Source organism: Mya arenaria, chromosome 15 (genome assembly GCF_026914265.1).
Source record: "Mya arenaria isolate MELC-2E11 chromosome 15, ASM2691426v1".
Classification (NCBI taxonomy): Eukaryota; Metazoa; Mollusca; class Bivalvia; order Myida; family Myidae; genus Mya; species Mya arenaria.
The window spans coordinates 55,016,495-55,088,583 of NC_069136.1; the positions used below are offsets into that span (position 1 = coordinate 55,016,495).

A 72,089-nucleotide genomic window follows, 5' to 3' on the forward strand; every position below is an offset into this window, starting at 1 on the left:
AAGCAAACAAATTTAAGAATTGTATCATATTAAATAGCCTTTGAATAGCCTTTTTCACTTTCACTAAAAACATTATAAAGAAACATCCGTTTCATTTGATAGTATATACAAACGCTTGATAGCTTCTAGCCTAGATTTGTTTATGTGAGAATAAAGGGGTTTCTTTGATGAGAAAGACATTTGAAAATTAATGCAAATATGTCATTTTTGAATGCAAATAGTTGTTTAACACGTTTGCGTTTTAATGTGAACTGTAGAATAAACATATTTTCTCTAATTACGGATTGAAGTACCCGACATTTCGATCACCTGCATTTTTTGGTTACCTCCCTTGGATTATACAAACAGAATGGTTCACGGCCGGTATGCGCATACATGGATAGTTCATTAACAGCTGTGTTTAAACAAAATGCTGTGTTTGATGACGCCTCAACTATATCAACTAGTGCACCAGTAATTATTTTTACATAATTGAAAAAAAGAACACAACTATTAATAAAATGGTGAGTCACAATATCTTTCGAAAACATTGAGACTCAACATAGTATGAATCAACTCTGAAGAAAAAGTTTACTATATGTTAGCATTTAGAGGATTCACCTAATAATGTAAAGAACAAATGAGTCTATGAATGATGGAGTAATTTTCGTCAGGAATAGCATGTTAAAATTGAAAAATGAACCATACTCTTCGACAATCGATTAACCTTATGAAGTACAAGCGATTTAAAATGTATAGTTTTGTTTGAAATATATCTAGCTCTATCTATCGATTTTAATGTTATTAAACATGCCAATGATACATGTCCTTAAAAATTCCTTCACAAATCATGCACATTCGACAAGAAACCATTTTCCACAGCGACGAGAAAAGTCGTAAAATGTGACACAAAATCGTACCCTACCTTTACGACCTATTTCGCGCCAAAGTGTCATCGCATTCTCCCGTAATTGTTTAAAACAATAACCCGCGGGACAAATTTAATGGCAGTGTAAATAAAATTCGGTATAAGAAAATAAGAATAAGATGGTTATCAGAGACCTTGGAGATATTTTAAAGGTTTCGGACGTGATGTTACCCGTATCGTGCACGGATCAACGTACTTAATTAATTTTCTGAAAGCTAATGCAAAAAGTTATATAAATAAAATGAGATTGCTTTATCTTCGTTTGCACATTCATAAATTTCAATCAGTTTTATGTGTAGGTACGTTGAGAAGTTGCCAACTAACCAGTCTGGTGAGCGCAGTGGTCAGCATTCTCGCCTCTCACCAAGGCGTCCCGGACGGCTTCGAATCCCGACCTGGGCGTATGTGAGTTGTTTTCGGTCAACAAGCCTAACAAGTGGGTTTCCTCCGGGAACTGCGGTTTCCCCCTCAACACAAGTCCACACTCTCGCGTAACATCTTGCCAACGAGAGTGATAAATGTAATGTTGTAATAAATGCTTAAAAATCGTTAAAAAAAGAGTTTAAACTATAAACGTTGCCAAATCGAACGTTACTTGCATACAACATGTTTATATAATAATGGTCTAACTTGCTCGTATACATGGCTAGAAATGAGTGAGTACTGTTGGTGATTTTCGAGTAAGGACTGCCCGAGCCTAGGTGCTACAGGTGGCGTATCCGTGGTCTAGTGGTAACACACTTGTCTATCCAGAGGTCGCATGTTCGATTTCCCGCCGTACCACTACAAAAATACTAATCTTCTTCCGGGAGGGACGTTAAAAGAGGGTCCCGTGTGACAGTACTATACACTGGTGCACGTTAAAGAACAAGGATATCTCAAACCACGGTTACATTCTGGCTCTGTATCATGCTCAATAAACCCTCTTATCGGAGCACTCGCCGAATGAGCAAGGCCCGATTGCGAGTAGAAATAAGCTTACACAACACCGTTTGCTACAGTTTGGCTCGACCCGACCGCAAGTACGTGTGGTGTTCAAGATACATTTGGAAATCTAAAAGGGACATGATAGAAAAAGGGATACAAAGCCCGTGTGAATGGAGGCCTGTCCGCCTATGTGCACGTGAAATTGGATTTGTTGCATCTCTACAGCTAATGTTGCTCGGAGCAGACTAATTTGCAATTTGCAGACAATGATATACAAATTTATAGCAATTATTAAAAATGCATTGCCGCGTTCGTGCATATTCGTTTACGTGAATTATTATCAACTGACAATAATATAGAATTCTACGCAGAAGTTAAACCAGAGAACAAGAGTGTGAGGGAAATGTCTATACACTGAATTCATATGTAAAATGATTTATAAATATTTGAAGAATTATTACGCAATATATTGTATTCGGTAGTTAACAAACTACAATGCTGGCTGAATCTTTTGAAATAATAATAACTACCCTTTTCAGCAATTTACCATGCACTATTCAAAATAAATTAGGCGTAAAGTGATGAAATGATTAGGAAAAATTATATGTCCAATTATTTGGAAGCCATCAACAATTTAATCGAATAAAAATACGATTTATTTTCTACTGCTCACGAGCTTCGTCGATAATAATCAAGCACGTCAAAATGCAAAATTAATTGGTTGCAACGTGTGTTGTGTTATTTTGCAGAAGATCAGATTTATAGAAAAAAATATTTAATTACAAAATTGATTTCCTATTATTTATTTTTTGCTCTGATATCGTTATGATTAAGGGTAGATATGTTAATCGGGTAAAACCTCATTCAGTGATATAGCAAATTTCTGCAAATGTATGATGCAGTATTTTAAGTTACAAGAGTAATACAATGAATTTCATCAATAATGCAAATACATGTGTCTCGTTACACAATGCTGTAAAAGGTAAACATAAATTAAATGAACAAAGACGAACAATACATACATGTACATGCATCATAATGAACATTGTACTTCCTTGTTAGTAAACCCCAACCACAGAGGCGGAAAATATCGTGTGTTTTTTTACCGTAGTTAACAATTATGTGTTATGTCGTCATTATTTTACAATAAAAAAGAAATTCCGGGTTGACGAAGTCTCTATTTCAGGACTTTTAAATATTCGCCCATTGTCTTCCAATCCGGAACCTGCCTTCATTAAGCCCTCCTTAAAGACATGTGTTTCCACTGGTGAATCGCTTTTATCAGAGGCTTGAAAAGGCTGCAAGTGGAAAACAATAGATCCAATCACGAGCAGAAGTCTCTCAAACCATATTGGTCGCCAGAAATTGGCTCTCGTTAAAAAACCGCTGAGATCTCGCGAGAACTCATATCTCGTCACGTGATCCTCCTCGCACATTAGAAGAAATTGTCTAGTGTCGTCTGCCTCCATCAAATTCCAATCAATAAGAATCTCCTACATTAACTTAATAAGCCTCAACAATGGCGAAAATTCATTTCATTAGCGTAAAAGCTAGAGCAGAAGATTTCTAACTGGACGCGGGAAAAATTCGCCAGAAGGTCGACCCGCCGCTATGAATGTCGTCTGCTAATCGACTCACGGGATAATTTGTGACACGGTATTGTTTTTAAGAAAATTATATTTCTCTTCGCCTTTGATCCCATCGTCTTTAACAATGTCGTCTGCAGCCAGACGTGTTAGTACTCATGATTGACACTCCGCTGGGACGAAGGTTCGTGAGTACGAAATGTCCCATTCTGAGAGAGAAAAATATATACAACTAAAGCAATATTCTTTTGAACGACAAAACTGAATCAACTAGTGAAATAATCAGATTGACATTTTCTACATTTTCTACATCTTTTCTCATAATGTTTAAATTAAATAGTTCGTCTTACCGTTTTCTTTCATATCCGGTTTTTCGGCCGAGTGACAAACGAAATTACAAATAACGAGTGACTAATCTTCAAATCTGCCAAATATCATTTGCAAATCATTAAATTCTTTCACACATTATCAATATAACATAACGACCATAGATATCTCTTAAATGTAGCTATAAAATATTAAATTAGCAAAAGGATGCTGGTTCCTAAATGGCCCCATACAATGGGGACGGTTTCGGTATTTAGCCATGAATAGAGAGATACATTTCGTTAGGACAAGCATCTACGGTATAGCTTTTAAATTCATTCACAAAAATCATTTTCGCATTGATGGTAGTTTGATAAGCATCGTCATTCAAGTAGTTTTAGGTTTTTTAGATACTATTTTAGTAACCTTAGGATGTTGAATGCATTTATTAAAATAGTAAAAATTCGGTACTTTTGCTTCAATCGTTTTCACAGGGCTAAGAGAAATGACGAATTGTTTAAATTTGTTTGATGTTTTCTTTTTTCAGTTATTGATTTTTTTCGATACATCATAAACGGCTTCAAAGACATACATGTGCACACTGTCCTAAAAGATACAAACGAGCAATATGCAATGGAAACAATATGTGAAATATAAAAAAGACAAATTCCAAACAACACACGTAACATATGTGCAGTATATAATATGAAAGTCTATACATGGATGTCATTTTAGGTATTGATTTGAAGTGTAGACCTAGACCCATTGCGTGTAAAGAATGAGTAACTAACACCCCCCCCTCCTTGATACGCAGTATTCAGATAATAAATAATGAGGACCTGATCCTGAAGAGGATGGTACGAGAGGTTCTTGTTAATGAGTACCCGGGACTAAAAAGGATGGTAAGCGGTATTCAGGGGCTTTTAATAAGTATCTGGGATTGAATCAGTTGATAGGCGGTACGCAGTATGCAGAGGCTTTTGAATGTGTACCTGGGACTGAAAGAGTTTGTAAGCGGTTTGAAGAGGTTTGTTAGTGAGTAACTTGGACTGAAGAGGGCGGTACGCGGTATGCAGGGGCTTGCTGTTGAGTACCTGGGCCAAAAGATGATGGTACGCGGTATGCAGAGGCTTGTTAGTAAGTAACTGGGACTGAAGAGGGAGGTACGCGGTATGCAGAGGCTTGTTGGTGAGTAACTGGGACTGAAGAGGGCGGTACGCGGTATGCAGAGGCTTGTTAGTGAGAAAACTGGGACTTAAGAGGGCGGTACGCGGTATGCAGAGGCTTGTTGGTGAGTAACTGGGACTGAAGAGGGCGGTACCCGGTGTGCAGAGGCTTGTTAGTGAGTAGCTGGGGCTGAAGAGGGCGGTACGCGGTGTGCAGAGGCTTGTTAGTGAGTACCTGGGACTGAAGAGGGCGGTACGCGGTATGCAGAGGCTTGTTAGTGAGTAACTGGGACTGAAGAGGGCGGTACGCGGTATGCAGAGGCTTGTTAGTGAGTAACTAGAACTGATGATGATGGTACGCGGTATGCAGAGGCTTGTTCGTGAGAAAACTTGGACTGAAGAGGGCGGTACGCGGTATGCAGAGGCTTGTTAGTGAGTAACTGGGACTGAAGACGGCGGTACGCGGTATGCAAAGGCTTGTTAGTGAGAAAACTGGGACTGAAGAGGGTGGTACGCGGTATACAGAGGCTTATTTGTGAATACCTGGGACTGAATAGGATGGTACACGGTGTGCAGGGGCTTGTTGTTGAGTATCTGGGACAGAAGATGATGGTACGCGGTATGCAAAGGTTGGTAGTGAGTAACCGGGACTGAAGAGGGCGGTACGCGGTATGCAGAGGCTTGTTCGTGAGTAACTGGAGCTGAAGAGGGCGGAACGCGGTATGTAGAGGCTTGTTAGTGCGGTGTATAGAGGGGCGGTACGCGGTGTGCAGAGGCTTGTTAGTGAGTAACTGGGACTGAAGAGGGCGTAACGCGGTGTGCAGATGCTTGTTAGTGAGTAACTGGGATTGGAGAGGATGATAAGCGGTGTGCAGAGGCGTATTAGTGAGTTTCTGGTACTGAAGAGGGCGGTTCGAGGTGTGACGAGGACTGTTAGTGAGTAACTGGGACTGTAGAGGGCGGTTCGAGGTGTGACGAGGACTGTTAGTGAGTAACTGGGACTGTAGAGGGCGGTTCGAGGTGTGACGAGGACTGTTAGTGAGTAACTGGGACTGTAGAGGGCGGTTCGAGGTGTGACGAGGACTGTTAGTGAGTAACTGGGACTGTAGAGGGAGGTTCGAGGTGTGACGAGGACTGTTAGTGAGTAACTGGGACTGAAGAGGGCGGTAAGCGGTATTCAGAGGCTTGTTTATGATAATTTGGGAATTAATAGGGTGGTACGCGATATGCATGTTTTGCATTATTTATTACGGAGGAAATATTAAAGTAGTATGTGTATGTAGAATTCAAATAGAAAATGAAGTAATCATTGGTTCGCAATGATATACACTCATCCAAGGGTGTCACATTGGATATATATATATATTATGTTATATTTATAACCAATTGATATATACATTGATATGCAGCGTAGACCTAGACTCATCATGTCTATTATCAAATTCATGATCACTCGTATGATGTCTGTATAAAGCAGGTTTCAAACATGAAGGAATATACAAGTACCCGGCACATTATTTAAGACAGCGTTCCCCGTATTTCACTTCAAAACAGACCAGTTTTATGTCGAATTTGAAAATAAAATGTAAATAAAATTTGTACTTAAAATTCAAGTTGGGATGTCATGCATGGCGGGTATCTGGTCCTAAATTTACAACTAAACGTTAAAACAAATACAGCGTGTAGGGTTTCGTTAATTTCAGGGTAGTTTATTTCGGTATAGCCTTCGGCTATATTCTTCCTTCATTACCTGAGGTAATTACTTCCATACCCAGCTGAGCTGAAACTATTTTCATACCAAGTATAGAACAATGTTAAACATCTTTAAATATATACCAGTTAGTACACACTTTTACGCATGTCTGAAACTCCGATATTGAAAATGAGAGAGAAAATGGAGAATTAAGATAATAATAGTCATAACAATTGAGGAAAACAGCTTTCATAGCTAATACAAAATGTCAACAAGAACATTAAAGAAATAAGTCTTATTATTGAGGTAGTAGAAATAGTTAACAAGAGCGCCGAGGAGAGAACACCAACGCTCGTCTGTTGTTTTTCTGTCGAAAAAGGGGCATAACTCAACTATTATTAATGCCAGGGTTATGGCCCTTGCTATGCATGTGTGTATCGTCTGTGGAAACATGTATAAATAACATTTCATTTGAATATATTGAACGATACTTTTAGTTATGACCAAAGTAAAAGTGCTTGCACTTCGACGACAATGACGCCACCGCCGACGACGACAACAACGACAATGACGCCACCGCCGACGACGACAATGACGCCACCGCCGACGACGACAACAACGACAATAAGGCTATGACTTTAAGGCGGCTATTTCCTTCGAAAAACATACGAGCTTAAAATGCCTTAAACATAAACAACAGGATGCTTATGATGACCATTACATTTAAAGTAATGTCAAATCTTTACAATAACCTGTTCCTAAATGTTACGGCGAATAGGCCAAGTTCGGTGAAAATTATGTTGAAAATGAATGGGTAAAATACCTCTAAATGTGTATGGACCTGACCTTCGCTGACCTAGAACTAATAAAGAAAAACGAGATGGCCCCGTTTCATTGTTATAATTAACGCTAAGTTTTTCGATAATTTCACCTAGTGACCTACATTTTGACCGGAAATACAACATTATTAAACTTGACTTCAAATTGAAAAAGAAATCAATCTGAACAAGTTTCATGAAAATTGTGCAGAAGTTATTGCTGTTAGATTGTAAACAAGCTTAATATTGACGTCATTCATGAAAACGACGGACAAATGGCGATCACCTCACGTTATTTCCAAGTAAGTTAAAGACAAAGTTGTTCGAAAACAACTTTATTTAAGTGTAAAAATATTGAAAGAATCACAAATATCAGATAAATCACTTCGTTAACGACAGTGAGTACATAAAAAGACAAAGCCGTGGTCGGATTCGAACCGACGTCTTCCACGTGAGGTTGTGGATATACTTCCGCTATACTACACGGCTGGGTTGTCTCTCTTTGGTACACAGATGCCATGATTATTTGAATAGATGAAATAGTGTTTAAGTCATGGTAACCCCCATTGTGTGCATAAGACATTAATTACTGTTTTACAGTATTGTCTCTCTTAAAAATAATCACACAGAACCATCGTTTACTAATGTATGATACAGTTAGTTTTATATCTTCAAACTTGTGACAAATCATTCGGAACTCCACGGCCATTTTATGTCAAGAACAACCTCGGATGTATATGGCCGGTTTCCAATGTCAGAAATCTTTACATATAACGACGCTGCAAGAAGATCTCGATTTAGCAGTTAAACTTAATGGCTTTACTCCGAGAATCTTAATTATTTAAGCAAAAATGCAATCTACTGGCAATAAATTTACACTTAGTAATACAAAATACACGTTAAAACACAACAGTTAACGAATAATATTAATTAAAATTTTACTAACTACTTTTATTGATGTTCCGGCAAACACCGAGGTTGTTTACGATGGGAAATGGCCGAGGTGTTCCGAATAGTTATGCAAATGCCCCTTTGGGTATGCAACAGTAAATTACAGAATAGTTATGTCCCTTAGTTTCTAACAATACATAATAGGACGAATGGCTGCTTAGGTTTAATTGGTATAATTTTTGAAATTTGTGGTATACAGTTAAGCACTTTTGAAACAAGGATTGTTTCAGAGTTAGATTTTGAATATGAAGAAAAAATGTGTTTGGTTGTGTTTTTATTGCGTTCAACGTCGTCAACTTTTTCACAATAAGTCTATAGGCAGTGGATGCCTGCAGCTTTCCTCATGTATTTAAAAATTACCATTATTTGGAAAGTTAAATTTGTAATAAAATTGGTATATATATAAGTAGAGCGATGCCTTACAACAGACATAAATATCAGACATAGGAAAACTTCTTTGATACTGATACAAGAGTAGGTAGCATAGTATGTCTTTATTATTTGTTTGTTCCAAGCAAGTATTAGCAAATAAACTGTGAGAAACACAATTTAAAAAGATGTCATATCTTATAATTAGCCATATATATATTCCAACTTTCTTATCCAACTGGTTTAAACATAACCGTCATAAAAGAAATAAGGCTTAAGATCGCGTGTCACTCTAACAAAATATAAATTTATAAAACTATTGAAGAACATTTGCATTTTAATAGGGTATACGCAATGAATTTTAATACGTATCTTGATCAACAGCTAGACAAAAATTTGAAAAATTGTTTTCCAAATGGGGAAGCGTCCTCAACCGTGTAAGACAAACGATCTCATTTTGGCAAAGAAAATTAATGATAGTTCCCAAACTTAATGATATATCCCCTCATTTGCGCTACTATCACGCCTCGCTATCGCAATCCATATTTTATTTTACGCTTGAAATGGTTTTAATAAACAGAATGATGTTCAAGTTTTGACCTGGGTGCGATATTTCGACAGCGACCTGTCAGAATCATCTTCAGTTGCAGGTACGTTGAGACCCGTCCCGAACGTGACTGACTACACGCTGAAACAGAATTTGATATCGTTTAATTAAAAAAAATAAGTTGAAATTAATTGATTTAGAGTCGTTCAATCTTTTGTAGATAATGAAGACTCCGATATTCGAACGTGCATTGCGCAACTTAAAATATTTCAAGAAAAATATACGTCGATATTGAAGACTATCATATTCAAAAGTGCATGGCACTAAGCTACAAGTAAATCAGAATCAATAAATGTGTATATAATGACTTAGTCGGCAGGCCGGGCGCAGCCCTCAGACGATTTATTGTTTAGAAGACCCTCAATGTGTTCATGCCCCTTAATGTCGCACGAATGCGCATGCGTGGGTAATCGTTGGCGGATACATGAGCATAAACACGTAACTTTGTTCGTGCACTAAATCAAACAACACTAAGTATCCTAGGAAATCTTTAAAACAAAAGGCGTGGTAAATGGACAGCAATGAACGGAGGAAATAATTGGTAACCAGAACAAGACAAAAATAACATCAAAACAAGTGTGATAAACGCCATGCCAGACTGAAAATGCTATTTATAACCTTATATTTGTTTACAGTTTACATCTTGTTGTCATATTTCTATAAAGGTAATATATGATATACTTCCCCAAAAACATTTGCGCCATTTTGCGCAGGGCTGTAGTGTCAAGTTTTGTACCATGATACGACAGTCAACTTTATGTGGAAGATAATTGAAAATTTATTCTAATAGGTCGTCAACAGATGGTGCGCTCGCTCGTTTAAATCTATTTCTGATCTATATCAAAGGAATAATATGACAGGCTCCCACTTTTTTGTTTTATCAGATGAATGAAAATGCTGGAAGGTGGGACGTCTAGATAAACATTTCAGCAGTCGTTGCATGAGAAATATCTATTTTTAAGTGAGAACAACAACAACAAGAACAACAAAAACAACAACAACAACAACAACACCATTACCATAACTTCCATGTTGATAATATGGCTATTTACTGTCTTCTTCCAGACTAGATCAATTCAATTTTTCAGGAAGTATTGTTTCGATATGCCTAGAATGTAGCAGTAGAAAAGACACAGTGTCCACGACATCGAACACAGATTCACGCTTGCTCGTGAATGTTTCGCATGGTTTTTTTATTATTTGAGGTAGCTTATACCCGTGCAATATTATGGAATTACATATAAATTGTATAATAAATAAATTAACGTTTCAAAATATGCTTATTTTACGTTACTCGGACTTAAATCTCAAACAGAAAACTCTGTTTGTCAAACTGGCCAGCAACGATTGTATCTTAACGCGTGTTTCATGGAACGGCTGTTTCACGGTGCCATCAAAAATGCGATCTTCACAACTTGAAGATTTAGCGCGCCTATCTGTCCGCCATCTTGAAAACTAGAGTTAAGGTTTCCTCGTCCTAATGCGTTTATGGTGTTAAAACAAAAGATTTCGATCATAATCGTATTGCCCGTGAACTTGAACCGCCGATCAACACATCTACTAGAGTTTGACTTCCGATCTGTTGGAAATACACGTAATTTGTAACTTACCGTCTGCATGCATCGTATTTGAATAAATACGGAACACCTCGACCATTTTCCAACGAAAACAACCTCGGATGTATGCTAGTGCATCAGTAGAAGTAGTTCGTTAAAATTCAAGTAATATTATTAATAAATTGTAGTGTTTTAACGTGTATTTTGTGTATCTATATAAAGTTTAAATTGATTGCCAGTGAAGTGTTTTGTTGCATACTTAATTAAGATCCCCAAGAGTAAAGTTATACAGTTTGACTGCTAAATTCAAATTACTATACGCGATCTTTTTGCATCGTAGTTAAATGTTAAGATGTCTGACATTGTAAACCGTCCAAATACATCCAAGGTTGTTTTCGATGGAACATGGCCGAGGAGTTCCGGATGATTTGAATGAGCATTGCTTACGCCATTTCATACAAATAAAGCAGAGGCGTGTCTGAGATTTTGACATCGGCAACACAGATGAACAAGGACAAGACATATATATACCTAAGCCTTACACAATCACCATGCTTTGTAATTAAGATTCTTTTTAAATTAATATTATTAATTATCATTTTATCAATTTACATATTTATTTCAGGCGAACCCCTTTGGCTCGAACTCGCATGGCTCGATTTCCTCGTTAGCTCGAAATGGATGCAAAGGACCGATTTCTTTCTGCTTAAGGTAAGCATTCCCGCTTGGCTCAAATTTCCCGAGGTTCGATGTATTTTAGTCGGTCACTTTGAGTTCGACCCAAGGGGGTTCGACTATATATATTTATTTATTTTTTGGTTGGGAAAGGGAATAATGAGTTAAAATACTTCTGTTCCGCTGAAAAATCAGTGTATGAACACCAACTGATTTTTTTTCTAAGAACTGTTTTGCCTGCCGACAGCCACTTTGACATAATCTTGGGCATATCTAGCAAGTTATTGCTCGATTTTTACTCTGCTACGCTGGGGGATAAAATTAATTCACTAACTACACGGAACATCAGTTTCTAACGATGGCACAAATATGACAATCTCTATAACACGGCATTTCTCGCTAGAGGCAAGATTTCGCGAGATTTCGTGTCTAATAACACTGCCGGATGATTGATGAACAAAATCTAGCCTGACATGCTGTATTGTTGTGACGAACCGGAACAAATTTATTGAATTGGAGTGACTTCGCTGTTCGCTTATTAATTAATATATCAATTACCATAAATATGGCGGACATCAGAACTAGAATGACGTACGTGTTACGAGACACTTCGCGGAGAAATCGGGTCACGTGATTTTGGAAGGAATTCCAGAACACAATTTCTTGTCATTGGCCCTAGAAACATAGCATGGATCCGAGCCCTTTTCGCAAACTATGAACACATTGTAACTTTGAAACCTCAATTATACCAATATTTGGTATACTCTTTATGAAGTTGCTGCCGTAGTGAGTTTATTTGAACTAACACTACACGGTCAAACACATTTGTAAAACAAACTTTTATGGGTGACAATGCGAATAAAGTCCAGGACGTTTTGTGCACAAGTTTAACTGAAGTATATACCAGTCGTATTTAAACATTTTTGACTGTGTATGCTTATTGGCTATTAAATAAATAAAAAAGAATCTAAAGTACTTAAGTTAAGCTTTTAACAAATTGTCTTAAGTACAGTGCATTTCGTTTGACAATAATTCAATTGCTAGGACATTTATGATGATTTAGGTATCTATATAGAATTAATGACAGAAAGTGCATACAATTATAGTATAAGTTTTTTTAATATAAAATATGGTGTAAAACTAATAATTGAAAAATTAATGAAGGTGGCGGAAATTGGGACTATAATGACGCCAGGTTCTTTATTGAGTCTTTACTAGAACTATTAACCGGTTGACCCTCGAAAGTCCGAATTGAAAGAAACTCTTCGTTGTAATGTATACATGTAATTAATTTTCCAAATAACATCCGTTAAGTACCAGAAATTAAAACTTTTCAAAATAAATCATTATTTGAGTACAATTTAAATTTACATTTAGTAAATATTCAATTTCGTTCGGGTAATGATTTAGAAATTTTCATTCGAATATGGTATATTTTCCTTTCATCTGAACTTAAATTGAACATAATCTTCTAAGAGGGTTCAAAGCCGGGTAATCCTTAAGAAAAGCATTCGAACAAAGGAAATAATTCCACCACCATTGAAATGTTGAATAACATTTTTGCATTACCACAATGGAATCGGCGGTGTTTGTTAATAGATTATTGATTTTGGGGACGGCAATATTGGGTGAAAATACCTAAAATTTGATAGTTTCCTCACCCCAAGGCGAAAAGGCTTAAACTGGCAAATAAAAGGGCCAGTGGGAAATTTTTCGGGGTCACATAAAAGACGAGCTACCGGTGGTTAATTGCAATTTTCATGAAGTGCGAATTTTTCAGGTATTTCGAAGATTTTGACAGGTCTCCAAGTAACAAATTGCTGTCTGAAAAATGATAATTATACAAAAATATTTTTTCATGGAAAACAATTTTCCCAGCTTTAGATCTTTGACTCAGGTCAAATTGACAGTGAACAAAAAAAGGTTATTCTGTTGTCCCGCCAATGTACCGTTTTGGGTATCCTCCATAAAATAACAGCCAGTTGAGGAATGTATCAAACTTTTAAACCAATAGGGGGCAATATCGTTCAAACAGCCCCCCACCCCCCTTTACCTCCACCCCCATGGACAACATCTCTTCAGATGACATCTATTTTTTCGTAGGTAATTTTAATTTACCATGTATATTGTGTAAGTTGTATAGTATTTTATTCGGGTTTACAAGGTTTACACTCAGAAATGACATTAAGGATAGTTTAAAAGCACGCACGTGGGATGGGGTTGGGATTTTGTCCGTGGTGGAGGGATGTTGTCGTGGGAATGGGAAGAGGTGGTCCTACGCTTTAATTGAATCATCGGATCACTAACACTCGTTTATTGTTTCAACATTTCTTCTTTTTTCTTTGATTTGGCTGCTTTCTAGAATTACAAAGGCACGTTCGTAAGAAAAAAAATATATTTATCTATCGCTCATCTTAATACTTACAAATGAGCAGGATGTTAAATTTTCAATTTTACAACACGGGTTTGCCATTTTATTGAATGAAATGGTGCGGAAAATAGGGATGCTAGCGATCAAAACACTGATAAAAGCATTCCCTTGCAGTCCATAGATTTTTAGATTCAACATCAATACAATAATACTCCCTATATAACGATAATTTTATTCGTTTGTCATATTTTCATTGAACATATTGCGATTATAACAAACGTTTAATTTATCAAACACCTGTGCATGTTGAAGAATAAAGAGTTTTTTGTTTTAATCAAACTGATTTGAGGCTTTCATGTGGGATTTAAAGGCTAAGATAAACCAATATGCCTAAGTATTAAACTAAATGAATATTCAAATAAAACGAAAATGATGTTTGCAAAATTTAGCCGATTGGCGGTTACACTTCAATTTTGCAACATGTTACCAAATATTAAGCGGTTTTGTCGTGCAGTTCTAACACATAATAGTTTTGTATGAAATAAACCTCTATATGGACACTTCTATACTTGTAAGTGATTTGGCCGTTTGATGAATTCACACTGAGTTATTCTTTAAAAACATTTTAAAGCACAGGGGACTATCGGATATCTCTTTCTTAACACAACACTGGTCGTCTGGTTAGCGCACTCGCTTCTCGCCAAGGCGACCAGGGTTCGATTCCCAGTCTGGGCACGTGTGAGTTTGGTTAGAGGTCACCAAGCCGGAGATGCGACACTCCGGTTTCTCCCACATCACAAAACCACATTCTCGTGCAACACCGTGCCAACGAGAGTGACTTAGTAAAAGTTATCATAACTTTCCTTATCGTTGTAAAAGATATAATTTTAAACGAACACAAAATAGATATACCAACATGTATATCCCAAAGTGAAACCATTACAATTATCACAGTTTTCCTCGTTTGGTAAAAGTAACCTTGACCTTGAACCCACTGACTGTAGATCCGTTCGTAGATACCCAAAACGCCACCTACGGGCTATAACCAACAGCCACGTACAGAGCAGACGGCAGTAGCTTCGTTTTATTTTTAGAAACAGTAACTTTCAACTTAGCAAAATTGCTCCAGAATAAATCTAGCTTCTCCTTTAAAGCCATAATCAAACCACCAAATATGAATATCGATTCTAATAATAAGGCTGACGGATTTCCTTAAAAAATGACGTTGACCTTGGTTCATGATTACAGCAAAAATGAGGATTCCACATACCTAGAATTACCTGCAGTGTGTAATGATTGAAGAAATGATGTTGAGTGGGAGAGCGGACATCGCCTTCAAGTCACCCGCCATTCCTAATCCCATTTTCGAATTGTTTTAGCACGCAATATAAAATGTTCAGATATCTTGTCAAGAAATGTGGTGATACGTCGAAGTAGCGTCTTGTTAAATGTAATCAAACTTTTCTCAGAAGCGTCTTAAGAAAATAGAGTACTTCGCCACTGGTAGCAAATAAAAGTCTCATTATTCCACGACCCGCTCGCTTCTAACCTAATTGTCTTAATGAGGTGTTGGGAGGGATGCGACAATTTGATAATTTCTCAATAATATTTGATTTGCAGGCATTCTATTTCATTTACAGGGACCTTTATGCCGCTAATTGCTGAGTCAGCCTCAGGGTCAATGCCGATTGTTTCATCTCGTCCGCATTTCACGCGATAAACGAGAAAACATGAGATTTGTTTGCATTTTTCCTCCATAACGAGGCTTCGGATCTTTTTTCTTCTATTTATTTAATAATTAGCGATAATTTCTGTGATGGAATCGGGCTGCTAGGAGCCCTTTTAGCAGAAGCCCCGCTGATGAAACAATAAACTTGACAAAACATGATTATTCGAGCCTCTTGTGACAAGTGAAGAGCGGGGCTATAGAAAAACGCGGGAAACATGACCCCGGCCATTAAATCGCCATTTTACGATGACACTGGCTTTAAAATGAGTGGGGACATCAACTGGCGAATTAATGAAACGGAAAAAAATCCTGTGTGAGGCGCCATGGAGCACGGACATGTAATATTTCACGTCAGAGCAAAGCACACGGCGATGACCATACATTTTAAGTAACATCAGAATTCTAAGTTTTCTTTTGGATTTCAAAGTGAAAAGACTAATTTTGTATTGAACGAAAGGTCGTTTATTTAGCTAACGTCACTCAGCCAACCCAATGTGCGTGTTGTGCGATGACAGCGGATGTTGTTAACTTCGGTCAAAAATGTTCCTATATTTCGTCATACTGTATAATTAAAAAAATACAATGCCGGTTGTACAGAACATCAGTGTTTAAGTAAACAACGTTGTTAACGTCATCGTTGTTAACTGTTTCAGTTGTACTTATTATTCAAAATATATGAGCATATCATCAACTATTTAGCGTTTAACAACGATGTCGTTTAACACGTTGTTAACTCAAACAAAGTTACGAAAATTCGGGCCTGAATGTATACAGTTAAATCCCTCTGCTTATTACGCAGATGTCGTTTGACAACCGGCAGCTATTTTTCCCAAAGTTTTCATTATAGTATAGAAGGGTGCGTTGTGTTTTAAGACAGTGTAAATTTTTTCTGAACACTCTCTCAACCGTCTGCTTTTTATTACTTACAAAAACGAATCAAAAGGAAAATCAACTGATATAAAACGCAGACAATAAAAACACACACGCATGTCTTCCTTTAATTTCAGTTCGTGCAACTCTTATCCAGTAGATCACAGAAAATATTAAAATCTTTAATAACCGGTTCGGAAGAGTCAAAATGTCTATAAATCCAACAAAGATTTCCTCCATAAACCCAGACCTATCCTCAACTTGGTCGTGCTAATGATAATGACCAATCGTAACAGCGCTAAAAGTGGTACTCCGGGTACGAAATAACAGGGTACGAATGATAGATCATGTTGACAGTGGGGGTAGGTAGTGATTATATCCCTATATTACCCGATTTATGGCGCAGATACGGACTTTAGGTACACCGGCTGAGGTCAAGGGTGTGTGGACGGATGTAGGTGGACTGGTCATTTGGACGCAGAAAAATAGTGATAAGTTGCTTCCCAAACACAAAATATATTTAATTTCCAACATAAATGACCAAGTTATGAACGGGACATGAAAAAGATCGGATGGACGGACGAACATGACGACGCGCGTGATTCTTGTATAGCCCCCACTTCACTTTGCGAGTGGGTCATGGAAAGGACTAGCTATTACGTATATATATTGCATAATATATATGAATACAGTATATGTGATATGCACGTTGCGATATGCGCATATGGTATATAGGCTTCTTAAAGATAAAAGTTATCCTTGAAAACAAAAAACTGTTGTTTTTTAAGTAGAATGGTTGGACGGTTGTCTAGTCGGACATGTGGCTGGTGGATAAAAGGTACTAGTATATGCTACCAGAACAGCTTATCACCGCAAACGTTTATCACAAAAATTATCACAAAAATAGATGAAATGCACAATTCGATCATAGTCTAATAGTCGAATCGTTTGAAAATGCAGCAGTGTGCAACATTATAAATAGTTGATGTAGAAACAATATCCAAAGTAACCAATGCACTGAGAACAAATGAAAAGAGTAACATGTGAAAGATTAACATCAAAGTGTATTTTTCCTCAAAGAACGTGTATACCATGCATGAATGAGCGTGTGTACGCCTGTTGGACTACCTTTCAAATTCTGTATCATTAGACTCCTGCTGACTAATAAATATTCCTTACTCCTAAATCAAATGCAAACAAAAACACTTCTGAGGAATTCCTTATGATTTTTGACGTCGTCGCAGAATAGTTGATGTGCCTTTTAGTGTTAACTGACGCTTAACGACACTAATAGAAGAGTTATTGCATTGTTATTATGATATTTATGTAACCATGTAACCCTATGAATATTGAATTCAATTACTTTTTTGATTTAAACACCGAGAAAATGTTAGTTGTAAATAAGAAATGACGCGGCTATATTAACTGTTTAGATAGATGTAATTAAGGCATTAAGCAGTTGTGGTACCCAGAGGTTAGACATGATTTAGGGGAGTTGAAATCACCCTTCCACTTTGAAAGCCGTTCCAGAACGCGATTCAACTTAATTATATTCGAATGAACTGACGAAAGCTGTAACAAAGTTTTCATTTGGGAGTCTTGTTTGTCCTGTATTTTCACCTACAGTACACAGGAAATGAAAAACAACTAAATCGTGTACGATCTACGAGCGTCCAACTTTTCACACCTTAAATCATGCTGGCATAAATTGCTACGCCGTCGTTGGACAACACGTGGGTTCAAGTTCGGGCGTAAGAACTTTAATTTAAGGCATTTCATAATTCACTTATAACAAATCAACAATTGTGAGAATTGTTGAAGTGTAACACATGGATCATATTTGGTGTCGTTTGGTGTCTTTCTAGTCACAATCCGGGTCAGGGTTGTTTCTGCTACATCACTTTAATATCGCAGAATCATTCCCAGACTTGTCATTTTTCAATTAGACACAATCATTGCATTGCGAGAAAGTATTTTTTTTCAATTAGTAATGTATCAACAGTCTAACACGATGACTGGTGGACAACAGTACGAACACCCTCAGCCTCACACCTCCATCATAGCCAGTGACACATAGAGAAACAGTTCATTGTTGTCCAACACGAACGTTCATGCTTCCCGATGTCCAGTAAGTTCTATATCACTTTATGTGGTAGTTAACTGTTGGCTTCATAGGTCATTTTTCTGATTATCAGGTGAAATTTCACTTTAATGTCTGCAGTACTTTTTCCGCTACGGATGAAAATTGAAATTGTACATATTTGGTTCAGTGGTCAGCAACAATGGTCACCTTGAAGACATCTAGGGGTCATGTTACAGTCATCCGCTTGACCATTGTCCAAACCACTTCGGCCAGAGAGAGGGAATTTCACCTAGCAATAATGACCAACATTGAAAGTAATCATTAAAGTTGCCACAGGTGCACGTTAGGGCAACGATTTCACTTTTATCTTTTCATGTAGAAAACGAATTAGCCAATTTATAACGAAACGTGAGCTTCGGAAAGGCGTATTGTTATGTACGGCCTTACAACAATGTTACAGCGACCATTGAAGGGACTGACCACGGGTCCTAGGGCCGTATCAACCAGTATCAAGTGGACATTCAAGGGTCAAGGGTTAGGGGAAGTGCCTTATGTAATGGCCACTAGAGGGCGGTCCACGAGCCCACTGCTTCACGAGCTAAATTAAATTAGACGGTGACAATTTTACGTTCCCTTACACCAGATAACTATGGCTTACGCCACCTTAATGCTGGAACGGATATGGCCCCTTACTGGGATGCGGGCCCTAAACGTAGGTCACTATTTACTAGGGTACATGTGAGTGTAATTTTCTTACGTTTTGTGACATTTTGGCACTAATTTGTAAAAAATGAAGATGAAGTAATGACATGTATTCCGGTAGTTAACTTAACTGTGTGGTGTATAATCATTATTCTATTAGAAAGCAATTTGTGCAGCAAAATACATTGGTTGGTCAGGTCATATCTTATTCCAAACAATGAGGAATGCGTGTGGTTTCCGTTTAATATTGAATTCAAATAAAATAATGTAGCCTGGTGTATTACAAAATGTATACTTTCATACTACTTACATATAAGCTTTGCCTAGACACAGCTAAGACGCATTGGTAACCTAACTATCTTTTCAAGCCAACTTTCTTAAAGGGGCTAGACACCAGATGGTCCAAAAATTGGCAAAAGAAGTATTTGCTTTAAAAAAAGAAGCATAGAATTGTCATTGCTAGGCAGTAGCTGGTCGATAATACATCACTTTACATGGATAAAATAATAAACGTGACAATCATGTTGTCGTATATGTGTTGCGCCGTTTAAAATAGAACATAATGGTTTCCCAGTTTATACCATATCTGTTCGTAAGTACATATAAATATACCGACGCTATTTCAAACTTACTTGGGGTTTACGTGGTAGACAACCGTAGTATTTTGATGTATTTTGAATTTTCGCATTGGAAAAATATGCAAAAACTGCACAAAAAACCATGTGCCGTTAGCGATGTGATACATGAGTAAGTAAGATTCAATGCGTTGTACACAACGATATCAAATTTATGGGAGTTATTGACAATTTTCTTTTTTTTCTTCTTTCAATTGAATCATCTAGTGTCTTGTCCCTTTAAAATTGTACATATATACACCCTGTTCCTATGTCACCCTGTTCCTTGCATTTTGTTATCGAATGTGCAAAAAATAGTTTATGAAAACACCATTCAATTACAAATACCTAGTCCATTACATCAACAAGTTTTAAAGATCTTCAACTTTCATTGAACGGAGAAAATGCTTTGGCCATGTTCACGTGTCAGCCCCTTCTCATGTAAGAAGTGCCCACTCAAACGACAAAGCCCAATGATAAATGAGCCCATTGTGTTCCCTGTAGCCCTAAATATTGCTCGTTTGTCACTTTTGGCAAGTCATATTTCATGCAATTTGCTGAAACTTGGCCTGAGAAAAGCCTGGACATCCTGAAAGCCATATAATTTGCAAAATGTCTTATGACCGTATATCATGCAATTGAAAAATGGTGTTGCTATTGTGGGCTGAAGGTGTTTTCAAAATGTCCTGCGTGCTTGTGAAAGGGAAATGAATGACCATGGCTGGACATTCGTGTACAAATTACAATATTACATTAAACGGTATTTCAAACGAATATTCGAATATTCAATTGAACTTTTCGTATTTGAATGCTAAAATCGGTATTGAAATATTCGTTGTTGTTTTTGTAACTCATTTTCCGATGACATTGTTTCAACATTCAATATTCAACAGGAATGTGTCTCTGTACAGCCCACCTACGTAACTCAGACGTATGCCTCCTAAATATCTGATTAACTACCAGACTGTCGCATATGTGATTCTCAGATATCAGTTCGAAAGGGTTGTATATCATGTATGAGTATTTATGGATCTTTGATAACAACCACAATGGAAACCCAAGAGCCAAACATGTAAAGAGGACCCAGTATAGAGAAACAAGGTAAATCCCTTACAGACACTAAACAAGATACAGTCAAATCCCGTTGGCTCAAACTCCCAGGGTTCGACGAAAATGCCTCGAGCCTCAAAAAATTGAGCCAAGCGGGAATGCTTACACTTAGTTGAAAGAAATCGGTCCTTTAAAACCAACTCTAGCCAACGAAGTTTTCGAGCCAACGGGGTTCGACTGTCTTACACTGAAACAAACAATTCTCCTCTGTATAACATGATACCTCAAGGCCTATAATCGTCATAGTTGTATTTCTCTAAGACACAATGTTGCAAAATATTAATCCTAGAAGTGCAAAAATGATGGATGTTGGCTGGAGAACAATTTATAGATGACCAATGACAACTTGTCTCCCTACTAAGATCTCCGAAGGAATCCATGGGACGCAATTGACCGCAAGGTGGCGCGAGGATGGCTCGAGGGTTGCTAGGTGAAGAGACGGGGTCGTCTGCATCATTAATCTTGATTCCATGGTAGAAGGATTTCATCGCTTTAGTGTGGGAATATTCAGTGTACGACTTCCAAAGACCAGATTTAGTGTCCTCAACTATTTGTCAACTATAAGCATTGATCTTATTATTTCTAAGCTATCTTTTCCTATGAAAACATCGTCAACAAATCTGGTTCTGGTCCTATCGTATAACTCAATCGTAAGCATCAATCTGTTTCCTAGATATATTTCCCCGAGTTAAGTCGTCAACAAATCTTCGTCTTGTCCTGTTATAGTATTACTGAAATGTGAGAAACCACCATCAGACAAATGACCCAACTGTTTCTAAGATATATTTTCCTATGATAAATGTCGTCAACATACCACGTGTCTTGTCCTGCTACTACAGTATACATATAGTATTGGGTCAATTGTAATAAACTTTACTCTTTCAGCTACCTTCTCCCACGATTAAGGCCGTCAACATACCACGTGTCTTGTCCTGCTACTACAGTATACATATAGTATTGGGTCAATTGTAATAAACTTTACTCTTTCAGCTACCTTCTCCCACGATAAAGGCCGTCAACATACCACGTGTCTTGTCCTGCTACTACAGTATACATATAGTATTGGGTCAATTGTAATAAACTTTACTCTTTCAGCTACCTTCTCCCACGATAAAGGCCGTCAACATACCACGTGTCTTGTCCTGCTACTACAGTATACATATAGTATTGGGTCAATTGTAATAAACTTTACTCTTTCAGCTACCTACTCCATCGATAAAGGCCGTCAACATACCACGTGTCTTGTCCTGCTACTACAGTATACATATAGTATTGGGTCAATTGTAATAAACTTTACTCTTTCAGCTACCTTCTCCATCGATTAAGGCCGTCAACATACCACGTGTCTTGTCCTGAAGTATTGGATGAGTGCAAGAATTGACCCAACTGTTTCTAGGATATCTGTTCCTATAAAATCGACAATAAATATGTTTCTTGTCTAGTATTGTTTCGTGTAAGCATTGACTCAAATTTTTGGAGGTATTTTGTGATGTGCCCTTAGATATCAACATACTGTGTGTCTTGGCTTGTTTAAATGTTAGCATTGGTCGAGCTGTTTCTAACAGTGTTGTCCTTATTTGTAAAATCTGTTTGAGTCATAAGACTTCCTTAAACATGTTGATTTTTTCTACTTTTTAAGAGATGTTGCAAATCGCTATGTGTAAAGGTATATGTCATACGTGGACCATTTTTAGTTTACTTCATCAGTCATTCAGGTATGAGTATGATGTACAAATTTAGACTGGCATTTGCATGTACTAAAGCACACCAAAATGTGACGTATGCGAAATGCGAGTATCAGTGAGGTACATGCTACACGTGGTCGGACTATTTTTTGTGTACTTCGTACAGTCATTAACTCCGAGGATATATACCCATATCACTACGCTTTTAACATTTCATACCCTACATACCTGGAACTAGTTTTACGGAAATAGTGGGTCGGTTCATATTGCTGCTTGCTTACTCTTCAGACCTGTGAAAAGCCTTACTGAACAATTCCGCATCTTAATTGAAATCCAGTCATTAACAACAGATAGATTAGATTTAGAACTACCGGTGGGCTGATATATTCTGACGTCAGATTTTATCTGGGTTGTTGATATAATTCTCTAACATGTGAGGAACCACCACCAGACAATTTAACGACGAAATAAATTGTAGAAAAAATATTTGCTTGAGTTCCAAGTTTTGCACAAAAAATGTCGGTGCAGCAGAATGACTGTTAGTGAAAATGTTCCATTTTAATACCATTCTATTAATTCCACACAAAACACGAATAAATATGTCGTTCTCGGGATGTCAAAGACCATATGTTGACAAATCAATACCGTTTACGATTATGTTACGGCGTTGTAAACCTATAATACCCCACCTGCCCTTCTCATTACAAGAATTAAATTACAGCAGATTTCAGTGGTCACACATGTTGATGGTATGATGTCTCTATTATGGCGGACAGGCAAAAACAAAACGGTGTTCACGGTCTGATGAAACTAACCAATGTATGAGAATTGGTAATACAAATCTTTCTGATCTGTATGAATATGGCTCTCATGTGTTGTTCTGGACACCACACCTATACACTACCCATCCTTCTGTTTCAAGATTGAGTTTCCCTTGATGTATGTAGGTGGTCATACAGTTGGAACATTTACGCTTATGGTAACGAAGCATGCGCGGAATAATCTACTGAAGTTCAATGCATACACAACTTTTTTCCCTTTAATTAAGGTATGGAGAGAACTCTATGTAAGCACATACATTATATTAATCACGTATTTACACTAGGTACATACACATAAAGAACTATATATTGTTGATACTTACGTAAGAAACTGGCATAAGTAAGGAACTACTTACTGAATTGTGATATGTAAGGAACTATTTTCTATACTGGCACATATGTAAGGAACTATTTTCTATACTGGCACACTTGGGGATGTGACGGGGTCAAGCCATAATGCAGCCATTATAGGGCGCGGGCAGACCTATATAAACTCAACAACAACAACTGGCACATATGTTAGAACCTAAGTATTGTATGGACGTATGTTAGGAACTGTTTTCTGTATAGACATATTTAGGGATTCATTTTCTGAATATACATATGTAAAGATCTATTTTCTGTATTGCCATATGTAATTAACTATTTAGAAACATACATAAAATAAGAGAAATGAGAAAAACAACTCTTGTTGTAAAGCATGTGTACGAGGTATTTTTTTATCTATCGACCGAAATATAGAAACTATGTACATGCATAGATTTATTATACTATTGTCGTTTTTCGCATAATGACAGCAATATTATAATGTGAGTATAATTTTGAAATCCGCGAATATATACGCATATCATTACACTTTTTAATAGTTTATTCCACTGGAACTTACATATATACTTGGAACTAGTTTTACGGTAATAGTAGGTTGGTTCATATTGCTGCTTGCTTACTCTTCAGACCTGTGAAAAAGCCTTACTGAACAATTCCGCATCTTAATTGAAATCCAGTCATTAACAACAGATAGATTAGATTTGGAACTACCGGTGGGCTGATATATTCTGACGATAGATTCAATCTGAGGTGTTGAAATAATTCCATTATGCAAAACAGTGCGAAAAATGTTCAGGTCATATTCTCATTATGGCCAAGTGTTGATAGATAATATACATCATAAAACATGTTCAATTTACATAATTGCGCGAGTGTTAATGACTATTTAGGGCATAGTTTTCGGGTGACTTCTTAACTCAGTGGAATCCATTATTTGACTGAACATGAACAATGGAACCCGATAAATCACTGTGGGTTGTAATCGCGTCTGATCACAGAACGGTGTAAGGTTACCTATGTAGAAGATTACATGGAGGCCCCATCAAGGTGCCGGTTAATTTGAGGTAAACAAGCATTGAGTTGAAGAGAATTATCTGTTGCGGTGTTGTTAGCACACACGTGTACATGAATTATCCGTGTAATAAGAAAAATAAGATAAATCCCAAATAGCATTTTAACGAATTGGAGACGACCTTTTCTCATCTTTTGACAGATAAATCGTGAGATATCCTTACAAAGTATTTTCCATTCCTCCTACGTCAATTTCAGTCACGTGACGTCTAGATTTACCATGTTTTAAACAGTTATATCGCGTTCGATTGGATACCAACAAACAGCAGGTGCGCGTTCATAATCCGTTACGTGACGGGTTGAATTATACTAAATTAATTTTGCTCGAAAAGTATATGAGTTATAGACTATCCACGTTTACCTGTTAATTTACTGTTGGTACATTTCTTAGCTATGTATGTCTGAAAAAGTTCTAACGTAGTAAAAAACACCTCAGCGGTTGGAACTACTATGATTTAATAACCCTATGCGGAAGCGGTTCATACTTGGTACCTCAGTACGGGCCACATTGTAACCAATATCTTGGAGCAGAGTCAGTGAACTGTTTCGGTTTATGATAGGGAATGATAAACAAAATTCTCTGTGAAGTAGTAACTAAGATTTCAGTTTGTTTTAAGGATGGTGTGTTGTTCTCCGGTGACACCATTTTGTCGCCAAGGTAAATAAACAAATCACATGGCTCATCGTACATGGCGAATATTCACCGAAATTTTATATATATGCATGTACCGATTGTTGCCCCCCCCCCCTCACCCCATCATCAAAAACCTATTAATCATTTTTTAAAAAGTAAATTGGGTTGCCATAACCAGTCGAACCCCGATGGCTTGGACCGGCGAAAATACCTCGAGCCTCGAAAAATTTGAGCCAAGCGGAATTGTTTACATGCAGTATAAATAAATCGGTCCTTATATCTAGTTCGCGCCAACGAGAAACTCGAGCCAAGCGAGTTCGAACCAACGGGGTTCGACTGTACTTGTTTCATTATTCCCTTACCGTATTTGTAATCAATTCTTTTTCCAGTGATCAAATCAAACGGTGACACGAGATGACAACAGCGGAAACAATATGGCGGACATAACAACACTATTAACCCAACGCAGTGCTAATGAGGCGAAAGTTAATCATTGTTTTAGCATCTTTTCATTGTCTCTATCGATTTCAAATCCCCGACAATTTAGCTGTTAGAGGCGGGAATATCGTCGTCAATGCGGCAATTAAGAGGATTTTTCTCCCAGAAAATGACAGACACCAATTAAATGAGAAATAAATGTGATTACAATTAATATACGGCAATACGATAGTTTGCAACGAAGTCTTAGATTAATTTTTCTATCCTCTGCAGAAAATTGTAATAGAAAAATGTAGGATATTTACCCTGCTTGACTTCGGAATCCGTTCGTTTTCATCTTGAAAGCCTTTCACCTGAAAATAGAAAATAGTTGTAAATAATATATATGTTGTTAAAAGTGGTGTATAAAATTGTATAGTAAAGTTAAAATTTAATACACAGTTCTGTTACAAATTGAACAAATTTGATGGATACATTTCTAAAAAAAGGACAGCTAAGTTAAGATGAGATCACCAAAGTAATATTAGATTATTTTTTTCCGATTATGGGTCATGTGATATAATGGCCGTGAATTAGTAATGCTTTGATCTTATTCGAAAAAAATACATACAACTTCATTATTAAATTCGTCCTTCTCCATCCTTCCTAAAAATCTTATAACTGTTAAATACAACAAATAGACAAGATCACACTATCTTAAGTTGGCAAAGAAACGTTATGACGTTCGACGAACAACTCTAAATAATGAATCATAATAATGATTGTGTTTTGTTTTTTCTTCACCTAATTTGAATATGTCCATACATTTGTATTTAAATGATTTATTATTGTTTTACCTGTGTTTACACCATGTGTCCAATTATTATATATCATCATGAAGATGTGCTTTGCACAAGTCTAAATAAATAAATGATCTGTTTTGTTCTATTATGTTCTGTTCTGTTCTGTTCTATTAATGAAGTAAGCGAATTAAAAAGAGATATAAAGAGAGACATACATATGACAGAGCAGTCTCTGTAACCAAACTAGCCATCTTAATCGTTGGCATGACATAAATGCTTTCAAAGTATTATATATGGTTAATTCAGATCAGCTTTGTATTTTCATGAGGACATTTTCCCTACCATTGACCTTATATGACCATACAAGCTGACTTCTACAGCCAGACAGCCCTATTCAACATAGATCAGTGGAATATAATACACAATCCAATGCAATTGTCCAGCTTTGAATAGCCTTTTATATTACATTATTTTATTCACTGCCCTTGTTCAATGAACGGAATTTCATTCTTTACACGGCGGCACGTTTTTACTATGAAATTAAGCCGCATAGTAAGGATTTTTCCTGACTTTTATTACAAAAGGTATTGTTGTGGGTGAACTTGACCCACTGAGCATGTTTTGGTTTGACCCAAATGTTGACAAGGATGTTTTGACGGGGTATTGTTGCACATTTGCATTCAGAGATTGTTCAATACGCATTGTTCGATTTCTGGCTTTGTTTTCTATTGAAGATTGCTGACATAATGCGTTCATTAGAACCTGAACCGCTGAATCAATGTGTTAGCTATCATATGTGAATAATATGTGACTCCTGGCTTTATTGATGTGGTTTACAATGGAGTTTGAAGATAATATGATTTGCAATATTTAACTGCTTTCAATGTGTACTAATCTATACATTTCTCATTCATCTTTTATTTCCTTTCATTTTTAAGTAATTTCTAAAAAATATAATACAAAAATAATTTAAAACGCGTGTTAATGTAATTATTTATTTATTGATTGATTGTGTGTGCGTATATTTGTATTTTATATGTTTGTAATGTGACAATGAGCTGTTAATGCCTTAGTCAAAAATAAATGTTCTGTTCCTGTCCTGTTCCTGTTCTGTTTATCTTGAAAATATGGTCCCCATGAGCCTCTATTCAATATCACGGTATAATGTTTGAAAAAAGATCAGTACAGAACAGAAGAGAAACTTCTTAGTTCCTTTTAAGCTAAGCTCGCTATTTTTGTGTTTCAATGATTTGCGTAATATTTACTTCTTTAAGAGTTTTTATACTTGAGATAGGAATTATCTTAATAATTATCACAATAAACAATTTTTCATCTATCAAATTCAATTTAAGTATTAATTTGGGTATTCAAAATAAGCTACTTAAGCCTGTTAAGCTTAAGAAGTTTCAAGAAAATGGGGCCAGAACTTAATCTTAAGTTAATCTTAAACTTACACGTGTACCAACACAGTACACAGCACATCTTCAGATATAAATTCAACATGTCACATAATACAGAACAGACGTAGTTTTTATATAAATAAAAACTAAAAAAAGTGCCGCGAGTGAATTTACACATATCGTGTAACATTTTAATTATTAACGCCGCCTCCCTTGAGCGTATTTGTCCGTAACGTAGATGCGTATCATCCTTTTGAACGGGCTCAGCTGTTGCGTTAATTAAAACAATGCCGCCTAAATACCTTAATCTTATTGATATCAATCTATAGTCCGATACGGTTGCCAGTCCGGTATCATGCGTATACTGTTTGCAAATTTCACGGTACAAAATTTTCACGGACACCTGCGAAAGAAACACGTGCAATATGGCGCAATATGACGTCTGCCTGCTATATTCTTCATATTACTTTTCAAATATCAAGAATCATTCGGCAGATTAATACAAAAATAATTTTGAAATACTAAACTAAAGCATTTTTATTAAAATGAAAACAATTTTAATAGTTTCTTAATTGCATTTGTCACAAACATTTAATACATATATACACACGTAAACTGCATTTACGACCGAAATATCACCATAACAATTGCTATTGGTATTTATGTTTTTTCACACGCCTAAGAAATTTCCGTAATAAGGAAATCTCATTTTCTACGCGAAGACAAACTAATTATTGTTGAGCGCATAACCCACCTGCGAACCCTCTTTTTGAGTCCATTTTGAAATGATTATAAGTTGTAATATGTTGTAGATAATTACCGGACGTATTACTAGATCGATCTTGTACAGATTTGACGTCCTTCAACAATCTTCAGCACTAAGTACTAGGTTTAACCACGGACATTTTGCGTTGTTGTGTGGGCCAAAGACAATCGAGGACTTTTTTAGAGTGTGTGTGTTGCGGAGGGGGGGGGGGGGGTGCAATGTGGACCGAAGAACGCACGCTCTATTTCCTATACATCGCAAAAGAAGGATTCTAACATAAACATTACCCATTTGTAGGTCTGTGATGTTACGTTTGTTAAATAAAAACTATAGGTATTTCACTATATAGTATAATAATGAATTCAGAGAGTGTTCGGGGGAGGACTTTTCTCAACATCATTTAGTCAGAGGTAATATTGGTAGAATAATAAAGGAAAGACATCTATGTTTTTGGACTCTTCAAACATTGCATATTTAAACTGTACAGGTTCTTAAAATGCACCTTTAATAAGCATTTAAACCGTATGCTCCAGCAGGGAGGGGGGTGCGCATTTGGTTTAAAATATCAGATGGCAATCACAGGGCGATTTAAAGCCCCCGAGGGGCGAGTAAAATACGTATAAGTCCGACAGTTTTATCTCCTGAACACTGAACGAGCACGGTTGTCCCGTAGATGTGGCTGATTTCAGCGGGTTAAGAACTTTCCCAAAGTTTGTATATTTGATTTGTCGGCGCCTGTTTAACTAAAGGATTAAGGTTGCAAGTTTTCAGCATATTTGGTCACAGGTGTTTTTCTCAATTTTCTAAGTTGGGAATATTTTGCTGCTTACTGAATTAATATATATCGTAAAGCAATCCAGTTATTTAGTGAGGTAGTTTCGATTGGTATACTAGAAAGTTCATAATTAGCACAAAAACGTGACTCATACAACATTATTTTGTTTCAGTCCATGCTTTAAATGTATATAAATAACATTTGAAATTGTCCGTCTATGATATCCGTACGTGTCATACAATATCGAGTTAAGAGGTCACTTCAAACACCTAAGACAATATGCCCATGCGTGGACAAGCAGTAAACACATAAGACAATATGCCCATGCGTGGACAAGCAGTAAACACATAAGACAATATGCCCATGCGTGGACAAGCAGTAAACACATAAGACAATATGCCCATGCGTGGACAAGCAGTAAACACATAAGCATTGGTCATCCAAATACCATGGCAAATTATATAAGTACATATGTTAATAATAAGTTAATAGTACAATACAATACATCAAATAAAGCGTGAGGATAGCATAACTATAATCACGGACCTATAAATCATGGTTTATAGGCCCGTGCTATAATATACATATTTATCCGAAATAATCATAAAAAAATCATAAATCTATAACCTTAAATACATACATCGGTAGTTGACATTTTGAGAGGTGAATAATCTTCAAATTTTATCACATTTGGTCATACATAATAAATCGGATCTATGTATGTTTTTTTTTCCGAATATCAGTATAAAGTTACAATCAAGATGAAAATGATACTCCTCTTCGATAACTATATACCTTACAACGCATTTTTAGTTTATTTTAAACCTTCAGAATCGGCATAAGATATTACAGTTTCTTTAAACGTGTCCACTGTACAGTTATGGGACTTTTGGATGCTCACTTTAATATCATTTAAAAAGGGTTTAATGAGTAAAAAACTAACCTGTAAATATTATACCGAAACAAATAATTGAAACACGCTTTTTTAGCCTTGAACGATTGCGAATAGGCTATGCTAAAATCAAACCGCAAGAACTATTATTAATGTTTGGTTGGACATGTTTTTGCATATATATTTAACCAATATGCAATACCCTTTCGAATGATACCCAACATTACCAGGAATCAACATTTAACAGTATTACCAAAGGTTTGATGAGATGACAACCTGATTTATACATCAGACACCTTAAGACGCCACTCTTACATGGCGCGTCTTTGAATTAATGGTCCCCACTCGCAATTACCGACAGCGACCAAAGATAAATGCTTAACGCTGTCTTTACCTGAATATCACAGTAATCATCTACGTGTAATTATGAAATTTAGACATAGGCTACCTTATCTTTTTAAAAAATAAGACAATTTTGCTAATTTTCATGTAATGCGGAATGTTATTTCGAGGTCAGAAGAATCGAGTACGGACGATTTACGGTGTCAGGTTTCTTGGTTTGAGGGAGATTTGGTTGTCACATAGCCCCAGCGAGGGGAAGGGCGCGTAAACCGATTGTGACAGTATTTCTGTGTTCGGTTAACCACAAAATTGATTTTATCAGCAGTAGCATCCTGATAACCACCAGCAGTAGCGGTGACAGGAATCACAACGACAACATTAACATCATAAAAAACAACAGCAACAACAACACCAACAACAACAACTGAAGAAGCTGCAGCAGCAGCAGCAGCAGCAGCAGCAGCAGCATATCCTATGTTTGACCGTTACTGATTCAAAGATTATGAAAAATATATTGGCTTGGAACTAACCAAGAATTCTTGAATGTCAACCTTTTATTGCTATTTGTGTCTTGAATGGCACCGTTGACCTTTTCAGTAAAATTTGAAGTCCAAAAGCTCCAAACAACTGTCATGTGCAATACACACCCTCCACCTGTTATGTGCAATACACACCCTCCACCTGTTATGTGCAATACACACCCTCCACTTGCCATGTGCAATACACACCCTCCACCTGTTATGTGCAATACACACCCTCCACCTGTTATGTGCAATACACACCCTCCACCTGCCATGTGCAATACACACCCTCCACCTGTCATGTGCAATACACACCCTCCACCTGTTATGTGCAATACACACCCTCCACCTGCCATGTGCAATACACACCCTCCACCTGTCATGTGCAATACACACCCTCCACCTGTCATGTGCAATACACACCCTCCACCTGTTATGTGCAATACACACCCTCCACCTGTTATGTGCAATACACACCCTCCACCTGTTATGTTCAATACACACCCTCCACCTGTCATGTGCAATACACACCCTCCACCTGTTATGTGCAATACACACCCTCCACCTGTTATGTGCAATACACACCCTCCACCTGTCATGTGCAATACACACCCTCCACCTGTTATGTGCAATACACACCCTCCACCTGTTATGTGCAATACACACCCTCCACCTGTCATGTGCAATACACACCATCCACCTGTTATGTGCAATACACACCATCCACCTGTTAGGGCTTATAGGCCATTAGCTGATATAAGATTTTAGGTAAGTAAAAGACCATACAGTGGACAGTTATTCTTACCCTGGACAGCAACTGGTTTGCATATATTTACACAGCCATACGCGGTTGACAGTGGACGTTTTTGTAAGAAGGCCACTTGAAATAATAAACCCTGTACAAATAGTAGTTAGCCCGGGTGGTTTGCGTGAATAATTGCGCTAAATCGCGGTGCTAAAACAAAACTTGAGACGAACGAAGATTTTGGTGATTCATGTTGAAGATATTTTAAATTTTTGTATCTAAATTTCGAATGTAATGGCCCACGACTGGCGGTGCGTGTGTTCCATGGGTGATTAAAAGGTGAAGATATATTTTAATAGGCAGTTGCTGTATATCCCAGGTACGTTGTAATCTGTGAAGGTATTATTGAACCATACAAGCGTACAAACTTATGCGCATTTAAATATGATGATGCTTATTTAATGATTCTTTAAAAGGCAGCGACAGATTCATCTGTTAACAGTTTCCATGTTGTTGTTGTTTGCTCGAATCCGTCAGTGTCATGAATCATGAATCATAAAGACACGAGCCAATATTCATCTAGACTGTATATCAATCTACTGTCTTTTGCTGTAACCACTAGCGGACTTCAGGAGCGAGTGGGGCACACCTGCCTCCCCCTTTAATCGCTCAAGTTTACTTTTTATGTCAATATTGGAGAAATAAGTAAAACAATACGCTCAAAATGCATCCTTTTGGGCTAGAAATTGTTAAAATTGTCTCTGGGGAAATCCTCTTGCCAACATTTTAAACCGTTTGAATTTCGGTTCTGAGGGAGGGGCCAATGTCGAAGTTTTGTGCCCCCTTAAGTAACGCCCCCTCTTACGCCAATTCCTGGAGCCGCCCCTGGAAACGCCATGTTGGCGGTAAACAAAACTCCTTACTATACTCAGAAACCAGTGTATGTATATCACGTGATAAATTTAGCATTTGTGACGCAATTCATCACGTGGTATACATACACTGGAAACGCACCGAGTAGATCTTGAGCCCGCAATGCTTCACGCGGACGCGCCTAGCAGCGAAATATAAGAGAGAATAGCATTTTTCCTAACAAGACCGTCAAAAATTATGTTGTATTACATCTACATCAACTTTTATTAGTTGCTCTCCGTATAAATAACATGGGCAGTGTGTAAAAACTGTTGAATCCAATCGGAACAGACATGAAGTAGAAGTAGATAATCCAAATAAATAATCACCATAAACAACCTAGCCCCATCCACACCCGCGCGCACGAACAAAAGCGACGAAACTTACGATATCAGCTAACCAATAGTAGGACATGGTTTGTTCTAATATTAAAACCTAAATCTCTCTTTATAACTAATTTACTCAACTTCGGTGAAAGTCTATTAAGACGCAACTTGACAACGCATACTGCGCGAAGATATGTGCTACTGGATTTTGAGATAACTCTTAAGGTGGAAAAACATTATGTAAAAGACGTGTAGATCTGCGGGGAACCACTTCTGAAGGTTTTTGGACATCTGGGCCTTCCGAAACATGGGCACGGCACGAGCCCGGGACGCACGTGCCAAAATACCTCCAGTTGTCCGGGAAACGGTTTTATCCTGCGGTTGTTGAAAGTGTGTAACAGGAAATGAGTCAAAGACCTTTCACGGCCTGGTCAGTCAATGTGATAAATAATATGGTTATGATTCATACAGACTAGCTTTCGTTTGCTTTTATTCCAGTTCAAACTAGATTTACCAACATCCCAGGATTTCACCACCCAGCCTGAAGGTCCCATGTTCGACCCCAATCCCTGCAGGGGGCACCTTCTCATGACTTCTCATAACGGACAATAGAATTGGTTTTACCCAGGAAACTATTATTCCTATCAGTGTACAGCTGTTAGATGGTAATAGTGGTTAAGTGGTATAGGTGTTCACCCCGCGTCAAATAGGTTGTGGGACCATCCCCACCCCGGAGGTACCTTCTCATGACCTTACAACATCGGCACCACTACTGGTGAATGCCCAGGAACCGGACAAGAGCGTGATGCATTCGTCAAAATCGAACAAAAATAAATTAGTATAAACAATACAGCTGTCAACGGACTCAAACTTCAATTTACTAAAATAATGTTCTCCATTAAATTTCATAGTATTTAGTTCAAGACAATACGCACTGCATTGTGAGACCGCCTGTTTCAACAGTCCATGCAGTCATATGGGTTGACGTTATTAGTTGAAGTGTGTTGAAAGACACCTTATACATGAACTAAATCTATCAAAATGCAGTGATCACTGTCCACCTGAACTGTGACAACTAGCACAAACTTTCTTGCAATTTAACAGGTGTGTGTTTTAAGAGTTAAGGCCAACTTCTTTAATTGAGTTGCATGTATATCCAAAATCAAAATCATAATCATGCTTTGATTTATTCATGTATCGTTTTCATACCAAATTATACTTGTAATGTAAATACCAGAAATGCTTCATGACTGGTTCAATAACGATTCTGCGTCTTCTTCTGTGCCATGCTAATGTCTTAAATATAGACTTCCATATACATTATAGCAAAATATAGCCTCGACAAACTGTGTCAATGTGATCAAATTTGGTACAGGCAATAACTATATCAGAGCGGTGTCGGGGTTAAGCCATCAATTTTGTGTACAATCTTACACCAATCGTTCAGCCAAGCTACCCTAACTTTCTCCCATGTTTACACATTTATTTGGCCTTTGCTTTAGAAAATTTAATAACGTTAAAACAATCCCGTCCCAAGACTTTACCGCGAGTGATAAGAGTAGATTTTGTTGGTCTTAATGTGATTTATTCAGTCTTTGGAGGGATTATCTCAGATTCTACAAGATTATATACTTATTAATAATCTAGCCGGGACCGTTTTATTCTAACCACTCACGGTTTTGGAATTTTTATGGACTTGCATGTCAAGCGAATTGTTTACTGCACTTTCCAAAATAAGACAGTTGGGCATATTTACGTGCATACGTCTCTGTGCGAACTGATAATGATGATGACATCTTGAAACCAACCGTGTCGTTGCTACTATGTGTTTGTCAATTGTGTCGTTGTTGCTGTGGTATACTTTGTCACCGGCGATGAGATTGATGATAATGATGATGATGGCTGCTGCTGCTGCTGGTGATGATGATGATGATGATGATGGTTGTTCATGAAGACGGTGATGGTGGTGGTGGTTGTGGTTATGCTGCTGACATTCCTGCAGCTGCTGATGATGGTGTTGATGGTGGTGGTGTTAATGGTGGTGATGGTGCTTCTGCTGCTGCTGCTGCTGCTGCTGCTGCTAATGATGATGATGATGGTGATGATGATGATGATGATAATGATGATGATGATGATGATGATGATGATGATGATGATGATGATGATGATGATGATGATGATGATGATGATGATGATGATGATAAGGCCGACAACGCCGAATTTTATAGTGATATCTAGTGGCCGATAAAACGACAGAAGAATAGGACCCATAGGAATACTAATATGCGTATATAGTTTGCAAATTACATCCTGTTACCTGTCTGTCAGCATCAAATTACGTTGGGTTTAATGGCTGTTGATTATGTATGAAATGAACAAAAAGGCGGAATTTATAACTTATAAACAAAAATTTATGTTTTTCACATAAGTATGCCATTTCCAACCGGGTAAAATCAATTTACTTGTTAACCGATCCCTGACATTATTCTCTTATATATGGAGTTATTTTTCGAGGCATGGACCGTTTAATATTCATGAATGTATAATTTAATGCACCTGAGTATAAACATTGTAATAACTTTTCATATATTAAATTCGACAGCCTATTTTAATGATAGATGTGTTGATTTGTGCTTTTAATCAAACAAATTGGATCGAGTCCATGACTTCGGCATTTTCACTTGTATATACATACTGTTAGGGGATCTGTTATCAACGATAACTTTCAAATAATAAGTGTACATATTTCGAAACAAATTTTACTAATGAAGTGGTATGACTTTTTTTAATTCGCTAGTAAAACTTCCAATTACATCAGTGATAATACCATAATACCAATCCGGGATGTGTCAATTGGATATTTTGATATAATTGTCAATATTTATAAGCACTATCTGGAAAACATGTACATGTAGTTGTAATGGTTCAAAATAAACACATAGTTGTTGTATTTTGCGCAGTCAGTGTTGTCTGAAAACAGAACGTATTATGAAACATTTGAGAGATCCATCTAAGCAATTGACATCCCCTTCATTTCAATCGTATGCATTCAAACCAGTTATATTCGAACAAGTAGGTCGTATAGTAAATATGACGTGAACATATGACGTCGCTTTTTCCAGTGACTGCTAAAAGAATGGCAGTGGCCAAGGTCTAACATGGATACAAAAAAACAAAACCACTGACTGGAACATTCTGTATATATGCTGCAAAAATCCAGGTATGTGCCGGCGTACATGGGTTTCCTAAATCTTAATCGAAAATTGGATAGGATTTTTATACTTTTTGGTTAGTTCTGGTCTGTTTTGTTTTATGGAAACCATATGCAATTTTCAAAAAATAACCACACATACAAGGTATATAGTGCTGCTGTTTGAAGGACAATTTGTGTCAATCAGTACAAATTTTGTATTAATGCTGAAGTTAAAACGTCCCCATAATATCGACAATATAAAAACAAATGTCGGTATAAGCGCCAATAAACCTTCTTACTAAGCATTGCTTTGCAAATTTTATTACATACATCGGGGGGATCAGTTACAAAGTGGCCTTGTCTATTTTATGAAGTAGAGGGATCATCTCTGATCATCTGCATTTGTTTTATCTCGCCTTGTCTTTAATTTGTTGGCTAGCCAGATTTGGAGAATCCAGTGAACTTAACTAGTTGCCGGATATTGGGACCGGATCAGGCAATATCATAAAGGGGGCGTTTTATTGCTATTAAAATGGACGACTTTCTACTTTGACTTTCAAACTTTAAAGTGTTTTTATTTCGTTTTGTTCTCGCTTTCTCTTTGTAAGTCGAATGCAGTGAGATACCGTCGGCACTTATGTTCGCTAATTTGGACCGTTCCAGGCACAAACAATTGGAGTTGGATGCCAAATTTTATTTTTATGCAGTATGACAACAATACTAAACAGTTGTTATAAATAGACAAACTATACTTGCAGTAACTCCCGGATTTCAACAATATGACTGTAGAATTACTATACTGCATCGACATATTGATTTCAAATGTGCAAATACCTATAGTGCTTTCCGTGTGTGCTTTAACTCAATGAGTTTCGTTTATCCTTTAATCCCATGCATTCCATGCATGCGTTACATTTATGCTTTAATCCCATACACGACGTATGCTTTAATCCTATGCGTTTCTTCATGCTTTGATCCCTTGCGTTCCACTTACGCTTCATTCCCTGACGTTCTATGTATGTTTTAATCCCATGCGTGTCATGTATGCTTTAATCCTACGAGTTGCATGTATGCTTCAATCACATGCGTGTCAAGTATGCTCCAATCACATGCGTGTGATGTATACTTTAATCCTCAGCGTGTCATGGATACTTTAATCCCATTCGTTTCATATACGCTTTAATCCAATGCGTTTCATGTATGATTTAATCCCATGTGCTTCTTTATGCTTAAATCTTAAATCCCGAGCGTGTCATGAACTAGTATACTTTAATTCCATGTGTGTTATGTATGCTTTTATCCTATGAGTTTCGTGTATGCTTTGATCCCATGCGTGCCATGTATACTTTAATCCCATGCGTGTCATGTATGCTTTAATCCCATGCGTTTCTCTATGCTTAAATCCCCAGCGTGTCATGGATACTTTAATCCCATGTGTGTTATGTATGCTTTAATCCCATGAGTTTCATGTATGTTTTGATCCCATGCGTAACATTATTTATTTTCTACTGAATCTTATTTTACTTCATTAGTTCATAAATCTTTCAAGCGCCTTTTTGTTATGAATTTCATGACCAAACTTTCTAATAAACGAAATATTAAACTTTCCACAAAATTGTGATCACCGATTAAGCAAGTTACTAAAATCCAGTGAAAAAATAAATGCTAGGTATAAATTAATAATCAAATTAATCAGTCTATTTGGACTGAAATTAAACTCGGATCATTAAATTTCAAAGCCCCCTGCATTGCCGATCAGATTCATGTTGATCTATGTGATGTATTTGACAATTATTACTGTGATATCTTACAATTTATGAAGAAGATCTTCCATAACTATGGTGACAAAAAAATCACAATTTTTATTGGAAGTGATAACTTTTAATATTACTCATATCAACTGTGATCGCTTCCATGAAAAGGCATACACAAAAGTCGCACAACTCCAGGCACTTATGGAACAACAGATCTGAACTCGAATTTATAAGAAGAATGAAATTAGAAGGGAGAGAATTGACCTGAATAAACAGGTGCTGGTATTCTATATTTTACTTTTGTAGGGCGGGGTGGTGGGGGGAGGGGGGGGGGGTGCTGGGGAGGGTTGGTGGTGTTGCAGGTGTGTGTGCTGTGTGACGGTTGATGGTGTCTGCTGGGTCTTCTGGTGGAGGGTTGGTGGGGATGATGGTGTGTGCTAGGGGATGGTTGCTGGGTATGGTGGTTTGTGTGCTGGGGAGAGTTGGAGGGGATGGTGGTGTGTGGGTGCTGGGGGAGGGTTGGTGGGAATAGTGGTGGTGTGTGCTAGGGTATGATGGGGGAAGTGTTGAGCCTATTGTTTGCATAAGTCGTATTTACTATCAGCATGTGTACTTGCATAATTTAATAAAAAGAGTTGAGGGGCGTCGAAACTTTTGACTTGGCGAGGCCCTGGAATGTCAAGCCGCAGGCGCCATGGATTTTCGTCAAGGTAAGAAAAATACCCGCTAATCACCACCTGTACTGACCTGTCTTTAATGTCGGAAGTTATTAAAGGTGTTTTTCAATTTGGTGTTGATTGAGGTATAAAACAAGGTGCGATATACGGAGGCGCTATTTACCGGAAGGTGCTAAAGGCCGCGGCGACTTCAAGGGCCACCGGTGATCCCTAGTCACGTGTGATTGGGAGCGGAGATCAGTGTCAGCTATGACATGTTCTCATTAGAATAATTACTTTCCTTAAAGGGCGGTCATTAGAAAATAAATAAATATTTTTTTATTTTATTTTCATTAAATTAAACTGCTAAGTTCAATAAAGCTCCTGAGTGAAGTTGTGCTATAAAACAGCCCCACAATGATTTTTTGTGTACTAAATTATGTCTTTGATGTTTTATTACGCTGGCATGTGCAATAACGGCAATAAGGCATGCATTATTTTACCCATCAGAAAGTTTCATTCATTAAGCATCCAACAACCATTCAATGCATGTTGATTCGTCTGATAATTACAGAATGCGTTTACTGGGAAACAAGTGTTTGTGTGCATGTCGGATCCCTTTAAACTTATTTTAACCATAGTTCTTATAATTACTTGTACCATCATTTTTAAGATATATGTATATATATATGTAAAATACGGCGCCCAATGGAACCTCGTCAACAGTTTTCTGATCATGGTGGAAACAAATTCCATAACATTCATCGCTTTAACCGCTGTTAATAAGATTAGCTATTATCTGTATCAAGGATTTCAAGATAAAACCTGAATGTATAAAACCACCAAGACTTCTCTCATATTTTATAGTTAAATCATATTCATGAACATGTTTGTTAATATATATTGCAGAATTATTCATAAATTCTGCCTTGCATTTAATAGTTGTGTTCTTTTTTCAATATCGAATACTCAAATATAGCCTTTAGATGCATTTTCAAAAATATCATGTTCCGTTCTTTACCCCTTCTAAACCTTTCAATAAAACGACGAAAACTGCACAGCCTAGTAACTCTCAACCAAGATCCAAATTGTTTTTTAACCAAATGTACATATGACCGTCATATTCAATATTATTGTTCCAAATGTGAAGTTGTTTGAAGCGTCATTCTCAGATTATAATTTGTGAAAAGTTCGCTCAAATTCTTCATCAAATTTGCCCGATGACTTCATGTACAACTGCATGCAATATTCAAGAACGTATTTTGTTCAATGCCGTCTTGACGAAAAGCTAATTACTTGTCTTAGATCTGCAAAAAAGTAAAGAAGTCTTTTTGAATTATTGACATTTATTTTTGTCTCGTAAAAGAACTTTTTTTTACTTTCATATATACAAATATGACTGTCAACAATGTCAACAAAATATAAATATGTCTACCAATTTTGCCGATATCATTCAGAAATGTGCGTACCTCTGCTCCTCTGTGACTATTAACAAAACCAGTGAAATCATACGACATATTTCTACATAAAACAACACTTTTCTCTAAATATGAAAAATAAAATGTAACAATAATTTGTAAGTTAAATTGAGCCAGACTTGACCGGATATGACGTCATGTCTGCACCAACTGAGCACAATGCGCATGCGCACACAATAAAATCTGCACGAAATATGAAAAAAGCTATGTACATGAGAAACATTACCCCGTCGTTAAAATAAATTACTGTATGAATGTGAAGGTTATGTTGAACACAATTTGTTAGACACTTAGTTTAATTCTATAACCCCACCACGATAACCCAAACAATTAAACAATATTTCACGAGGTTAATATGAATATGAAATGTAATATTGCGTATTTGTTTATTAGGTAAAGTCTCCTAGAAACTGGCAAATTATATCAAATAAATAAACCAGCGTAACGAATGATTAATAAAGGTATTTTGTAATGATATTTGTGAGACAACTGTAAACATCAGATCTATATTTACCCTAAATTTATAATACCGGCTTAAACAAAAGTCGGAAATCAATAATTGGAATTAATTTACCACGATTAAGTTCGGTGACTACCATTTGACATGAAATATTGGAATTAATAAATTTTACCCTCAATTAGTCATTTTGAGACATTTGTTAAAATTCAAATTGAATTATTACTACAAGTATCCCCTGTTTACAACCCATTCAAAAATTAGACTGTTCTATAAATACATTCTAAATATAAAGTATACCATTTTGGACAAAATAAATAGAAAATAATTGAGACCCATAAATTTGGCATACTAGCAAGTGTAGTGAGTCGTAGAATTATACGCAAAATTACCCGAACTATTTGCCCATAAACCGTCAAGCTAAAGAATGTTTATTTGGCGACAATTACAGTGTCTAAATTTTAGGCCCCCAAAAAATCGAAGCAGGTGTCCGAATAATTTCGTACAGTAATAACCCGAACTATCCAATTTCCAAATCAGGCGGTAACCATCTTTCTATTAATGAGAATTTGTAACATAATACGTTCATTTTCGACTGTAAACACGTGAAGTGTTATATTCACAACTTTACACATTTCATATGTACGAAAAATGTACGTGTTAAAAACCCTATAGACATAATTTCACATATACATAAATACTGATTGTTTCAATAATTAACATATATCTATAATACAAACTAATAAAACATATTTAATTCTCACATGTGCGTAAGCGGCACAGTATTGGAATTAACGGATTCTGACGAGATTGGGGGAGCCATCTGATAGTGTCCCTGCATGGCTTGCATTTGTTGATGAAGTCTTTGCTGAGCACTGGGGTCATTGGGATCACTTCCGGGTGGTAAATACATGCTTATCATTTCACGTAAGTCTCCTGCCGGCACCCCGTTGGGGCGACCCCCCTGGGAAGGAACGCCGCCACCTGAGTGTCCTGTGGGAGTGTTAGAGTCACGTTTCGTGGAGTGAGACTGTGGTGGCATCCCATAAGGTGCCATGGACATTGTGTAGCTTGATGCGCCGTTCATGTAGGAACCGGAAGTCATGCTCTGAGGCCCGGCCATCCCCTGGGTGGGTAAATACTGTCCATATTGAGATTGCATGGCCGCTCCCATGTGCTGCATCTGCTGGTAGGCATTCGGGTCCGTGATCATAGGGTAGCCATTTGGCATGTATCCGTTCATGTACATACCGGAGGGGTCCCTGCCCATCTGACCCATGGCCTGCATCCCGGGGCCGCCATGGGGCATCCCCGGAAGCGCGTACTTGTCCTTCTTCATCAAAGTCTTGGTCTTCCGGCGGGGGCGGTATTTGTAGTCAGGGTGTTCCTGAAAATACACAAGATCATGTTTAGAACGTGACCTAACTGTTTATGGTATATTTCAGAAATTTCAAAAAATGCTTAATGTGAAATTGAAAAAAAAAAAATCATCAGTTATTTCGATGCAAAAAATAATATTGGATACTTTAAAGATAAAGTTAATGTATGAACCTAATGAATTTGAAAGTTTATGTAAATCCACTTATTTATTTATCCAAATGCGGAATAATATTTTTATTTTTTTTAAATAATATCACAGACAATTTGGAATATTTGAATGGAAATCTTATTTGAGAATATTGATATTTTAATAACCAGATATTATAATAGAACAAATATGCATAATTAATAAAACCAGCATCAATTAATTAATGCATGCACATTTATAATAATTTAAAATTAAATAAAAACACACAGAAGTGCAAGGGTTTCGGATTTTGCATCCCCACTTTTAACTATATGACGAGATTCTGAACTTACCGAGTCCCGAAATAATTTATAATTGCCATAATTATTTCAAATTTATTACGAAAATACACGCTACCGGATATAAGTATGTAGGAAAAAAGCTCATTTTTCGCGAGTCCTGCATAAATAGTATATTAAACTCTACAGTTCACTACATATTTTACTATGGACTGCTTAACACGGTAGTTATTTTATATTTATGAATTTTAGAAGGAAAATAACTGATGTGTTTTACATATCATGATTTTTAAAATTTCAAATTTCATGAAAACAAAATAAATATTGTTTTTCTACAAAAATGTGTTTTCTACGTGGTTATATACGGGTGGGGGTGCAAATAAAAGGTAACCCTTACCGCTATTACCTTCATGTGAATGGCCCGCAACCTCTTCGCCTCATCTATGAAGGGACGCTTTTCTTGTTCCGTTAGGAGTTTCCACTCGGCACCTAGACGCTTGCTGATTTCCGAGTTGTGCATTTTCGGGTTCTCCTGTGCCATTTTTCGGCGCTGTCCGCGGGACCACACCATGAATGCGTTCATTGGACGCTTGACTCTGTCGGCGGCACTCCCGCCCTTTCCTCCTACACCGCCGCCTCCACCAGGGGAAGTCCCCGGTGAGTGGTCGTCCTCGTCGTGATTGTTGTTGAGGCCGTGTGAGACGGGGCCGTTCATACCATGGTGCTGACTGGTGGCCGGAAGAGCCGTCTGAGGCGGCCCTCCTTGATTCTTGAGAGACTGCATGTCCGGTTCCATTTCGGTGTACTCCATCTTCACCGGAGGTTGTGCTACGTTTGTAGAATACAGCTTGGCGGTTGGAATAGCTCACTTGGTATAGAAGTTCAAATGTCCACTGGAAACTCGCTAAGTTCGAGTTTTCCCTGTTGATTCTGTTTTAATCTGGTATTGTCACAAATTCATAAGGTGTCGTCTTTTGTCTAAACGTTTAGACAATTTAAATTCACACTTGCTTTTACTCTTTCAATGCCCTTACAAGTCACTAACAATAATCATTGAAAATATAATGCCTAGATCCAATTGTAAATAAAAGAGATAATCTTCACTGCTTTTCAATGATTTCTATATAAATGTCTCTTTCCTTAAAAACGGTGCTTGTTCGACGGATAATTCGCTTTAGTGTTTGAAACTGTATTGATCAACTACCATAAATGATATTATTTGGACCAATCACCAACTCTTATCGGTAAATCTGCTTGAGAAAATCGTGTCACTGCGAGTTTTGATTGGTCGAGCGGCCATTGAGCGGGAGGCGTGATAAACGAGAGAGGCGGAGTTTATCGTGTCAACTTAGCGACAACGGTACGTTTTCGAGCTGGCTATATCTACTCCACTATATTGAGTGAAAATATGTAAACATGTTAAAAGTTGTCAATTTTGAGCGAATTTCATTGGATCACCGCTCAGGTGTCACGCAAATGGGTAGCTCAACTCACTGTCACTCAACGCTGCCAGGTACGCCACCCCTTGGCAACCAGAAACTAATCATAAAAATAATTTAACGGCTATGGCATTTTATATTCAATTTATATATTTATTCCCTCTCTTTGAAATTTAACAAACTTTATATTTTGTTTTAATTTCAAATCGTTTAAAAACTAAGTTACATTTCAAGACACGAATAAAAATAAGAAAAAAGCCTGATTCCATTTGGGTAATAATGATATGAAAATAAAATATCCCATTTTAAACAATCGGATCTTATTTATATGATTCTACGCGTATTTCTTTCTGTATTATGGCCAACTTTTTGCACACTGAATATTTCATCTAAACTTGTTATTTATCTTTCTAAAAAGTCACTCACGTGTGTAGTGTTTTGATATCAAAATATAACTAAATTATGATCTACAGTTTATTCACGTAAACAAAAATGCTCCTTCAAAAAGCATAAGCTAATTTGGCGTTTATAATTGTATTTAAAATGACAATGCAATACACCGTGACCTTGATCGAGTATTGGTCATTCACAAAAGCAAAATGTGTATTCACCTTAAATCCCTGACACATATATTGCAATGCATTGTAACATAATTTTCTTTAATTGTGTGTTCAACAATATAACCATTTAATAAGTCAACCACCGTATTTGCCCGCGATTATTTTCATACACCAGTGCATTGCAACTGTTTCCTTTCAAAAGGACTTGTTCTGATCTTTAGTTCGTATTGTGTTTTGATACAATATGTATTGTTGGTTATTGTATTTCATATAAAATGTTCTCCTTTTAAGCTTGGTCGTTAATAGTGTCAAATACACAACTGCTTTCTAAAAATAACGTGTTGTGTATCAGTTCATTCAGAAATAATCCAGTAATGGACACAATAACAAAATTAGTCCAGGGCCATTTTATAGGGTATATGGTCAGATTAAGTATTATTTTCGTCATTTGATTTGATACATTATATATGAATACTTTTCAATATTTTGAGCATTAAAAAACAAAATTATATAATAGCCTATAATGTGGTTATGTTTTTGGAGCACATATTTTATCTTTTTGTTTCATGTATATTTAAGTTTGTGAAAATTGTGTGATTCAATCGGCATCGCATGATGTGAGTATTATGTTCAAAATTGGTAAAGCATTCTATCCAGAGTTGTGAATTCTGATCTTATGTTTCACGAAGGTTGTGAAAATTGTGGTAATAAAATTCATACATTTTTAGGAAAACGAACATATCAACTGTTTGCTGTAAAAGAGAATATTAAATTATAAAAACGTTTGTATATATTTATGAAATCAAATTCTTTAATGTATTACTGATAAAAAGGATGGAAATAAACACTTGTTGTTGTTGACAATATATGAAGAAGGCTGGTATATGAACAAAAACACGCAATGTGTCTTTAACAAAAGAAAGTAAAAAAATAAATGAAAATAAAAAGAACGAGATTTTAAACACATGTTTCGTATATTAAATTTCAAAATATTATAAGAAGAAAACAAATATTCAAATAAGACAGACCATCAAACACTATGAGATATTGTTAAATTGTGCTTTACTAGTGTAAGCCCTGGAGAAAATTGTTGGCGCGCCCGCTGGAACCCATGACATTGACAAGAAAATATCTTGTGCAAGAAATTATCAACGGTGCTAATAAATTCTCAGAAAATCTACAATTAATGAAGCTTGGAATCAGGCACAATAGAGCCTCGATTTATAATGCATCAGAGAAATTGTACGCGGGAATCTTACCATACAAACTGATACCGTCGAAGTTAATGTACATGTATTTCTTGAAATGAAAACATTCAATATTTGATGTATGTTTGTTTCAGCCTTTATATCTTCCTTTTTGCTTTAATTGCGTGTTTTTTTTCGGTATTATTTTCCCGCTGATACTCTTGAACCATATATCATAATTCATTCATTGCTTTGTCATTCAACTGTTTTAAATATTTTCAGACAATAAACATTTCTGCCTGTATGCCTTAAAATACATCCACATAACCCCTTTTAAAACAAAATTTCATTAGATATGTGTTGGCTTTATTTTCATTTTTATTAAAGGTGGCTATTTTTCTGCAGTCTTTCATACAGGTATTTCTGCTGCATGTACACAGTTTAAAGAACACAAGTCAGAATTCTTATATCTTTTGAAATAGAAACCTGATATAATATTATGTTTGACTGTTGTATGTTTATTATTATTGTTATTATTATTGTTGTTGTTATTATTATTATTATTATTATTATTATTATTATTATTATTATTATGTTATTATTATTATTATTATTATTATTATTATTATTATTATTATTATTATTATTATTATTATTGTTATATAATCATAAGCATTATTATTTTTTATTATGAATATTTTTTTTGTAATAATTTTATTGATATTTTTATTTCAATTAATCATACATGCATTAAGTAAAGTGTAAATAGAGAAGTCAGTGATCGCTTGTGTATGCTTTTATTGAGCCTTCAACATCATTAACGACTGTCCGTGACTTGTTGCAATTCTCTCTTGATCATCTATCGAATTATCTGCAATATTACGCATACTGTGAAGTAGTCTAAAGCATTTCCCACTAAAAACCGTTATATTTGCCGACCATCATCAGTCAGGGTTGCAGGTGCGAGCTTCGCCTCTTCACGGCTATACAATAACTCGGACAATATCAAACAGTATCTACAACAATATCAAAGATGCTTATCGGATGCGAATTTATTAGATTTATGAGATATGTATCCAGAGTGATAGTCATAAATACAATTAGGCATGTATGGACTTTTTGACTGTTCTCACCTCTATGCGATATCTATCTATATTACCCGCGCCGGTTCTTTTGAAGATGCGACTAATTATATCAATTGGCGGGGACATTTTTACATGACATGGCAACTGAATTATTCATGTCAAATTTATCTAATTCTTGTAGAAATCTTAAGACTTTTAAGTGTATTGTGGATGGAATTATGAGGATTAATACCTGTATCTTCCATATGATTTTGTGTGGGAAAATGATATCTATTTGCTTTAATACTAGTATATGGTCAATTCGACCTTTGACAAGTGATAGTATTAAAAACAGTATACTATTTCCATCTTTTCAGTGCTAGGTTTTTCAATTACACGCCCCCCCACATGTTTTTCGCCTTATTAATTCATATACAAGACTTATAAGAGTGAAAGGTATAACTTCTGGCAAAATTCACGAATCTCAAACTAAAACATATTGCGAAAAAAAATCAAAGGAATCTCCATCTAGTACTAACAAGTGGAATAAGAAAAATAACTGAATTTGTATACTTTAGTGCGTTTTTATTTTACGCTAAATTAAGACTTCCTTCTTAGTCCCCGTTCTTAAATCGTTAACTGCTGTGAGCCCGCTACTCGAGACACCCAAATACCCCTAGTACCAGCCCAAATGTTCTCCTAAACAGCATTAGCTCAGTACAAGGAAAACAATTTTTCAAAGCTCATTATAAAGGGTATCTTAGCTAAATAATGTCATGCGTAAAGACTTATCAAATCTTTAATCTCTTTGGACTGAACGAGAAAATACATGTCTTCTTAATATTGGCAGCCATTCAAAAACTCGCCCAAGATTTTGAGGTAGATTAACGTGTCGCAAATTATTTTGGGCCAAATTATGACAGCGAATTAAGGAAATTTCACGATAATTGAGCTTTTGACTAAAAGACATATTCCCTTACACGTTTAAGTTTACCCCCCAAATATGATTAAAATAGAAGAAAAAAATGACATGGGAATTCACGAAATTGTACACTTCAATGTATACATGTACTATATTTTAAGAATAATTGTGACGAAAGCTGTTAGGTTATATACACTATCATATCTTGGGTAGAAACCAAGCCCTATTGTTTCAAAATATACATTAAGCCAGGTGTATATATCATATATCATAATCCAATTTACTTGCTTTAGAAGTCTCGATATTCTTCACAAAGAAAACAACACACAATTTTAAAACAAAACGATGGAGACTGCTTGCTTTTGTAATAATATGGGACACAAGATGATTCTAGAAATAGGGTCCAGTACTGCCCGGTGTCCGCCTTGAGAGGCCATGAAAAAGCAGCCCTGGTGGGGACCAAGCCAATAACCACCAAGGTGAGAGGCAGAAGCCTATACCAGACCACTCTCACGCTGGAGTGGACCAAACCCGCAACCTCTTGGGTGAGAGGCAGAAGCCTATACCAGACCACTCTCACGCTGGAGTGGACCAAACCCGCAACCTCTTGGGTGAAAGACGGATACCTATACCATAAGAACACTCTCACCATGGAAAGTAATCGAACCCACAACCCGGACACCTATTTCACTAAACAACTATCCCCCATCACCTTGGTGGGATCGAACCCATAACCTGGGTACCTTATCCACTAGACCACTCTCAACCTGGTGGGGATCGAAGTCATATCCCGGAAACACATACCAATAAACGACTCTCACCCTGATGGGGATCGAACCCACAGCTTATATCGCCAGCCCATTCTCAACATCAAGGGTACAGTTTGAACACATATGATAAAGTATGTCTTAAATAATTATGACCTACATTTGTATATTACATGTATCATAACGATGCCTTTAAAATAACCAAGGTATACTTGTGCTGCTGAATGCTGAAATAGTGCTATACAAAGTTTAGTTGAGTTGAATAGGTTATTCTCTAAATGTCTAATGTGGACACGATATGGATTGAGACAAAAATACATAAATATTTCTCCCAGGTAAAGGTCATATCTTCTCACCTGCATTATTTCGATAATAGTATAATGCGTTAATAACGTCTTTAAGGAGACCCTATCCCTGAACTTACCATTCCTGTAACTTCGGTATCATCCAGTGATTACATGCACTTAAGCTAAGGTATGTGAGGATATGACAGCTCGTGAAGGCGCCATGTAGAGCCAGTCATGTGGTAGTGACACGTGTGGGAAGAGCTCGTTACAAGATGGCTTCCTACAGCGATACATATTTAGTATACTATCCATATAAGGTCACATTCCACTCAATACACCGCGAACTAAATATACTCCAGATAGGTTCTTATAACGTGAACACACAGAATGTACTCCAAGATTATTTACGAACATACGTGCACTGGAAAAGGGTAAAACCATCACAAAATGGCCGGTTTTAAAGTGAAAAGATAAATAATTTATCAAAAATATCACGAGAACTTTCTCCTTTCGAGTCAAACTACGGACTATCTGGGTTTACTAATTCTCTGCGGTGTTTTGAATGTTTGATTCTATACGAATGTAATATGTATCGCTATAAGAAAAGCCCTTTTCAAATTTCTAACAATATATTTTGTAGCGACTGATAATAGTAACAAATTCCTTTCATTGGGTTTCAATAGGAATGAATATAGATTTTCACGCGTGCACAATGGGGCTTTACTGAATGATTTGAATGGACCTCGCTCTTTAGAACTCTAATTCCATTCAGTTTTATATGAATTGTGTTAGTTAAGCCGAATATGGCGGAATAACAATATTCAAATGAGACAAAAACAGCTCGCTGGTTTTGCTTGTAATGGCAGACGACATAACAATGGTGTTGATTGCGCGGGTTCTACAACAGACGATAATGCAGTGGTAAATACTCTCTGTAGGACTGTATAAACACACCCAAACTACTACTGTCAACATATATAGCAATATTTACATTGGACAAGGGAAAGTATGCACAAAACAGATCGATCGGATTAATGCCGGCTACGATAGTTTTCGTAACGGCTCAAGAGTACGATCAACATATTTTCAGGTTGGAATTTCGCTAATTGAACTTTCAAAACAGTGACTAAGCCCCAAGCCATGAACAAATTGCTCTACCCGATGGTCTAAAGTTTCAAACCTACACCGCACTGTCCCCGATCATCTTTCGTCTGCTTCAAGTACAATGTCGTCTGATTGTCTTGCCGCATGCACTAAGATGACATTTCTGGGATATCTGCAAATTTCTACAATACAAAAATAAAAACATACCGATGTCTCTTCTCTTGTGACCCCATTGACACAACACAAACATATACACTCAAAAACTTCATGTCTTGTGACCCCATTGAGTGACACACCACGAAAATTGAAATTCCAAGGTTTCATGTCCTGTGACCCCCAAACCTGTGTACACATATATGCAATGGAGTCATTTACAGAAGCATTCGTATAGGAGATGATCTATTTTGACCATACAGTTAGGTATGACCTTGAAAGGGCTTGTATGTCCGAATTGCAAGAATCTACTGGATAACTACAGTTTTATATTTGTTGCAGGATAATTTTTCATCGGTTGACCTCTAACCCAAGTACATTGGTTATTTTACGTTTCATTGTTGTTTCCAAATTTGTAGTGCTTTATTACGGATTTCTGATTTGGACAATTTCAACTGTGAAACTTGTTTGACAGATCTATCATAAACAAGACGGAAGGTAGCAATTTTCGTAGTGGCATTATGAAACAATATTTACATTGTGAACCCTGAATTTCTAGTGGTTTTATGATTCGTTTCACGAACGGAAATTTATCTCAAAGTCCAATCAGAAAACTAATTCAACAATTAATGGCTCTACGATTGAAGTTGCCTATATTTTATTGACATAAACCGGTGTCCAATTTCTCCAAATGTCATCACGGTTTGCTAAATAGAAGGTAATTTGCTAGTCCGGAATTTTCGATTAATTTTCAATTCCCAGGCCACTGTTTCGTGAGATTTTGCACTATTCACGCGAGATTTCAAACACGCGGGAAATCCTGGCACTGTCGCAGACGAGAATTGTGACTATCATCTGCAAACAAGGAATCCTCAGATCTCACTCATGAACACACACAGGGGCGCAAAGAGGTGATTTTAACATGTACTTTAAAACAAATACCTTGCCTGTAATTAAATGCTTCAACGATGGTTATATTTACCGAACGATGACAAGGGGAGGATGCCAATTTCAAATCTTGCAGAAGCGCCGCCAACTTGGTACTTTTACCAAATTAAGAAACATACTTTAACGTCCTTGTATCTGAAGTATAAAAGCCGTCTACAGCAAGGTCTTCGTTTTTATAAGATTGGTCAAGAACATATATCAAGACTTAGTTTAAATGTATGTCGGCGACAAATCCAATTTCCCGACGAGATGGACCACTAACTTCAGCGGCCGGGGGTTCGGTTTTCTGGGGGATTAGGTGGACGAGTTCACAGTCACTGAGCCTGTGAGCTATTTACCGAACTAATCGCGTTTTCTGCCTCGCTTTCCTCGGTTACTGGGGTAACGCCGAGCCTCTAGGTGTCGTCTGCTGGCATAAGAAATTACCATTTTTGTCATTTTCCCACCGTTTTGTCTTTTTGACATGAGAACACCTGAAGTCTGATGACTAAATTGATGAATTTTAATGCGTCTTTGATTCCCAATGTTTCAGCATTGTGGCTTAATTTGAATTGAACTTGGCCTTGAATCACACTCCCTGGCTTAATATGAAGGACAAAGAAGACATTTTAAATTCAGGAAATGCAAGGTTTATGTACACTTACTCTCAAAATACATCTGGACCCTACTCCCAGAATACATGTAACAGTTCACAAAATATACATGGCTATTCCAGCATGTAGGATTTGTCATATGTCGGTTTAGTTCAAATAGTGAATATCAGATATAAAGGAAGATAAATATCAAAACTTCAATTAATTGACATGTAATTAAAAGATGTAAACCGCGTATCGAAGCATCATCTTTCAAATCTCCCAATTCGATCTACGGTAACGGAATCTTGAGAATTCGATAATAAAATAATTGTCATCCACTAAGTGGTGCATTTTTGCACTAATATGCACATTTCAGCACGTTTGTATACCCGCAGGGTTAAAGCGACACTCAAGTGAGAAATACCGTAGCGGAGACTAACGAACGCTTGTTGTCAGGTACGCTAACGAGTTCTACCCTGCGGGTTGCATAGTGGGGTGTAGGTTTTTATTGGATCCGAGGTGCTCCGAGTGCAGAGGTGTCGGCCATCTTGGACGAAAGGTGTCCGGAATATTGATCGCTTGTTATGTCAGAAACTGGACAAATTGGGCCTTGAAATGCTATTATTTTACGTCATTCGTGGGAACAATCACAGTTTTCGAATATTGCTACTAAAGTAAATATGCTGTTAATGGCCATTAGTTGTGTATCCACCGATAATTGCAGTTCTGTAATTTTGGTTAAAACACTTGGGAGAGGAAATATGAGAACGGGAAGCTAATGACTTTCACAACAATTATGCTGCTTCCCTTTCGGTTACACATCTGTTAATTAACATAATCATTTAAAGCTACCCTATCACAGTTTGATCCTTTTTTTATTTTTTTTGTCACAGAATCAGCTGATTTTGGTATCAATGCCGTCATATAAGAAAGCTCACAATTTAACAGATCTCAATTGGTTGGAAAACTGCCTAAAATATCATTTTCCTTAAAGCGTTGGTAACGCTTTCAGCCACAAAACATCAATTTTCGAACGTAGATATGAAAAATTGCGATCTCATATTTTGTCAACAGTTTTATATCATTGGTTTCAAGACATTTACGCAACAATCGGCTAATTCGAAGACAAAAGATAAAAAAGTTGTCGAAATGGCCAATTTGTGAGAATGCAGCTTTTAAATGAATGTAAAACCTAAAAACAACAAAGGTACAAATGAATGTTTGGCATTTGTCTGTATGTTTTTTTCCAGTTTCTAAACTCAGAACTGGTAAATATGAGATTTGAGGGGGCGCTATCACAGAAAGGTGCAAAAATGAATGCTTATGCTATTTTTTCATACGAAAAACAACAACAACACCTTCGGATTAGGGTCATGGTGTCAAGGTACTGCTATAATCCGCCATCTCGTACAAAAACACAAGTCTTTAATCCAATCCCACTAATCCCGTCAGCCTTTCTCACCTGTCCGTGTACATAATAGAGTAATCATTACTGACTGTGAATGACAGGAACCTTTGAGATGACAGGATCGACTAGCAGGGTGATGGCACCAGAGTGGATGTCGAACCGTGAGATGGACCCCCCCCCCCCCCCCCCCCCACACACACACACCCCAACCATCACCTCCTCACATACCAATACGTTTTTCAACTTTCATTGCATAAGGTAGGTTATTTACCATATGCAACTGTATTACAAGTTGTGTAACATAAAATTCTAATACATTTTACAACGTCTCTATTCAGAAACAACATAAAAAAGCTTGAAAGCATAAAGGTGTTTTTTCAGTCCCTGTAAATATTTTGTCAAGGGGGGAGGTTGGGATGGGTGGGTGGGGGTCATTGTCCTACAGAAGAATATGGGGCTGATATTTCACTTAAGTGACACAGGCGATCCGATTGAGATAACACTGACATCGATTTGTTGGAAAGAAAATATTTAAATTAGGACTGCAAACAGCTTAAAAGCTAGTGATTCTTGATTACTTTAACAAAAGTAACATGTATTTTGAATTTTGAAAGCATCAACTCATAAGAAGACAACTCACATTTAATCATAACTTGTACACTTTTGTTAACAATTTTAATGATGTCACAATTCGGTGATGATGATGATGATGGTGGTGGTGACGATGGCTATGTCGATGGTAAGTATATTGGTGTATCTTAGACATTGTCAAAGGCAATAAAACATTCTATAAATTGAATACGGTTGGAGTTAATGTTGATTATGAATGCAAGAAAATACCAGTCTTAGAGCGTAAATGTAATGACTATCATCATACACCAATTACTTGCTGCTGTTGCTGTTGCTTCTTTTGATGATGATGGCGATCGTACAAGGCTGACGATTGTGCTGGTGGCTGATCGTCTACAAAAGCACGACATAGCCGCTAAATATTACTCCCAACAAAATAAGCTGTTAATGCATTCTCTCTTTGCAATAATAGTTTTCTCGGGTGGCTAATTTACAGGAAGTTTTAATTTAAATCAATCTTGTGGTATTTTAACTTAGTTTCCCCTAGGCCCCCGATTATGGCGTTAGCGACCATCCATTGTCGTGTCAAACAATTTCAGATCGCCAGATAAACGTAGAAGAATTACGATTTTATTGCGTTTAGTGTGGAAATACTAGCTTCGTTAATTCTTTTGGACTAAGATCGACAATTCTCTATAAATCATTAAATCCATTGTTTGACACTGATTTTTAGACATTACATTTTGCCTTTTGGCCATCTTGGAGTATAAAATTTACATTTTTGGTCAGTGTTGTATTTTAACAACGCTAGGCCAGCGGTAGTTTCGACCACTAGAGAGAATAGACTTGTAATATAGCCGCAACATTTATGCAAATTTCCATTTTGACACCTACATTTGAGCATGAAAAAATGCAGACTCTATTCGATTAGACTATTGGCACCGGTTTAATGAGATACATATGCATAATCAAGCACGCCTCCTTGTTCGTAAAAACCGATACCGATCCTTTTACAGTAGCGGTCAAAGTATAGGAAACACCTGTATCCGCAATGGGTGTCCAATGCGGATAATAATGACCACAGTTCTTTGGACATAATCATGTAATTTTTTGAAGTGGGGTACCCAGTTGGAAAATCGCTTGATGGAAATTTAAATTGAATAGCTGCATCAGTAGTGGGCCATCTAAAATCCCAATCTAACGACCAACTATGATCAAAGGGTTACACGAAATAATCTCCAGGATGGACATTTGCAACGCAACATACGATGACCACAGTAATGAACCGATCCTAATGCGATCGCACTCTTAAATAAGAGGTTGCTTTTTAATACATTCCAAAGTCAGTTTGGTCATGCATGCGGTTCCACGGTTACAAATCAACAAAGAACCTATATGTTACATTTTCTATGTCAACCTTCCTTATTTGGTATAATTTTGAACTTTTAAATGGCTAAAATAATGGATATACATGGACATAAAGTCACCATCAAAATTACCCCTTTCATTATCATAAAATAAACGTTTGGTCTCTGTTGAAAATTGGCCACAGGTGAAAGGTCTCGAAATCATATGATATTTTGACGTTTTGCTATTGTTACGACAAAGCATCATTTAGCAGACACCTTAAACGTGTGTATTGTATAAAACTGGTGCTTTCATAATTCAATATCTTGATTTGATTTAAAATGCCACATTTCACAAATTATTGTTTTACAGGACTGTGTCTGATGTCAATTGCGAGTAACCTTTTTTAAGAGTGTTTTTATATTTGAGTCATAACTGAGGATTGAATATTATTGATAATACGATGGTTCTGGGAGCCGCTAGATCGCTCATTTCATACAATAACAACACATTTTGATACACATTTTATAAAAGCACATTTTGCCAAATGTGAAAGATATGATCACGGATTTCATATTTGAAAATTATGAGTAATTCGAGCACAATACCACATGTTTTTGTGAAATATTTGAATACAAATGTTGCAACTGTGAAAACATGTGTGATCACAGCTGTACCGAATGTAAAAAATGTGGTTGTGAAATGTGTGGTCTAACTCCCTCTTAACACGGAGTATAGATGCAGCACGAATCCGAGAAACAACGAACTATTAACTATCAGCCAGTTGGATTCTAGCAACTCCTAAGAAACAAATCGCGCTCAATTTCTCGATAATGAAGCAAAGAAAACATTGGTTGATCTTCTTTCCAAGCTAAGACAATTGGAAGTACAAGCAACAGGCGGAACAGAAGCTTGTAGATCCGAGATTTATTGATCAAAAACGGCGCCGACGATTTATATGGTATTATCAGAGTTATCTTTCATGATTGGGCGACTTTGATTAAAAAGCGCGCTCGTTTCAATTGGATTAATCCTATAGTAAATACGGGAGTAATCCCATTATCAAATATCCTATTTTGGACCGAACTTGCATTCCCATAGCCGCCGGGAGTCGCCGGCCTTTGATGTCAAGGGGGTTATGTCGAATTGTGGACAGGGCTCTTGAAATAATTTGAAAGTGATGATTACACCGGTTTCTCACTTCCTTTGATTTTTCGCATTGTTTATTTGTTGTTTCATTATTTTCCATTCATTTAAATAAAAATCCTTTTATTTCACCTCAAGCACTTTAATCATTTTCATTGCAAATTTGCTTTGTGGCTCTAGATGGAATTACTGTCTACCAATTTGTTTGGAACAACTATTATAAAAACTGTATGTATGTATGTGTAGACATGCATTCATTCTAATTCATTCGTGTTTTTTTTGTAGACCGTAAACCGAACCTTCTGTAATTAACATGTAGCTCCTACTTGGTCCAGTTCTGAGCATTCGGAACTCCTCGGCCATTTTCCATCTAAAACAACCTCGTATGTATCATACGTATATTGACGGTTTACAATGTCAGAAATCATTACATTTTAACTACGCTGCAAGTAGATCGCGCAGTTATTTCAATTTAGCTGTTAAACTTAATGACTTGACTCTTGGGAATCTTAATTATTTATGCAATAATTCACTTCACTGGCAATCATTATAATTTTAGATATACAAAATACATGTTAAACCACTACCATTAATTAATACGATTGTTTATTTTTTTTACGAACTACTTCTACAGATGTACTGGCATACAACCGATGTTGTTTTCGATGGAAAATGGCCAATGAGTTTCGAATGAGTTCTGAGGAGTCATATCTGAAACCCTTTCCGTGTAATATGCCACAAAGACTCAAGTACACAAATGTATGCATTTGCACCATTCAGGTTTCTGTTTAAACATCCAGTAGACATTTTTGTTATTTTAAGTCTTATTCTCTCATTGTTGAAATTGCTTATCAATGAAAATTGTTACAAAATGCGACAACAACGATCGTATTTATAACGTCACGGATGTTAGTGATGCAGCACCACATTCATACTTGCCTCAGAACCTTCCCACAACATTCATTCTTCCATCTCTAGACGGTGTCCTCGCATGGAATTACCTCAGATTAGCCCCATATCTTGTCCATACGATTTCCCATCAATGATATACCTCTTGAATCAAAGCCGGATTAGGAAATGTGCAAAGTTTGGTCCTCATTCAGCAAACATGGGGATTGGGACTCGTGTAAGTTTGATATCAAAGCACACAGAAGTGGTTTGGCGGGTCCGCTGATAGCCTTTCGTGAGAGATTGGAATAATTCGGGGCTCAAACACGGAAAATTGGCGTATCTTACTTTCACTTTGATCGATTTTTGGACGTCGGAGCTAGCAGTACTTGTTTATGTAATAGATACGTATTCAATAGCTTTGCTCGCCATGTAAAGCGATTAGGACCACAGTTACGAATCTGGATTTTGGAATTTGAATATTTTTGTGTTGATATAACAGGATTTGGTTGTAGTTGAACATTTGATTAAATTTTCAACTCGCATTTGATAAATGTCTCTCCTTCCAGTGTTTCACGCGGTCTGAAGCTATGTTCAATGAATTAATCAAAATGTAAAGGTGACGCATTCAAACAAAATGGCGGAAGTTTGAATAATTATGGCCAATTTCTACCTCTGTCGAACGTGTTCATTTTCGTAATTGAAATAATATTCCTTAGCACTCCCTTTGATAACTGGAATGGGTCGGTTCGGACACCTGTTTTGAAGGGAACTTTGTTTATTTTTACATATCATAACCGCAGATCAAAGAAAAACTGCCCACTGTGTAACAATACGAACTGATTTACGACAAGTAAGTTTAGAAAATCTAAGGGCGCATTTGAACAATAAAAACCAATTGGAGGGACACCATAATCTTTGCATTGACATACATATTGTTTGGCCAAATAGTAAATCTTGAGCTAGAAGATGGGCTATATAGGAAAGGTTATATTTTCCGGAATTGTCATTTTCACTGCAATAATAGAAGCCGGATATTTATGGCCAAGACATGTGACCAGTTTTTCTCGGATATCAAGAGGGCAGTTTCATTGGGATATTTTCTAATTAGACTAAACTATTTAGTGACAAGAACTGTCAAAACAGACTTCCGGCAAGGAACGGTATCTCACGTAATCTGTCCTCAGTTGTCAAGCAACGCTCAGCGTTCCTTGCGCCCAGCACGTGCGCGTCACGTGACGTATAGCTCGCGTAGCGAACCAATCGTTCTAGAGCGTGAAATTGTCGTCTGGAACAATGCCCATGATTCCCCATCACGTTTGGTGTCTATAAATCATATTTCACTGATGAATTTGAAATATGATGGTGATTTCAATAATGACTTAATCTTCTCAGTTTTCTTAATGTTGTGGAAACAGACTAATCCCCAGTATTAAACGGGTGCCGTGTCCCTTTACTGAACATATTGTAGACGGGGAGAAATCTGGTCTCTAAGTGTTTTACTGGAGCCAGGCCTTGCCTTTATTTAAAATGCTTGTAAATATGACAGGAAAGCAGGGACCAGACGCAATTAAATACTTAAGACTATCCGATGATTTGCAAAGGTGTTTAAGGTTAAGATGATGATGATGATGATGATGATAATAATAATAATAATAATAATAATAATAATAATAATAATAATAATAATAATAATGATAATAATAATAATAATAATAATAATAATAATAATAATAATAATAATAATAATAATAATAATAATTACTGCTACTGCTACTGCTACTCCTACTGCTACTACTACTTCTACTAAACCACTATTACTACTACTACTACTACTACTACTACTACTACTACTACTACTACTACTACTACTACTACTACTACTACTACTACTACTACTACTACTACTACTACTACTACTACTACTACTACTACTACTACTACAACTACTACTACTATTACTACCCGAATTTGTTAAAAAATGCGACGCACTTTTAGTATAAGTACACTACGTCAAACATTACACAGCACATTCATATATACAAATATATACATTTGGTCACGTGCTCGCTTATAACTCATCCTTAACCAAATGGCGCCGAGTTAAGATCTTCTAAACCCAAATCAACCAGGAGCTCTTTGATCAATGCTACTCGGTGCCAAAGGTTTATAAGTGCGAATAATAAATCGGTCCCGAAAAACCTCACAGGAGATATCTACTATTGTCACAACACTTATTCCCGCGAGCGCACGACTTACGCTAGCTGCCCCCCATTTGGTCTTCACATACGCTACGTTTCCAAACCAACGGGAGTCATTTACTACTGAAAGTTACCTTCTTATTGACAGAAAGACTGATAAAGGTGTTGATCAAATTGCCGGCTTTCACTTTATCTAAAAGGCCACTAAGCTGGCTCTTAGATCCCTGAATACATAACGTCTCTCGCTTTTATGTTTCGGTAATCTATAATTGTGGGAAAAGAAAAGTTTGACTTTGTTAGAATCACGAAGAAATCCTACCGCGAGTGGTTGTAGAGTATATGCGCTTTTGATTAGCATAAATCAAACCTCAGACGTCCATAAGACTGGGCTCGTATCCCGGATATTCGGATATGTCGTTTTAAGTAAACTTATGTTCATTAAAATCTGCATCAATGTAAATAAATGTCTTACAATTGATTGGAATTTCATCAAAGTATCAAAATGACCAAATTGTTGACATGTTATGGCTTGTAGCAACATGATTGAGGACTGTGCTCTCTTCAATTCAAACGGTATACTAGTAAATATAAACCTGGCATTTGGGTCTGGAATGACTGTGGTTATTCTTTGCAGCATGACTGTTTGCAAAATAACATATGTACATGCATACCACAACAACAACATGCTCTTTGAAAATAACATCATGTTAAATGCCTACAATAGCATGCTCTATGACAATATGGCGACAATAACATGCTGTATGCCAACAATAGCATGCTCTATGACAATATGGCAACAATAACATGTTGTATGCCAACAATAACATGCTCTATGACAATATGGCAACAATAACATGCTGTATGCCAACAATAACATACCCTATGACAATATGGCAACAATAACATGCTGTATGCCAACAATAGCATGCCCTATGACAATATGGCAACAATAGCATGATCTTTGACAACATTAGCACACCCTTTGAGAAAAATAGCATGCTCTATGGCAATATTTTTGTGCTCGAGGAAAGCAATAGCATGCTCTATGGCAATATTTTTGTGCTCGAGGAAAGCAATAGCATGCTCTATGGCAGCAATAGTATCCTCTTTGACAAGAACAGCATTATAAATGACAACAATATCATGCTCTTTTACAACACTTACATAGCATACTCTGCCAACAATATCATGCTCTTTTACAACACTTACATAGCATACTCTGCCAACAATATCATGCTTTTTGACAAGAGATCACGCTCTATGACAATAGGATGTTCTATAATAGGGTAAATGTCATTAATAACATGCTATATTACAGCAATAGCATACTATAAGACAATGATATCATTCCCTTTGGCAACAATAGGTTATTGCATTACAATAATACCATGCTGAATGACAACAATAACATGCCTTACAACAATAATAATGATGCATCAAAACAATAGCATGCTCTGTGCCAACAATAGCATGCTCTGTGCCAACAATAGCATGCTCTGTGACAAAAATAGCATCATTTATGACAGCAATCAACAAAAGCATGTTTTATGACATCAACAACATGCTCCATAGTTTTAACTCAAATGCACCGACACCAAAGGAATATCCATTTTACAAGTTGATATGCGCAGATAAGTTAAAGAAATAAACGGTATCTCTCATAGCATTAAACATAAACTCAAAGTATTTGACCACCAGACACTGTCCAGCGCATTCAATTAAAAGGTATTCCCGTTGCCCACGCAGTGGCGCCACGGAGCCTCTCGCGGGGCTCATCTTTCAAGACCAATCCACTGATTCCAGACAGGTCCTGGTATAAAATGACCCATTTTCCACCCCGATGACGGAATATAACACCATACGTACGCCGGGCACATTAATGGTACTATTGGTTAGCCAAACTGGGAATATAATATTAATGGACCTCTTCAGGTATTGTCTAACCGCATCGCCATAATGATTAGTACCACGAATTAATCATTAGAGCTTCTATTCAAACACGGTTCATCCTTTTGTTTTATTAATGGCCGTTTATTCTTCCTCTGTCAACGTTATGATTTAAGATTTTGATTTGTTGCCCTGTACAAAAAGCTAACGACAGCTCCCAACTGTAAACGCATTGTGTGCTTGGAAAACCGCTTTTGAATATAATAAGCACCACAATTAACTAAACAATACCTGGACTTAGATACGATCTCCAAATATTGAGCCAACATCACCACATATCTAACTCGAATGTGATTTACTTCATTAGGAAACCCTATACTTGGTGGGATTATTGCGAAAAATGCTGGAAATTACGAGTCCCTCGACCACAATGGGACCGTGTAGAGCGGTTATCATGGTTTCAGCTTAATTGAGTCAAATTAAAAGAATCGGTCATTATCGTTTTAGCGTTATTACACTATGTTAATTCACCGTAAATCATATTTTCTCAGCGTCCGTTCGATGATATCCGACACCGATGTTCAGTCCGTAGAGAGCGTATTCGTCACGATTTTATACCGTTCTCTTCTACAAGTGGAGCGATTTTCGGAACATGGATTAAGCGTTTGCAACTTGGTAGTTTTACATCGGTGAGAAATTCTAGTCGCGTTGATTGATTTTTAAACCAAGCATCATTCTTTTGATCAAAGGAAATCGACCTCACATTAGCATAATTGTACCATTTAATGCTGTTCATTTGCAAACTATCATTTGTCAGGAGTATAAAGGTTTTTTAAGGTAAGATGTCAACGAGTTTACACATTAACAGTTAAATGTCTGATCCAGGTGTGGAAGAGCTTTTTTAAAAATAACTTTTATTGCTTTCTTTAACACCATGAATGCTTTTTAATATATATATTGTCAAACTACTATTTTAGCACTTCAACACTTCACTGGTTGGCGGTTCTAATACATGCTCTTCTATATGTTGTCAATTTTGCAGCTCAACACTTCACTGGCTTGCTGTTCTAATACATGCTCTATATATGTTGTCAATGTCAAACCATTATTTCAGCAGTTCAACACTTCACTTGCTGGCTCTTCTAATACATGCTCTTCTATATGTTGTAAAATATTAATCTATTCTTATTACCAGTTCAACACCACTGGCTGGCTGGCATACCATACATTACTTGGGCCAGAGACGAGAAATATCACGTGCATTAACCAGCCCATTATTGTCAACGCCATTTATCATTATAGAACTACTTGTAAATTTCATGGACTGTCATCACTCAAACCTTCGAACACATCTTGTTCCTAGAGAAAAACATTTTAATAGATATTAATATTCTTCGGTCTGATTGGAACCTTTGCATTTATCAAAACTTCTTTTTTATGTTGTCAACAGCGCCATAAGTCAAGCTGAAATAGCGTTTATTCAAGCAACTTTTCCGCTAGAATATAATCATTTGCTTGAAAAGTTCTCGGCTTGAAATGATAAATGAAATTTGTCATCAAATATTTATATAACATTCTTGCAAATACTTTGAACCATGTCATTCAAATTTGACGGGTTTATGTTAGTTTAGAGGCCTAATAGTAGCAGAGAGCCAACCCTTTATTAGATTTTATTTTCTGCGGAGCAGCGTCAGAACTATCCAATCAAAAAGCTAATTGAGCGCGGGTTCTTAGACATGATAATCCCGGGCCAAATTAATCTAAGATTGTCAATTGGAGGGGCATTTTGATGTTTATTATGGGGATATTTAATATTGACCTCGTATGAATTTAGATTACTCGGTAATACTAGGAGCACACAGTGGAATCTCAATGGAAACATGATCGATTTGTGTGATGGAGCTGTACAATAGTGCAATTTTTTACCTTTTTCCCCGGGATTTATCAGAATATTTGTAGACAAAACCTTCTATCAAATTTGTACAGTGCCCTCGTGGTAGAACATGTACACGGATCAAATTCAGTTGAAAAAAGAACAAACTAGACGACATTTAAACATCAATGAATTTTTCTTCTGTCTTTTAGCTTTTTTCGTCGAACATATACTTCGCTTGCTAGAAGTACTTTGTAGCTACAACTAAACCTAACAACAGCACGTTGCAGCTATAACTAAACCTAACAGCAGCACGTTGCAGTTACAACTAAACCCAACAACACGTTGCATCTACAACTAAATCTAACAACATCACCTTGCAGATATAACCAAACCTAACAGCAAATTGCATCTACAACTAAACCTAACAACACGTTGCATCTATAACTAAACCTAACAACATCACCTTGCAGATACAACCAAACCTAACAGCAAGTTGCAGATACAACTAAACCTAAAAACATCACGTTGCAGATACAACCAAACCTAACAACACGTTGCAGATACAACTAATCCTAACAACACGTTGCAGATACAACTAAATCTAACAACATCACGTTGCAGATACAACCAATGCAGATACAACCAAACCTAACAACATCACGTTGCAGATACAACCAAACCTAACAACATCACGTTGCAGATACAACCAAACCTAACAACACGTTGCAGATACAACTAATCCTAACAACACGTTGCAGATACAACTAAATCTAACAACATCACGTTGCAGATACAACTAAACCTAACAACATCACGTTGCAGATACAACCAAACCTAACAACACGTTGCAGATACAACTAATCCTAACAACAACACGTTGCAGATACAACTTATCCTAACAACAACACGTTGCAGATACAACTAATCCTAACAACACGTTGCAGATACAACTAAACCTAACAACATCACGTTGCAGATACAACTAAACCTAACAACATCACGTTGCAGATACAACCAAACCTAACAACACGTTGCAGATACAACTAATCCTAACAACACGTTGCAGATACAACTAAACCTAACAACACGTTGCAGATACAAATAAACCTAGCAACACGTTGCAGATACAACTAATCCTAACAACAACACGTTGCAGATACAACTAATCCTAACAACAACACGTTGCAGATACAACTAATCCTAACAACACGTTGCAGATACAACTAAACCTAACAACATCACGTTGCAGATACAACCAAACCTAACAACACGTTGTAGATACAACTAATCCTAACAACACGTTGCAGATACAACTAATCCTAACAACATCACGTTGCAGATACAACCAAACCTAGCAACACGTTGCATATACAACTAATCCTAACAACACGTTGCAGATACAACTAATCCTAACAACACGTTGCAGATACAACTAAACCTAACAACACATTGCAGATACAACTAATCCTAACAACACGTTGCAGATACAACTTAACCTAACAACATCACGTTGCAGATACAACCAAACCTAGAAACACGTTGCAGATACAACCAAACCTAACAACACGTTGCAGATACAACTGATCCTAACAACACGTTGCAGATACAACTAAACCTAACAACACGTTGCAGTTACAAATAAACCTAGCAACACGTTATAACTAAAACTAGACCCAGCAGTATGTTACAACAAAACAAGACCCAGCAGTATGTTACAACTTAAACTAGACCCACTAGACCCAGCAGTTTGTTACAACTAAAACTAGACCCAGCAGTATGTTCCAATAAAACTAGACCCAGCAATATGTTACAACTAAAACTAGACCAAACAATAAGTTACAACTCAAACTAGACTTAGCAGTATATTACAACTCAAACTAGACCAAGCAGTATGTAACAGCTCAAGCTAAACCCAGCAGTACGTTGCAGCCAATACTAGACCTAGCTGTATGTTGCGATTCAAACTAGACCTAGCTGTATGTTGCGATTCAAACTAGACCTAGCTGTATGTTGCAACTAAATCTATGCCTAGCTGTATGTTGCAACTAAATCTATGCCTAGCTGTATGTTGCAACTAAATCTATGCCTAGCTGTATGTTGCAACTAAATCTATGCATATCTGTATGTTGCAACTAAATCTATGCCTAGCTGTATGTTGCAACTAAATCTATGCATAGCTGTATGTTGCAACTAAATCTATGCATAGCTGTATGTTGCAACTAAATCTATGCATAGCTGTATGTTGCAACTAAATCTATGCCTAGCTGTATGTTGCAACTAAATCTATGCCTAGCTGTATGTTGCAACTAAATCTATGTCTAGCTGTATCTCGCAACTCAAATTAGTCCTAGCTGTATGTTGCAACTAAATCTATGCCTAGCTGTATGTTGCAACTAAATCTATGTCTAGCTGTATGTTGCAACTAAATCTATGCCTAGCTGTATGTTGCAACTAAATCTATGTCTAGCTGTATCTCGCAACTCAAACTATTCCTAGCTGTATGTTGCAACTAAATCTATGCCTAGCTGTATGTTGCAACTAAATCTATGTCTAGCTGTATCTCGCAACTCAAATTAGTCCTAGCTGTATGTTGCAACTAAATCTATGCCTAGCTGTATGTTGCAACTAAATCTATGTCTAGCTGTATCTCGCAACTCAAACTAGTCCTAGCTGTATGTTGCAACTAAATCTATGCCTAGCTGTATGTTGCAACTAAATCTATGCCTAGCTGTATGTTGCAACTAAATCTATGTCTAGCTGTATCTTGCAACTCAAACTATTCCTAGCTGTATGTTGCAACTAAATCTATGTCTAGCTGTATCTTGCAACTCAAACTATTCCTAGCTGTACGTTGTAATTAAAACTAGACATTATCAGTACGTTTATGTTTTTTGAATTTCAATGCAATAAAATAATGTTAGTATGTTACAGTAGCCTTTATATCGCATGAACAGCTTAGTAAAGAAGTAGTTCAATTTTGAATATTTCGAGTCTGAAATCGGTAATATTCAAAAAAAGTTCTAACGTTGCTGTTGAGTATATTACTATTGCAATAATATAATACATATTCTCCTGTAATATTAAGCTGATAATATTAAACTCTGTGCCTCAAACAAGAAGGCATCAATCTTCTAAGAAGTTTCTATTTCAATCATGCAGTTATAAAACATGCTATAAGGCAATTTTCTAGGAATTTGATATTCAATATTTCCATTTCAATATGAGCACGCAGATATGACAGACTGTACATGTTTTTAACATGGCCACCTGATCTCAACGTATAATTTACAGACAATTATTCCATCTGCAAGACATTATTCAAAATTTATGATACTGTTATGAGTAGGGATTAAATTCATTTCAATTACTGTTAGTGAGTGTATTGACTTGGATACAAACTGTGAAAAATGCATTCTCGAATAAGATGCCTCTTCGGATATTGCGTTTGGTTTATATAAATAATTTGGTCTTACTAACATGGCGAGGAATCACGTGACTTTAAGGGGTTTTCACATGGGGCACCACGGGTCACAACCGCTGTACACAATCAAGTAAGTGGCGTTATTATCTAAATAACTTTTTGACAGAAAAAATATGAAAATATTTCTTAGCCTATAAAAGACTTTTTACATCGGTTGTGACCGGTGGTGACCCATGTGAGAACCTCTTTAAGTCACGTGATTCCTGACCGTGACTTAGAAAGGTTTAGATTTCGTCGAGTATTCTAAGATCGTAAACATAAGAAATTATTGACCTCTGAAAGATTAAACCAATTTACTGTATGTGTTTGGTCTCTATAAACTACATTTTACTTATTAAGAAAGGTTTAGATTTCTTCGAGAATTCTTAGATCGTCAACATAAATAATTATTGACCGCTGGAAAGTAAAAGCAATCTGCTGTTCCTTTCAGTGAACTCAATGTGCTGGTATGGTCCTTGTTCTACCCTGAATGTAAAAGCTGTTGCCTTCGTAATGAAGAAGGCTGGTGTTAATGGAATATAGAATGTTGTAAGAGATGGCGAATCTGGCGCGCTTTTGTTCATCAAGTTCATTCGGTGACGAAACACGGTCCGAACAGAGAAGAAAATCAGCCTAGAAAGCAAACCCATGTCGACAGGATTTCATATTGTTTAAGTATAATGACCGTATGTATACATCATTAAGTATATGTCGGAATTGAATGTTGGCGGGTGCAACTCCGGCCTAGTTAGCCCGCTCTTTTTTCGGTAAATCGACATAATGCGACTTTCACTTATTTGGTATTTGTTGATGCATTCGTCAGAATCGATCTACATACAATGAATGAACATTAAATTTAAACAATCCACGATTTTCATTGGCCGACGCGAAAATGCAAACACCAATAACATGGTACCTTTTATCACCCTCATTAGTTTAAAAAGTACGCCTTGGTGGAAAATAGACTGACTGAAATATACTGTATGGAACTATTTGTAGTGCATTCGTCAGAATCAATCTACGTCAACGTAATAAACAGGACATTTGAAAAATCATCCATTGTCATTGGCCAAAACGAAAATGCAAACACCAAAATAGAATATGTTGATGTACTAGTGCCAAACAGAACAACTTTGGTACAGTGTAAGCGTTGCAATGCTCACTGATTATGAATATCAAGTGTTGGGCAAGGATGCGTATTGCATTGCCAATTTGAGTGTACCCTACATGGGTAAAGCCTGTAGCCACAATAGTACGCTTAATTATGACGCAATGATGAATATAAACATACAAAGCAAATTATATAGGTACTTACATACAGTGGTACACATACGGGGTTGCAGGTTCGAGTCACGTACAATTCCATAAATCCAACAGAAAAATACGTATTCCTTTTGAACACAACACATTTTAATTCCATGTGAACACATGTAAACTTACTTTCATGTTGCACTTTTACCAAATACACACATATATCCAAAACTCCTGAAGCATCGTAAACGCGATGTGTTTGGCCGAAGGATTCTGAAAACAGACAAAAATTACATTCTTGTATATTCGGTAAAATGATAAAGGAATGAGCATTTTATAACGTTTCCCAGTTTAACCGCATAAAGATTCACAGCACGAAAAAGAACACGAAAACACAACATAACACATACGGAGGTCAATTGGCACTTATATGGCCATGAATCAGTATTTACTAATAACAGCATTACAAATCAGTGAAAACAAACATTTATCATGTATGCAACATCAAATGTGTTATTATAAATGCACAGTATTTATATAGATATTGCAGAAGATTAGGAGTTACATGTGTAACATATTGTGTTATGATACATAATTCTAGGCTGGCGATAATGTATTATAAGTGACACGTATCAGCTCTGTGCAAAAATATATTTACAAGCTGTACAACGAACACATACAAAAACACTATATTTTCTCCGGGAATACTCCTTAAATATAATAATAATTTTTTTTAGTAATTAGTTATATTAAGTTTTACAAGTTTTACATATCCAGTTTCAAATTTTCAAAACCAAAGTGTTGCTATACTTTTAGTGTGATTTAACCTAGATCTTCAATACCATAACTATACGATGAGTTATCTCCCGTATTTATAAATTTGCCACGTTCAACATATCTACAAATGTCATGGTAAGTCTGTTCTTATATGAATGATTTCTTATTATGAACTTAATTTTGTAACAGAATCAGTATTGATCAAGCGACATGTTAGTCGTGGCATCCTTGTTCGGCTAATTCCTTCGATCATAATATTATTAGCTTATATTGTAAGGCGAATGGAGTCTCAAACGATATCATATGCGCATATGGATCATCAGTAAACTTTTCCGTTTAATATTGTTAAACAAATATGTTTCATTTGCGTTAAAAATGCACCGTTTATTACTGAAAATAGTCAAAATATTCTAGGGGGATGACTCCAAACCCCGTTACCATATTAAGAAACCATTGTTGTGTGATTGTGTATGTGTGTGGAGGGGTCCTGGGGAATGGGACGCACATCCCAAGTTGCGCCCCTAAAGTTCGCCCCCTTTGCATCAAACTTCTAAATCCTGCAGCCGCCCCTGGTTTCTATTACATTACTGTATCAAACAGAAGCTTACAAGTTATATCATAACTCATGTGGCTTTCCCGAAATAAAGTGTATCATCTGTTCAAAAGAATAGTTTTCCATATATGGCAATTTCATTGTCTCTGCAGTGACACAGAGTACAAGATAAACCTCGGTGCATATTGTTCCACAGAGTTATGATTCACTTTGGCAACTGCATTGTCCAGGAAAGCACCTTTGTTGAAGCACAATGAGATGCCCACAGAACAAGAACTAAATCATCTTTTAAATATTCAATGTTGCAAATGTGAAACAGATCCTTAAGCATCAAAACCTAATTAATACATTTCCTTAATTGTGATTTGAATAAGATTTTTCTGGACTATTATTCAACTTCCAAAGGAGGCATCTGGACCATTGTTCCATACAATACAGACACCAATTTTAGATATGCGTTTTTTCAATAAACGCTGAATAAAATCAGCACCTTTCGAATTACGTGTGTTTAAATTTCAAACAAATGAAAAGAAAATGAGATTCTAGCTACTCGTTCAGTAGAAGTTAAACAGGCATTGCTTTGGCCTTTAACCCTAATTATGTAAAATAACAAATTTGGGCTTCAAGAAGGTCGCAAACGTGTCATGGGCCCCATTGTTAAGGCTTGATTTATACAGAATAATGGAGAAAAAGAGATGCTTGCTTCCTCAACTTATTTGTTGCCCAATCTTACACAAAAAGACCTAAACGCATTAATGAGCAGGGAATCAATCTTTAACCAGCAGGTGCGCGCGAGATTACCCATAATGCTTTGCTGCTGTCAACAATGGCGGACAATGGAATACTGCACACTTATAATTACGTACTTGTAAGCTGTCATCGGCCTATACAGAAAACAAATTTATTGGGAAGAGTAGCGAATGCAATTTACGTAAAAGGTTGTAATTATTGGCAAGTCAAATTCGGGTCCCCATGAAAGGGGCGGGTCTATTTGATTTTGACATCCTCGTTTTCTGGGGAGAGCGGTAGTAAAATGGACCACAAGTGCGAATGTTGAGGTAATTTGATGCCAAATTTGATTAGCCTGGATTGATAATTTGATGAGCTTGGTTAGATAGCACCTTCCCGGAAAACGATTAGTTGCAGCCCAATTGTTCGCTCCTTTCTTGCAATGGGTTTTCCGCAACAATGGCATCGACGTTTAAACGTTAGCCGGTTTTATTTTGGTTGTTTAGGAACCACTTTATACGCCAAATACCATCAAGCTTTGTTGTTTAAAACAGTTTTATCCGCAAAATACCATTAAACTTGGTTACAGTGTTAAAGTCAATAGCTTTCATCCGGCTTCGCCATTAATACGTCACGGTAGCATTGCTGTTTTGTCCCCTTATTAACGCGACGTACACACACGAATCACAATTTGTTACAAGGAAAATAACATGACAGAGGTGTTGAAGAAATAGTGTTCTAAATTGTATGGTACTGGTAACGAGAATGTTGTTGGAAAGTAATTATCCGCATAATATATCTGTGTTAGCAACGTTTTTCTACCATTCTTTTAATACTAGCTGCTATGCGAGTGTTTTAAAACGAGTATTAACGAGATGGTAAAAGGGAAAATAATGGCAATTCCATATTTATCATTCTATGGCTTTATAGCAAAAACTATACATTTTCGTTCGTATGATTAAATATGCCAGTATCAAATGCATGCTAAGGCTATTTGATAAATCCATGTTCCCTTTCATTAATTTACAAGCAATACAATTAGTCATTTCCATGCTGTAAAACAATAAAGCAAATCAGTACAACATGGAATCAAAGCCGTTAATGGCTGTCGGGGACAGTTCTTGCGTCCCTGGTGTGGCGTTGACGCGGTTTTTCCGGGAGTCCCCAGCGATAAAACAGGCAATAAACTGCATGACAAATATGTCGCGTTTCATATCAACTGGTTCCAAGAAATTTGATTAGTCTGTTTGCAAACGAAATTAGTGCCTTTTCAATAGTCTCGAAGTGAAATATTGATTACACAGATGCATCCTTGAACAAATATCCCAAATATTTCTTGAATAATGCATATTATTCAATTGTTGGACAAAATATACATACAGTCAAACTCTCGCTTTGTCGAATTAGTAGTAGCAGGAGAAACCTCGGGAAATATTTCAAGATAACGAACATTCGATATAACCGAAAAATACAAAACATGGCCTTCAAAGCCCAACACATTCGAAAAAAGTTGGACGTATCCAGAAATTCGAGATAACAGAATTCGATATAACAAGATTCGAATTTATAATTTACCTGGAGAATGCATATTATTCAATTGTTGGACGAAATATACATAATTGCAACACTGTTTGTCTTTCACAAAACAAATCAAAAGATAATTTTTATAGCTATGATTTCGTTTTAATCCATTTCATTGTATTAGATATAAACATATTATTTAACATATACTATATATAGCGATCGAATAAAAAGCAACATGTGCAATTTCTGTAGTCAGAGCAGTAAACGATATGCGTGTGGTCTTGTTTAGTGGAGCACACATCATGAGCCGAGTTGAAACCGCCAACCATTTCACAAACAAGTCACATACACTCAGCTTAGACACATGATAAGCAAAACATTGAAGGCCCACTTTTAGGCATATGAAAATAATTGTATGTTTTAGTGAAAGATTGTAATATATTTCAATTCGTGGACATCACTCGTGAAAACTGACTTTTGGGGCTCATTCGATGAAAGATAGTATAACTGCACACTGAAACAAACAATTATTATACATGCCTCAGCTAACACTTGTACATCACCTACTATACACGCAATGGGAATTCCTGTGTGTAGCTTGTCCTAACACGGTGATTTATCGTCACAATGCCAATTACAATACAC

At 36.7% G+C, this 72,089-nt stretch overlaps 1 protein-coding gene and 1 long non-coding RNA gene across 3 annotated transcripts; one reads left to right on the forward strand and one right to left on the reverse strand.

The window, feature by feature from the left end:
- Nucleotides 1-2,256: 2,256 nt before the first annotated feature.
- Nucleotides 2,257-27,883, forward strand: LOC128220420 (uncharacterized). Its single transcript, XR_008258779.1, has 3 exons — nt 2,257-3,490; nt 11,512-11,597; nt 25,968-27,883. It is a non-coding gene; the product is annotated as an uncharacterized LOC128220420 (long non-coding RNA).
- Nucleotides 27,884-40,408: 12,525 nt separating this feature from the next.
- LOC128220392 (transcription factor Sox-3-like) lies at nt 40,409-44,023 on the reverse strand. Of its 2 annotated transcripts, none has more exons than XM_052928760.1 (2): nt 43,219-44,023; nt 40,409-42,402 (listed from the first exon to the last, which is right to left on the reverse strand). In XM_052928760.1, the coding sequence occupies exons 1-2, from the start codon at nt 43,630-43,632 to the stop codon at nt 41,776-41,778; spliced, it is 1,041 nt and encodes a 346-aa protein (XP_052784720.1). In that variant the 5' UTR covers nt 43,633-44,023; the 3' UTR covers nt 40,409-41,775. The 2 variants fall into 2 exon arrangements, with proteins under 2 accessions (XP_052784720.1, XP_052784722.1); XM_052928762.1 differs by having other exon boundaries at nt 43,228-44,022.
- Between the last annotated feature and the right edge of the window lie 28,066 nt (nt 44,024-72,089).

What these genes read in the sequence shown, in the direction of transcription:
- LOC128220392 (XM_052928760.1), bottom strand. Translation starts at nt 43,632, where the DNA reads ATGGAGTACACCGAAATGGAACCGGACATGCAGTCTCTCAAGAATCAA. An exon ending in TTCACATGAAGGTAATAGCG is followed by an intron (nt 42,403 to 43,218) that starts GTAAGGGTTACC and finishes GTGTATTTTCAG; the next exon opens with GAACACCCTGACTACAAATA.